This window comes from Typha angustifolia, chromosome 4 (genome assembly GCF_048772165.1).
Source record: "Typha angustifolia cultivar Huaian chromosome 4, ASM4877216v1, whole genome shotgun sequence".
Taxonomy (NCBI): domain Eukaryota; kingdom Viridiplantae; phylum Streptophyta; class Magnoliopsida; order Poales; family Typhaceae; genus Typha; species Typha angustifolia.
The window spans coordinates 10,238,860-10,289,352 of record NC_133242.1 but is presented as its reverse complement, the minus strand read 5'-3'; the positions used below and the strand labels follow the sequence as shown (position 1 = coordinate 10,289,352).

At 38.7% G+C, this 50,493-nt stretch overlaps 4 protein-coding genes across 5 annotated transcripts; 2 read left to right on the top strand and 2 right to left on the bottom strand.

Moving 5' to 3' along the window:
- Positions 1–3,405: 3,405 nt before the first annotated feature.
- LOC140758622 (cysteine-rich receptor-like protein kinase 25) lies at positions 3,406–6,908 on the top strand. 2 transcript variants are annotated; one of them, XM_073094856.1, is made up of 7 exons: positions 3,406–4,388; positions 4,688–4,810; positions 4,918–5,048; positions 5,165–5,375; positions 5,678–5,915; positions 6,079–6,229; positions 6,397–6,908. In XM_073094856.1, the coding sequence occupies exons 1-7, from the start codon at positions 3,467–3,469 to the stop codon at positions 6,703–6,705; spliced, it is 2,085 nt and encodes a 694-aa protein (XP_072950957.1). In that variant the 5' UTR covers positions 3,406–3,466; the 3' UTR covers positions 6,706–6,908. The 2 variants fall into 2 exon arrangements, with proteins under 2 accessions (XP_072950957.1, XP_072950956.1); XM_073094855.1 differs by having other exon boundaries at positions 3,407–4,388; positions 4,688–4,834.
- Positions 6,909–11,983: 5,075 nt separating this feature from the next.
- On the top strand, positions 11,984–15,480 carry LOC140758659 (cysteine-rich receptor-like protein kinase 6). The gene is made up of 6 exons (XM_073094900.1): positions 11,984–12,860; positions 13,205–13,335; positions 13,437–13,647; positions 14,617–14,854; positions 14,999–15,149; positions 15,265–15,480. Exons 1-6 carry the CDS (start codon positions 11,984–11,986, stop codon positions 15,478–15,480), a joined length of 1,824 nt encoding a protein of 607 aa, XP_072951001.1.
- Positions 15,481–22,166: 6,686 nt separating this feature from the next.
- LOC140758863 (cysteine-rich receptor-like protein kinase 6) lies at positions 22,167–25,418 on the bottom strand. The gene is made up of 7 exons (XM_073095235.1): positions 24,483–25,418; positions 24,044–24,166; positions 23,743–23,876; positions 23,397–23,607; positions 23,006–23,243; positions 22,776–22,926; positions 22,167–22,691 (listed from the first exon to the last, which is right to left on the bottom strand). Exons 1-7 carry the CDS (start codon positions 25,330–25,332, stop codon positions 22,362–22,364), a joined length of 2,037 nt encoding a protein of 678 aa, XP_072951336.1. The 5' UTR covers positions 25,333–25,418; the 3' UTR covers positions 22,167–22,361.
- A 9,917-nt stretch (positions 25,419–35,335) lies between these two features.
- On the bottom strand, positions 35,336–46,076 carry LOC140758862 (cysteine-rich receptor-like protein kinase 6). The gene is made up of 7 exons (XM_073095234.1): positions 45,167–46,076; positions 41,671–41,799; positions 36,916–37,049; positions 36,588–36,798; positions 36,197–36,434; positions 35,959–36,109; positions 35,336–35,874 (listed from the first exon to the last, which is right to left on the bottom strand). The coding sequence occupies exons 1-7, from the start codon at positions 46,014–46,016 to the stop codon at positions 35,545–35,547; spliced, it is 2,043 nt and encodes a 680-aa protein (XP_072951335.1). The 5' UTR covers positions 46,017–46,076; the 3' UTR covers positions 35,336–35,544.
- Positions 46,077–50,493: the final 4,417 nt, after the last annotated feature.

Here is a 50,493-nt window from a genome sequence, read left to right as displayed (position 1 = left end):
TACCCATAATAATATAAAAATATATACTGGGCTGTCACTAACCCAAAGACTATAATACTAAGCCACCAAGGTTGAGCCCTGATCTGAGCTCAAGTAACTAAAAATTCACTTGGGTTGGGCTACCGGCCAACCCACAATTATAATAGGATGGTTTGCAACTCGGCCTATAAATAATATGAGTTGGGCAGCAGCCTAACGCACTACCAACTTAGGTTAAGCTGCTCCCAACTTAGCCCATCACATACTGCGTTAGGTTGGTAGCCCAACTTAGCTAACAACTCGAATTAGCCCACAACCCATCCCAAGCAACCTAAGACTGGGCCACAGCCTACTTAGGCAAGGCTTGGCACGACCAACCACCCTGTTCCTCAATGCAGCCTAGTTGAGCATCGCCATCGGCAATTGGGTCGGCATGCTAGCTGATATTATCGGTCAAGTAAGGCACCCACGGTGCCGACTAGTCGGCAGAGAAGCCAATGACCATTTACAACCAGCCAAACCACTTGCCTGCAGGGTAGGGGAGCTACCGGCGGTCCTAATAGCCGACAATCCCAACTAACCCCACCATCACCGAAAGGCAAGCATAAGTTAGCCGAGGAGAATTCCGAGAGAGGATGAGAACCATCCTTGAACCATCCTCTCCAAGACTGAAATGTGCACTGGGATTTTATAGGACTTCAGATAGATCCTATAAATATCTTTTCTGCAATTTAATTCCACACGCAATATAGCTGAATCATTGCTAGTTTACTTTTCAAGTACTTTTCTCTTCAACTTATCCTTTGAAGTACAATCTTATAATTCTTATTTTATGAATCTTCAACTTCCATTTTATAATTTAATTTGCTTTCACTTACTGTTTGGTAGTCTATATCTAATCACATGATTGAACTACTATCTTACTATTCATATTTCATGCATCTTGGAAACTCAACCGCAATGCAACCAGTAGTCTGTTATCTAATTTTTAATTTATTTATCAAAATAAATAATATTCAAACATGAATACTAAAATAGATATATTTTACTGTAGCTTTAAGTAAAATACTTCATATTTCTTAGCCTAGAAAGGTTATTACTTAAAAAATACTTAAATATTAAATATTTATTGAAACGTTTAATAGTTTAGCGTCTTAATTATGGCTATAATAAAATAGACTCAGTTTGGTATTTAGATTTAAGTGATGTCTAGTTTGATAAAATAAATTTTAAAATAAACATAATTTGGTCAAAAACTCCTTAGTAGTCCAAATGTTTGTGTGCGTATGTATCTCTCTCTAGTTCAAGTAAAATTTAATCTTGTATATAAAGCTTGCTTGGTTATTTGAGTTTCTTTCTGGAGAGAGGCACCAACTTGGAAATTGAATGCAGCTGCAATGACATGTGCTGCAGAAATATTCAATTTTTATTTGATCAACTTGTTTGGATACCATGTGCTTGATGGAATTGGGCCCGTTGGCTGTGTAGCCATGCAACTTGGGTAGATATTAAATTGGCTTCATCTGGACACAAAGAAATGAGGGGTGTGGAATTGACGTATGACTCGGCACTTTTTGTTGTCTTAGTCTTTTCTCGGCTAAGTGAGATTAAGTGGATATATAATCATGCATGCATGATCGATGATTAATAATTACTACTAGTTTAACATCTTATTGACCTACTAATTTTGGACTTAGTGATGGAAAAAGAAGCTTTCTTTCTTTCCTTATTTCTTAGGTCTATGGGATAAATATTCTTTAATTGGGTTGGTAGAAGATAAAGCTTTTAATTTTCAATTAAATAATCATCTTGTTGTATTATCTTATCCATATATATATATATATATATATATAAAATTTAAAGGGGCTTATAAATGTAATTTCTTACCATGTGTATAATTCATGTTGTACGCTTAGCAATTTTTTTTTCATGTGTGTAATTTAAGACTAAGTGTGTTAGACAATTGCTGATGGGGCAATAAAATAATTTTTCAATATAAGTGGATGAAAATTTAGAAGAGATTGAAAATTCCTAAGTATAGCAAATTCTTGTTTTATATAAATCATTTAATTTAATTACCAATTTATATATGAACGACAGTTAACTAGAAAGTGGTTTTTATGACACTCCTTGTGTAACCCGTTTAATAAACGGATCGTATTAGATTAACACTTCAACATGACAAGATTAACCCGATTAATAATTTACAACACAAAAATATCATTTTTGTTTCAAAATACAAAATAACAAAATAATTTTAAAAACGAGATTGTCACTGTTTACCACAGTCAAATCTATCACCATCATGGCATATTCACCATTGCACCATCATAGACCTTAGGGCTTTAGAGTTCCAGTTATCTCCCTTGTTTACCACCCAGCACCAACCACCAGCATTGGATCCGGTGCTGAATCCATCACCAGTGCCTCGGTGGTGACTTAGTCGTTGTAAGCGATAGGAGCAAAGCTTTGCCATGAGGCAACATTGGGCAAGATCAAAGAACCAACGACATATGTGCAACAATTGTGGTAGAGGTATACCCTAATGCAGTGCCGTTGGGGTTCTAGATCAGCTCCTTGAGGATGGTGGTGCCCTCAGGGTGGTTTACTAAGACCTCGCAAGTTGTGGCTCTGCCTCATGAGGTCAACCCTCTTCCTAAAATTCTCCAATAGGGGGAGATCAAGAGGACCAGAGGGATCCATGTCTCCAGCTCGAAGAGGGAAGATGGATGGAGTTCGACGAGTTGAGGAGCTCTTGAAACCCTCGGAGTGGGTAGCGATGGTGGCGGCACAAGAGACTAAGGAAGAGAGTGGGAGATTAGACGAGGAGTTGAGGTCGACATAGATTGTTCAAGGCTAGTGTTGTGAGTAATGGCTGCGAGGGAGAGCTGGAGAGGTAGAAGATAAAATTTGAGGTGGGAGGCTAGAAGCAGCCGCGTTTGGATAGACTTAGGTGTGAGTGAGTTAGGGTGTGAATGAGTTAGGCTTAGACTTAGGTTATATATATATATATCTATATATACCGGGTTGGTAGGTTGACGGGTTAATCTAACCCAACCCGTATACTTAAACGAGTCAACACGGATTAAAAGTATAAACTCGAACACAATTTGATTATTAATTAGGTTAGACAGATTGACTAGTTTACGATTTGAACCTGATTAAATTAAAATCAAACCCGAATATAAGTTAAATTTTTGCGACTATACCAGATCATCCGTATGAACTGTGAGAAAGCATGAAATGCAGCGTGAGACTGGTCAACAGTGTGAATATTAGAAAGCAAAAAATTCAGCGTCAGACCGGTCAACACTGTGCATTATGACAAGTGACGAAGAATAATATATTAAATTTATGGGGCTGCTTATAAGCCTTTAAGTCTACATAGATAATATGCAATTTGAAGTGTGTAGGGTTCTTCACCTAAAAAGAGAAAAAAAGTGTGTAGGGATAACGATGATGTTTTTATACTATTTATTTGGGGAATATGAGAAGCCTGAAGACTTCATTTGTCCCAGCACCTCTTATCTCTTCGCATCACATTAACGGGACTGCTGCAAGGAAATTAACAATGGCGTTAACTCTCTTTTCCAATTTGCCGAAGTTGCTCCTCCTATTATTCCTGCTCATCATACTTCATACTCCCAGCACCAAATCACTAGATCCAGACTCTTCAAGGTACCACTATTGTACAAACGACACCGACAGCACCTCCTTCAAGGCCAACCGCGATCTCCTCCTATCCTCCCTCACCTCCGCTGCCTCCGTCTCCGGCTTCTCCAACAACACGAAAGGCCAATCCCCCGACCAAGTTTACGGCGTCGCCCAATGCCGAGGCGACTTGAGCCTGGATGAATGCAGGACGTGCCTCAACACCATCGCAAAAGAGAGCCTTCAAGTATGCTCCAACGGGTCGTACTTGGATATATTTCATGACTACTGCATCCTTCGTTACTCCGACAAGGACTTCTTTGGCCAAGTAGATGCAAGTTATTACCGTTATAGAACTGAATCGAAAGTCAAGCAGCTGCCACAATTCAATGACAACTTAGGCAATTTGATGACCTCTCTTAAGAGCAAGGCTGCTTATGGTGACTCGTCGCGAATGTTTGCAGCCGGAATGGCGAACTATACCAGCTCTGATACCATCTATGGGCTGGTGCAGTGCACGATGGACCTTTCCAACAAAGAATGCGACGAGTGCCTTTCTTCATTAGCCAGTTCAATTCCAGATTGTTGCAACGCCAGTACAGGAGCGAGGGTGTACGGAAGGACTTGTATTATTCGGTATGACTCGTATCTTTTCTACAATAACACCTCAGCCGACGAGTTACCATCGCCTCCACCGGCTGTTCCAGCTCCTGTTTCTCCCCCGTCAGGTGCTACACCATCAAATACGACAGGCGGAGGTAATTTATGTTAGCAAATCCTAAATTACCTCACTTTGTTAAATTAGTTGTTGTTGCAGTCTACCTCGAACTTTGCATTAAATTTTTAGAAAAGAATCTAGAGAAATTTATCAAAACACCCTGTATTAATTTTGCTTTTAGATCTGTCATTCAAACTCTTACCATATATATATATATATATATATGTATGCATATTGAATATGTAACTTTAGGAAGTGATTTCTTTTGGCACTTCATTTTATTGTAGATTAATCTTCTGAAACAGAAACATTAAGTGATATTATTTACTTCTGGTGTAGGAACAAAAGGATCTACAAAAGTAATCGCTATTGTTGTTATATCTGTTGTCGCTGCATCGGCTCTCATCGTTGCTCTGTTGCTAATCTACTTTAGAAGAAGGAAGGCAGTGAGGAGATATACTAGTACGTTTCTGGTAGAATTAGCAGGTCTGACGACAAGCTATTAATTAAGTTCGTCTCCCATGTTAATTTCTTATCAACTGACAAGTTAAGCTTATCCTTCTGAGCAGACGGTGGAGATGAACACGAAATTATGAGTTCAGACTTCCAATTATTTGATTTGGGTACCCTCAAAGGCGCCACGAATAATTTTTCAGATGCAAATAAACTTGGAGAAGGTGGATTCGGACCAGTCTATAAGGTAGATCTCGCTGCAAGAATTTCGTGCTATGCTGGCATCAGGAAACGCCACTAAAGTTGCTTAAATTGCTTGCAAATTAACTTGTATATATGATGATACTCTCTCTTGCAATACAGGGGACTCTGCAAGGTGGGCAGGAAGTAGCTGTGAAGAGGCTTGCATGGACCTCGAGCCAGGGACTAGTAGAGCTAAGGAACGAGGTTGTCCTGCTTGCTAAGCTTCAGCATAGGAACCTCGTCCGGCTTCTTGGTTTCTGCTTACAAGAAAAGGAGAAGCTTCTTGTCTATGAATACCTCCCTCAAAAAAGTCTTGACAAGTTTCTATTTGGTAAACTCTACTTTCCAAATCGTTCTCTTTGTAAATATACCAACATCATTATGGTTTGCATGCGATGGTTTATCTGTATGTTAGTGATGGATAAACTAAAACATCAGAATACGAATTTTTTTTCCCTCATCTTTCTCTCGTCTGGCTAGTCTATCTCCATGACGAGAGGAACATCCTAAAAGAGATTGCATCAGCCTAAATTGGAATCAAGACTGTTGATTGACACAGGCAAATCGATCTTATTGCTAGTTCATCTTTCTTGACCAAAAAGTAAACCAAGTTCTTCTTTATAAATTAAGCAGATTCCGCTAGACGAAGCGAACTAGATTGGGGAACCCGATTCAAGATCATTGAAGGGATCAGTCGAGGCCTTCTTTATCTTCATGAGGATTCACGTCTAAAGATTGTTCATCGTGATCTTAAAGTAAGTAACATATTGTTGGATGGAGATATGAATGCTAAAATTTCAGATTTTGGTCTAGCAAAGCTTGTCAGCGTAGATGAGACGCAAAGGAATACTAGCCGAATTGCTGGAACTTTGTAAGTACAATTATATATATATATCCTAGCAAATCTCCACACACAGATTTACCGTCCTTACACTCACTGTTATGCCCATTGACTGTAAGATGTTACAGTTAGTGAGCGTTCTTTTTTTTAGTCTATAGAGGAGACTAATCTTTTGTCAATCTCTGAAATACAGCGGATATATGGCTCCAGAGTATGCTTTGCATGGGTTCTATTCAACTAAATCAGATGTGTTTAGCTACGGCGTATTAGTTCTAGAGATTCTGACAGGTCGAAAGAACAGCTGTTACGAAGAATCTGGTCAATTGGTAGACCTTCTAAGCTATGTAAGTAATGATTAACTATCCGAGTAAATTATTAATAGGAAGATGATCAAACATACTCCGAAAGCTATGTGCTTTGGCCGCCTTGAATGATGTTCAAGTTCATGGCCTGTGCCAAGCATATATCCACGAATATATTCATCTTACAAGCTTGTTTATTAATTAAATAGGTGTGGCAGCATTGGATTGAAGGGAAGGGACTTGAGGTAATAGACAGATCCATAGTTGCACATTGTCAATCGCAAGTGGCGTTGAGATGCATACATATTGGGCTGCTGTGTGTCCAGGAGGAACCATCAGAGAGACCTAACATGACATCTATCATTCTCATGCTAAGTAGTTCATCTATCACTCTTCAAGCTCCTAAGCCACCTGCTTTCCTTCTTCGAAGTGGCATGACCAGTAAGTCAAATATTCTCGACACGGAGACATCTGTTGATTCGCTCAGAAGTGCGCAATTTAGTGGAGGTGCACGCTAGTATCAAGAGCTACAACTTCAAAGAAATGGTTGTATTATATGTGCTAAGATTAAGATGTTTCCTACGGTCATTAATTGCTTGCCCATGCCATGCCTATTTTTGATTTATATGTTTCTGTGCTTACACATATTTATGTGCATATCCATATGAACTTACATTTGGATATGTTGATTCTTTCTAATAAATGAAAAAAGTTTCTGTCATTCTCCTTTGTATCTTCTACAATTATTGTTTCTGGGGTTTAAAATGCCATTTGATAGATTATAGATTGCTAACCAGAGAATCTCATTAGTTGGGCAATTTGTTAGCTACCTATTTATAAAAGCCTACCTTGGCTTGTAAGAAGAATACAGAATTTTCAGTTTTACTCTCAATCTCTTCTTGATTCAATTTGTTATCAGAGCACTAGTGCTTCTTTTGCATTCTTCTTCTTCTTCCTGCTGATGCAATTCTTCTTCTAGAGTTTCTCTTCAAGCTTTCTTGCTTGATATTTTTTTTTTCAGTCCGTCTTCTCTGCTGCTAATTCTGGAGATTTCTAACTATCATTATTGATGCTCCTTTCTCAATCCAAATCATATGATGCTTTGATGAATAGTTCCACCATTGAAGATGAATTGAATTCTTATTTTCTCCATTGTACTGGTATAGTGCTTGTTTCTCAACCTCTCATAGGCGACAATTACACTTCATGGAGTAGAGCTATGTTGATTGCCTTATCAATTAAAAATCAAGTTAGGATCTGTATTATGGACCAAATTTGAAATGATACGTAAGATGATCCTGAGATTTTGATAAGTAGTAAACCTTAAAGTCTTGGATTTATTGGCTTTGGAATTAGGTCAATCGGAGATCCGGAAAGAAAGTAATGGTTAAAATAGTTGAGCAATATTAGAACGGGCAGAACAGTAAATATCCGACATTGCGGTGGACATCAAAGGGTAGCAGATGACCAAGGGTGGTGGTGGACGGCCTTAAAGTAAGGTGGCTATTGGTGGTTAGGGTTTGGGAGGTCGAAATTTTTCTACGACTATGATCTACTCTTAGAAAGATATAGACGATCTAATGGTTATGATAAAAGATAAAGACAAAAAGAATAATTTGGTTAAGAAATTCTTTATTTCAAGAGATATCGTATTTCATGAAAATATCTTCTCATTTCACGCCATTTCTTCTCATTCCACTACTGTTGATCCATTTTCTGATTTGGTCCTACCAAATTCAATTCCTTCTATCAATTCTATATCTGCTATCCCCACTTATTTACCTCCTGATACTCCAGATTGTCTTGATCCAAATATTTCTGAACTTGCCATTTTTTCTGAGAGTGCAAATTTTCCTACTCCCTTTATACTGCATCACAAAGTTCTTCTATTGAACTACATTCTGAGTTATCCTTAACTTATGGTTCTTCTGAGTTCTTCCTATTCCCAGAAGAACCTTTTGGGTTATTAAACCTTCATCCTACTTAAGAGAATTTCATTGCAATCTCTTAGATAGCACACCTTTAATGACCTCAACTAATCCAATTACTCAGTTCCTATATTATAATTCTTTTATCTCCTAACATAGTTTTTTGCTTTGCAACATCTCATCTAATTTTGAACTACAATTTTATTATCAAGCTGTCAAGTATATATGATCATCTGAGAGCTGCCATGACCAATGAGTTAGATGCCATTGAAATGAACAAGACTTGATTGTCATGCCATTGTCTAAAGACAAATATTCAATTGGATGTAAATGGATATACAAAATTAAGTATAGGTCTGATGGCACTATAGAAAGGTACAAGGCTCGCGTATTAGCAAAAAGTCACACTCAACAAGAAGGTTTCGACTTCATTGAAATATTTTCTCCAGTTGCTAAATTGGTTACTGTTAAACTTCTCCTTGCAATTGCTGGTAAGAATAATTGCTTGTTGTACAAGATGTGAACAATGCCTTCTTAAATGGAGATTTATTTGAAGAAGTGTATATGAATATGCCTTCGAGGTATGGAAGATAGTTTTAAGACAGCTCTACTCTTAAGGGGGAGAAATTGGTATGTCATTTACATAAGTCCATTTATGGACTGAAACAGGCATCTAGACAGTACATTTCAAAAATTTCCACTGCTCTTATTCTCCATGGTTTCCGACAATGTAAATCTAATTATTCGCTCTTTACTAAAGGTAAGTTATTGATGATTCTTTAAAGACTTTTCTTCATATGCGATTCAAACTAAAGCATTAATCAGTTGTGCATCAATCAGTTGATGTCTTCAGCAAAACATTACCTGCTTCTACTTTGTTTTCTCTTTTATCCAAGATAATTATGCTTGATCTTCACTGTCCATCTTGAAGGGGAGTATTAAGATGTAGTTAGTTAGGCTGCTACATCTGTCTTTTCCTCATTCCATGGGCAAACAGTTTGTTAGCTGGCTTTTTACAAGCTAGCCATAGAAAGGCTTTCTCCTAAGGAGAATTTGTATCTTCCATAGAATCACTCAATAGATTCTACCACCATTGTTAAAAAAGCGATATAAAGATTTGAACGTATAAATGACAAAAATTTCAAACTCAATATTGAGTTAGATCAAAGTAATCCTTCTCCAAGTGATGAAAGTTTTTCCTTCCATCAGGCTAGCCTCTTCTCCATCTTTTCAGTAACACTAATCTTGCTTTCTGAGCTTATTGTTATGCAAGAGTAAGCCTAGATATTTCACAGGTAAGCATTCCACTTTTACAAATCATGCATTAACTCTGACAAACTTCTCCTCTCCTCATCAGCATTGCCCAGTTAAACCAACAAGCTCTTATGCATACTAATTTTGATTCGAGATACCCTCCAAACAGTAAAGAAGAAACTTCAAGATTGTTGTAATTTCTTTCTCATCAACTTTGAAAAAAATCAATGTGTCATTTGCATACTGTAATTTAATGACACACCAAGTGATCAGATCAGCACTTAAACCCAATAAGAATAAACCCAAAATGGGCTTCCACGAGGTCACCTGGAGGGCGATTAAGGGTTCCCATCAGTAGCATAGAATAAGAGGATGGTGCTCAAAGGAGGGGGGTTGACTGTGTTGTGATACAGGAGAATTTAGTCAAAAAAGGCAAGTGAGAGTTTCCATTGCCAAATGAAGGTCAAATTAAACGAAAAGGATGGAAGAGAGCATACTAAGGGGAGAGGGAGAGACGGGACTGATATGTTCTGGAGGAGGCAACAACAGTCTTTACGTTGACACAATGCTGATAATATTAATGCGGAGGGTCGACGAGGATGAAGGGTATGTGTAGGTCATGCGAAGTGCGCGTAACCTTCAATTGTTTTTTCTGTCCTCCTTTTGTCTTTTTGCTTACAGGATGTGATATTGTGTTAGGAACCAAATCTGGATTGATTTAGATGTAAGAAAATTATAAAAATTTAGGTGATTGTAACCTCACGATTTAAGGTTTTAATGGCTCTAGCACCTAAATCGGAGTTCTTTGTGAAAAGATATAAATAAAATAGTGGAGGGATGTTGAAATAGGGTAGAATGATAAATATCCGATATTACAGCAGTCATTAGAGGATGGTGAGCAGCCAAGGGTGGTGATGGATGGCTGTATAGTAAGGTAGCTAATGATGAAGAAAGATGGCTAGGGTTTGAAAGATCGGAATGTTTCTAGGGTTATGATTTATTTCTAAAAAGATAAAGGCAATCTAGACTACAAAAGACGAAAATGTTAAGTTCACTAAACTCAGATCATTATCAAAACATATCCACTCCTATTTATAGGAGTAAAATTTATCGGACCACACACGGATTATCCATTTATTTAAAATTCAAAATAAGAAGATATAGCTAACTAACTAACTCCAGTTGATTTAACTCGACTCAATCGACTTGACTAACCTAACCTATATGATTGGATCATAACATATCGATTCAATATGCCCTCCTTAACAACAGAAAAACAATTTGCATTCATGTTTAATATATATTTCAACTTGTTTAATTGATTGATCATGTTGGTATTAGTTAGAATATGACCTGATCAAACTCTTAACTCTAGTCCATCTGTAGTCCAGCAAGATAGCCACCTAATCCAACGGAGGTAAAACATGTGCTTGTGTCAAAGTCTGCAAGCTTTCTCTAAATCTTATTCTTTCTTGAAAACCTCAACGACCATCTAAAATTCTAAATACATTTTACTAAATCAAGTAGGATTATCTTATTTTTTGTGTCGTTATAATCTGTTAACTTCCTATTAACTAAGTGAACTATAATCATCTTAATCTGACCTACTGAAATATGAAACGAATCTAATGGCTTGTGCCATGGCAAACAAGTGTGCCTTACTTCACCATTATACGGTATTGACCTTTTAATTAATAAGTTAATCACGTACGCAGGTATATCAAACAAGGAACCAACTGGTGTGTCAAATATGCCACTAGAAAGGTAGCATACTTAATCTTATAGTTATCACAATACTTTTATCCACATTATCACCAGATGCAATTTAGCTTTATCATTACCTCTAGTTAGTAGTTCACATAGTCTATACAGGCTTTAACTAACGTCTGCTTCTTTCTTTTCCATTTCCAAATTTTAATCAAGACATCATATGAAGTCTACTTGGTCAAAAAATCTCCAGTTTCATGTATAAAATAGTTGCAAAGTTATTAAGGACAAGTATAACAATTTGCAAAATAATGGGTTTTTTGCATGAAAAATTAAAATGCATGGTTTTCGTTTCCTAGGATCACCCATTAATTATTATAATTTAGTTTAGCAGAGGTAACCGAACTAACCATATATTACTGGATACACAGATTCTTAATCTATTATCTATTGATTTCATATATAAGAAAAATGGTTGGATACCTAGCTCTACAATGCAATAGTAGCAAAAAGAGGTACCATGCAACAAAATTGTAGAGAAAAATAAAGGTACTATATAAAAATTTCAGTAGGAGATATGTAATAAAAGTCCATTGTATAATAGTTTCTGAGCTGATGAGCTATAGGTAACTAATACGTGGGATTGTGGCAGGATAGTGACCAAAACATTCTTTAGTACATGAACAGTTAAGCTCACAATATCTTAGATATATAGTTAGACTAATCACAATTCACTTGACACAGTTTATCCTCATGATATACTTCGAAACAAATTCTTCCCCTCAGTAGAAGAGTAAAACTTTCCGTGGATTAATTGCCGTATACCGGCTTCTTCAAATATATATATATAATAGCACGTCTAAAAGAAGATCGAGTGTATCCTCACACCTTCTCTTTCATGGAAACAATGGCGTTCGCCGTCTTTTCCAATTTGCCAAAGAAACTTCTCCTACTATTCCTGTTCATCATACTTTATTCACACACAACCAAATCGCAAACACCAGACGCCCCATACTATACCAACTGCCCAACGGATTCAAACTACACAGCGAACAGCACGTTCAAAGCCAACCTCGACTCACTCTTCGGCTCCCTCTACTCCGCCGCCGCCGCCTCGGTCTCCGGTTTCTCCAATCAAACCGCCGGCCAATCACCTAACCAAGTCTACGGCTCCACCATATGCCGGAGTGACTTGTCCCTCGCCCAGTGCCGGACATGCCTCAGCGTTGTGATGAGAGAGATCGAGGTGGACTGCCCGCGTGGCAAGACCGCCGAGATATGGCGCGACTACTGCTTCCTCCGCTACTCCGACAAGAACTTCTTCGGCTACTCGGATGACTTCTTTTACGTCTTTATCCATAGCAGCTCCAAACCTACGGACCCGCTACTGTTCAATGCCACTTTAGGAAATCTGATCGGCTCTCTTACCACCAAGGCTGCTTATACATCGTCGCTAATGTTTGCGGCCGCATCGATGAATTATACTAGCTTTAGTCCTATCTACGGGATGGTGCAGTGCACGAGGGACCTATCCAAGGACGGCTGCTTCCAGTGCCTTAGCACACACCGGAGCGAGATACCTCAGTGTTGCGGCGGGTACGAGGGAGCTCGGTTGTATGCCAGGCCATGTTTTATTCGCTATGAGGTGTATCCTTTCTATAATATTACGGCAGTCGACGAGCTGTCGTCGCCTCCGCCGCCACCGGCGACTCCACCTCCAGATTCGGCAACTCCGCCGCCACCGCCAGCGAACGATGATAGCAGCCCTCCCCCTGCAGCTGCAAGTAAGCCAAACTAGCATTCCTAACATATGTTGTTAATTTTGACATCGTAAAGGCTGAGAGATATTATTAATTCTGGTGTAGGAACAAAAACGATTGCTATCGTGGTCATATCCGTGGTTGCCGCGCTGGCACTTATCTCCACTATATTATTTATCTACCTTCGGAGAAGGAAAGCAGTCAGGAGCGATACCCCAAGCAATACAGATGGTCGCATGCTTTCAATCTAGAAACAATTGATTCATATATCAATTTCTCTAAAAACTTAAGCTGGCAAACAACAGCAATTATTTTGATATATCTTTTATATTCTGATAGTAACTAAACGAGCTTATCCTCATGAGCAGACGGTGGAGATGAGCAAGGAATTCCCGGTTCAGAATTTCGGTCGTTTAATTTGGGTACACTCAGAGGCGCAACAAATGGCTTCTCGCAGTCGAATAAACTCGGAGAAGGTGGATTTGGACCGGTCTATAAGGTGAATCTCCATCTGAAATGTTCTCTAAATTGCATTGAAACTTGTGTATACAATGATACGTACTATATCTCTTTCCTGCAATTTTGCCTGAATCGACACAGGGGACTCTGCAAGGTGGGCAGGAAATAGCTGTGAAGAGGCTTTCATGGACCTCGAGCCAGGGACTGGTAGAGCTAAGGAACGAGGTCGTCCTGCTTGCTGAGCTTCAGCACAGGAATCTCGTCCGGCTTCTTGGTTTCTGCTTAGAAGAAGAGGAGAAGCTCCTTGTCTATGAGTACCTCCCTCATAGAAGTCTTGATACAATTCTCTTTGGTATGCTCTCTCTTGCAAATGGTTCTCTATCTATAAGCACAACGCCAATGTTATTTATTGATAGTTCGCATGTATTTGTATTTTGTCATGATACTTATCTACCTAAATTAGAAGTTGTTGTGCAAACCACCAAATGGGTGAAGGAAGCGAAAGCAAGACCTTCACCCCCAAATATCTCAAAATGGGAATAGTGAAAGATAACACAATACAAAACTTTAACAAACTCCAAAGAGATGTTAATGGTGATAGAAAAGCCCTAAGCAAGTTCTAATCACGGATTAGCACCCTAATGTAAGCAAACACCAACAAAGACAACAATGGAGACAATAGAGAGAGAGAGACAAGATTTATGTGGTTCGGCGATGTGTCTACGTCCACGGGCGGAGCAATCTTCTTCACTATGCAAATCCCTCACTTACAAAGAGTTTAACAACTCTAATCACTCTCAATACAATGGTGGCTCCACCCTCATTAATGTTCTTCCAACCACTAACCCTAAAAAAAAACCCACTTTAGTATTTATAGTCAGGTTCAGATTTGGGGATTTTCAGAGTCGCGTTTGAACACCCTCGGGGCGCGTTCGAACGCGCCCAATGCTAATACAGCAAAACTCAAGGGGCATTCGAACGCAGGAGGGTGCCGTTCGAACGCCTGCAGAAAGTTTGCTCTCGAGTTAGCTCGCGTTCGAACGCGGCTGGGGCCGTTCGAACGCTTGCATCACAACTGCTCTCTGTCTAGAGCCCGCGTTCGAACGCCCCCAGAGCCCGTTCGAACGCGCGGCACACAAAAGCTGATACATGCTGAATTTTTTGCTGAAATTGAATTTGAGCCAATTTTTAACAGAAGTTAGAACCGATAATAGATTACCTTATTCCCCATATACAGGAGACTTGCGTGGGAGTACAGCTTTTATAACAAGTCCATACCTTCTTGACTGAGAGATAAACAAAGGTATACTTTATGATGCAGATCCCTTTAGTCGAACAGAACTAGATTTGGGAAGGCGATGCAAGATCATTGAAGGGATCGGTCGAGGGCTCCTTTATCTCCATGAAGATTCACGTCTAAAAATTGTGCATCGTGATCTTAAAGCAAGTAACATATTGTTGGATGGAGATATGAATCCTAAAATTTCAGATTTTGGTCTTGCTAGGCTTGTCGATGTAGATGAGACGCAAGGGAACACTAGTCGAATTGCTGGAACTTAGTAAGTAGAAATTTCTCATATTCTCTGACAAATATCCACACTCATATTTATCGTGCTTATGCTCACGATGCCACCACACATTAACTGATCAATGAGTTTTTCTCTATAGAGGAGACTAATGTTTTGTCAATCTCTTACATTCAGTGGATATATGGCACCAGAGTATGCTCTGCATGGGTTCTTTTCAACTAAATCAGATGTGTTTAGTTATGGCGTATTAGTTCTAGAGATTTTGACTGGCAGAAGGAACAACAATTTCGAAGAATCTGGTCAACTAGTAGACCTTCTAAGCTATGTAAGTATCGATTTTCCCAACTAAATTGAGCTGTGGTTTGGCCACAAGAATTCTTCTTTTTATTAAATTAGGAGGATATTACTCTTTTACATGATATTAACTTTTAAACTAATAGGTGTGGCAGCATTGGATTGAAGGGAAGGGACTTGAGGTAATAGACAGATCCGTAGTTGCACATTGTCAATCGCAAGTGGCGTTGAGATGCATACATATTGGGCTGCTGTGTGTCCAGGCGGAACCATTAGAGAGACCTAACATGACATCTATCATTCTCATGCTAAGTAGTTCATCTATCACTCTTCAAGCTCCTAAGCCACCTGCTTTCTGTTAAAAATTGGCTCAAATTCAGTTTTCAGAAAAATTCAGCATGTATCAGCATTTCTGTGCCGCGCGTTCGAACGCGCCCTGAGGGCGTTCGAACGCGAGCTCCAGACAGAGAGCAGTTGTGATGCAGGCGTTCGAACGGCCCCAGCCGCGTTCGAACGCGAGCCAACCCGAGAGTAGACTTTCTGCAGGCGTTCGAACGGCACCCCTCCTGCGTTCGAACGCCCCTTGAGTTTTGCTGTATTAACATTGGGTGCGTTCGAACGCGCCCCGAGGGCGTTCGAACGCGACTCTGAAAATCCCCAAATCTGAACCTGACTATAAATACTAAAGTGGGATTTTAGGGCTTGGTAGTTGGAAGAACATTAATGAGGGTTGAGCCACCATTGTATTGAGAGTGATTAGAGTTGCTAAACTCTTTTGTAAGTGAGGGATTTGCATAGTGAAGAAGATTGCTCCGCCCGTGGACGTAGGCACATCGCCGAACCACGTAAATCTTGTCTCTCTCTCTCTCTATTGTCTCCATTGTTGTCTTTGTTGGTGCTTGCATATATTAGGGTGTTAATCCGTGATTAGAACTTGCTTAGGGCTTTTCTAACACCATTAACATCCTTATTGGAGTATTTTCAAGCTTTGCATTGTGTTCTCTTTCACTATTCCCATTTGAGATATTTGGGGTGAAGGTCTTGCTTCCGCTTCCTTCACCCATTTGGTAGATTTGCACAACAAATTGGTATCAGAGCTATTGGTTTCAAACCTAGGCTATTGAAGTTGGGAATAGTGAGGAGTTGAAGAAATTTTGACAAAATGGGGGAATCATCAAGATCGGGCAAACTTATCTCAAATGCAAAGTTTGAAGTTGAGAAGTTTGATGGCACTAACAATTTTGGAATGTGGCAATGTGAAGTTATGGATGTGTTGTTCCAACAAGAGTTAGACATTACCTTGGAGGAGAAGCCCGAAGACATCTCCGAAAAGGATTGGGAAAAAATGAACCGGCAAGCTTGTAGCTCCATTCGGCTTTGTCTAGCAAAGGATCAAAAGTATTTTGTGATGAGGGAAAATTCGGCGAAGGGCTTGTGGAAGAAACTGGAGGACAAATACATGACCAAGAGCATTGAGAACCGGCTCTATTTGAAGAAGAAGTTTTTCAGATTTCAATACAAGATAGGAACGCCAATGGCGGAGCACTTGAATGGCTTCAACAAGTTGCTTGCTGATTTACAAAACTTGGATGTTGAAATTTCAGATGAGGACAAGGCATTGGTATTGTTGAATTCTTTGCCGGACACCTATGACCACCTCACTACTACCCTACTGTATGGAAAAGACTCAATCCATTATGAAGATGTTGCAAATGCATTAATTAACAATGAGTACCGGAAATTGGACAAGCAAGCTACTCATGAGTCATCTTCAGATGCATTGATGGTGAGGGGTAGATCTGAAAACAGAAAATTTGGGAAGAGAGGCAAATCCTTCTCAAAGTCAAGGGGTGCATCCTCAGATAGAAAGTCAATTGCCAAATACCAATGTTCCTATTGCCGCAATAAAGGGCATTGGAAGAAGGATTGTCCAGTTTTGAAGAACAAGGACAAGAAACCCCAAAAGGCAAATGTGGCACATTTGGATGATGAGGACTCGGAAAGCGCCTTGGTAGGCTCGGCTCTTGCATGTAGCACGGATGAATGGATCTTGGACTCCGGTTGTACATACCATATGTGTCCAAACAGGAGTTGGTTCTCCACTTTTGAGAAGATCTCAGGTGGAGTTGTGTTTATGGGCAATGATAGCCCTTGTAGAGCTGAAGGCATTGGCACTATTCACTTGAAGCTCCACGATGGATCCGTCAAAGAGCTAACAGAAGTTCGGTACATACCGGATTTGAAAAAGAACCTCATCTCTCTTGGGGTCTTGGAATCAAAGGGCTTCACCGTTACTTTGAAGGGTAGAGCATTGAAGGTGACTTTAGGAGCACTAGTGGTGATGAAGGGCGTAAGAAGAAGCAACTTGTACTTCTTACAAGGCTCTACTGATTTGGGAAGAGTAGCGGCCGCCTCAAGTAACACTATTAGTGAGGCTGACTCTTCTAGATTATGGCACATGAGGTTGGGGCACCCAGGACAGAAAGCCTTGCAAAGTCTATCAAGTCGTGGTTTGCTAAAGGGTGTGAAGAGCCTCAAGTTGGAATTTTGCAAACACTGTGTTTTGGGCAAACAAACTAGAGTTAAATTTGCTACTGCAGTACACCGGACCAAGGGGATCTTGGATTACATTCACACAGATGTTTGGGGGCCTACCCGGAAGGCCTCGTTGGGCGGAAAGCACTGGTTTGTCACCTTTGTTGATGACTATTCTAGAAGATCTTGGGTGTACACCATGCACCATAAGAACCAAGTGCTTGAAATTTTTCAGAATTGGAAGAAGATGATAGAGAATCAGACTGGCAAGAAAATCAAGAAGCTCAGATCAGATAACGGTGGAGAGTACACTTCAGATCCGTTCATGAGGTTATGCAAGGAAGAAGGAATTGAAAGGCATTTTACTGTTAGAGAGACACCTCAGCAAAATGGCGTGGTAGAGCGTCTAAACCGGACCTTATTGGAGAAGGTTCGGTGTATGTTGTCCAATGCTGGATTGGGCAAGGAGTTTTGGGCTGAGGCAGTCAACTATGCATGTCATCTCATCAACCGGCTACCTTCATCTGCAAACAATGGAAAGAGCCCATTGGAGGTATGGTCTGGCAAACCCGTTTCAGATTATAATTCCTTACACATTTTTGGTTGTCCTGCATACTATCATGTCAGGGAAAGCAAATTGGATCCTAGAGCCAAGAAGGGCATCTTCTTGGGCTTTAGCACTGGAGTGAAAGGATTTCGGGTTTGGAGGCCAGAATTGAGGAAATTGGTAATCAGCAAGGATATTACATTTGATGAATCATCCATGCTGAAGCAAAGTCAAGCAGGAGATAGCTCAGTTGATGACAGTGCTGAAGATGTTCAACGGCAGGTGGAGTTTGAGGCAGATTCAAGTCCACCACAGGACACATCTTCAGAAGGGGCAAATGAAGAGGAAGACCCAAATTTGCAAGAGGATGACAGTGTGGAGCCAGAAACTGAGGATCAAGACTCTATAGCAGTTAGAAGGCCAAGAAGAGAAATCAGAAAGCCGGCGCGCTATTCTGATATGTTGGCCTATGCTCTTCCGGTAATTGATGAAGACTTTCCCGCTTCCTTCAAAGAAGCTATGAAGAACACCGAAAGAGCAAATTGGAAAGGGGCGATGGATGATGAAATGAAGGCCCTTGAGAAAAATAAAACTTAGGATTTGGTGGAGCTCCCTAAGGGGAAGAAGGCTATTGGGTGCAAGTGGATATATGCCAAGAAGGATGATCCTAAATCAAAAGGCGGAGTTAGATTCAAGGCTAGATTGGTGGCAAAAGGGTATGCTCAAAAGGAGGGGATTGATTATAATGAAGTGTTTTCGCCGGTGGTGAAACACTCCTCTATTCGAATTCTGCTAGCCTTAGTAGCTCAGTTTGATCTTGAGCTAGCCCAGATGGATGTGAAGACCGCTTTCTTGCATGGTGATTTGGAGGAGGACATCTATATGACACAGCCGGAAGGGTTCAAAATCAGTGGAAAAGAAGGCTTGGTTTGCAAATTGAAGAAATCCCTGTATGGCTTGAAGCAGTCTCCCAGGCAGTGGTATAAACGGTTTGATCAGTTTATACGGAGGCACAAGTACAAGCGAAGCCACTATGATCATTGCGTGTACTTTCGGAAGCTTCAAGATGGATCCTTTATCTATTTGCTCTTATATGTTGATGATATGTTGATAGCATCTAAGAGCAAGGTGGAGATTGATAAATTGAAGCTCCAATTGAGTAAGGAGTTTGAAATGAAGGATCTAGGAGAAGCAAGGAAAATACTTGGCATGGAGATTAGGAGAGACAGAAAATTGGGGACAGTATGCTTGACTCAGGAGCAGTATTTGAAGAAGGTATTGCAGCGGTTTGGAGTTGATAGCAACACAAAATCAGTGAGTACACCGTTGGCACCTCATTTTAGGCTCAGTGCAGCTATGTCACCCGATTCAGATGCCGAGAGAGAGTCTATGTCGAAGGTACCATATGCAAGTGCTGTTGGAAGCTTAATGTATGCTATGGTGTGCACTAGGCCAGATATTTCACAAGCTATTAGCATTGTTAGTAGATATATGCATACTCCAAGGAAAGGGCATTGGCAGGCTGTGAAATGGATTCTGAGATATATTCATGGTACAGTGGGTGTTGGACTAAAATTTGTAAAAGAAGATAGACTTGGTCTACTGCTTACTGGATATGTGGATTCGGACTATGCAGGTGATTTGGATAAGCGTAGATCCACTACGGGATATGTTTTCACACTTGCTAGAGGGCCGGTGAGTTGGAGGTCTACCTTACAGTCGACTGTTGCTCTATCTACCACAGAGGCTGAGTATATGGCAGTGACAGAGGCAGTGAAGGAGGCTATTTGGTTGCTTGGTCTGACGGATGACTTGGGTGTATACCAAGAGAAGGTGGAGGTACATTGTGATAGCCAAAGTGCAATTTGTTTGGCCAAGAATCAAGTTCATCACACAAGGACAAAGCATATTGATGTTCGTTTCCATTTTGTGAGAGAAATTTTGGAAGAAAAGGATATTTCACTTTGCAAGATTGGAACTGCTGATAATCCGGCTGATATGTTGACAAAAGTAGTGACCAAAATCAAATTCCAACATTGTTTGGATTTGATTAATGTCACTCACTATTGACCAAGTTTGGTTTTGGCGTCTTAGGACGCAAATTTGCAGGCGGAGCACCTTTTGGATGATTAAGTCATTTTGGAATGGTGGAGAGTGATTTGCTGAAGTTTTGAGTTCTTCGCCAAGGTGGAGAATTGTTAAAAATTGGCTCAAATTCAGTTTTCAGAAAAATTCAGCATATATCAGCATTTCTGTGCCGCGCGTTCGAACGCGCCCTGAGGGCGTTCGAACGCGGGCTCCAGACAGAGAGCAGTTGTGATGCAGGCGTTCGAACGGCCCCAGCCGCGTTCGAACGCGAGCCAACCCGAGAGCAGACTTTCTGCAGGCGTTCGAACGGCACCCCTCCTGCGTTCGAACGCCCCTTGAGTTTTGCTGTATTAACATTGGGTGCGTTCGAACGCGCCCCGAGGGCGTTCGAACGCGACTCTGAAAATCCCCAAATCTGAACCTGACTATAAATACTAAAGTGGGGTTTTAGGGCTTGGTAGTTGGAAGAACATTAATGAGGGTTGAGCTACCATTGTATTGAGAGTGATTAGAGTTACTAAACTCTTTTGTAAGTGAGGGATTTGCATAGTGAAGAAGATTGCTCCGCCCGTGGATGTAGGCACATCGCCGAACCACGTAAATCTTGTCTCTCTCTCTCTCTCTATTGTCTCCATTGTTGTCTTTGTTGGTGCTTGCATATATTAGGGTGTTAATCCGTGATTAGAACTTGCTTAGGGCTTTTCTAACACCATTAACATCCTTATTGGAGTATTTTCAAGCTTTGCATTGTGTTCTCTTTCACTATTCCCATTTGAGATATTTGGGGTGAAGGTCTTGCTTCCGCTTCCTTCACCCATTTGGTAGATTTGCACAACACTTTCCTTCTTCGAAGTGGCATGATCAGCAAGTCAAACATTCTCAGAGACAGAGACGTGTTGATTTGCTCAGAAGTCAGCAATTTATTGGAGGTGCACGCTAGTATGCCAAGAGCTACAACTTTAAAGAAATGGTTGTATTATATGTGCTAAGATTAAGATGTTTCCTACGGTCATTAATTGCTTGCCCATGCCATGCCTATTTTTGATTTATATGTTTCTGTTCTTACATTTGGATATGAACACGATGTGTTGATTCTTTCTAATAAATGAAAAATGTTCTTGTCATTCTCCTTTGTATCTTCTACAATTATCTTTTCCGGGGTTGGAAATGCCATTTGATAGATTATAGATTGCTAACCAGAGAATCTCCTTGCCATGTGTCAATATATATCTTATATCTTGGAGGGGATCTTCTATAACTTTAGCTGAATCAAGTTCATGGCCTGTGAGGCGTGATGTTGATCACTCTCGTCTAGAGTGGTTTGCCATAGAGCTTCTAAGGCCCAACCAGACCGTAGTACCTCTATTGTCCAGTGATAGTATAGCTCGAAAATAGAAATGTCAAAGGGTTTAAAATAGAGATAGAGATATAGAACTGAGGAAAGAGAGAAACCAAAGAAATTGCAGCCGTTCTCATTTTATACAAAAGAGGAGGTTATGCCACCTCTTGCAAAATTGTGGGACGTTATGCTGCTATTGTAGAGGTAGTTGAGATTTTTCATCCCGTTTTATTCTTCAATTTTAAATTTCATAAATCTAAATTTAAATTTAAATTCAACAGATGTACAACTGTGGTTTCAGTTGCTATAAAAATCAAATGCAGGGTTTGACACGGGAGACATCATATGATGACTTCTACGATGACAACCAAACTGAACAATTTGTGAATATAGATGGACCTTATACTGAAGTAGATATAATTATTTGCTTTCCATGAGATTTATATATGGATGGACTTTATTCTGAAGGAGATTTACACATCTTTTTTCTTTTTTTCTTTTCTTTTTTGATAAAGAACTCAGGCAAACTCATCATTTGTTCTATTCATTTGTGAAACAGATAGAAGCAATATGAGACAGGATAGATGTAGATCCTACGTTCCGAAGATCTTACCAATTATAAAAGTATTACATACATAAAGAACAATATTACAGAATTCTATATATCATTTCGGAGGTCTTATTAATCAATTTTCTAAAGGTACTAAACTTGATATTTTCTCATAGCTGCGCACCTATCTAGGATCAAGGTCTGTAATTGACACCTCATTTCGTGACACTACTGTAGACTTCCTCGAACTCTGGTTGCGTCTAACACCATGTGTTTCCGAGACGATGCTGCTCTGTCTGATGCAAAATGCAGGTCTTGAGGGAGCTTTAAGCGACACAGTCTCGCTGCTAAGCATCACGACGACCATCGACATCTTAGGCCTCTCAACTGGGTCTTCCTGAACACATAATAGTCCAATATGGATGCATCTCAGCATCTCACTTCTTGAGTAATAGTTGCCCAAGGATGGATCAATTAGCTCTGTGGTTGTCCCCGCTCTCCAATGCTCCCATGTCTGCATATAGTTTCATTAATTTTGCATATAAGGCTATCATTTGAAACCATTAATATTATGTCCACAAGCTTTTAAAGTACTCACATAGCTCAAGAGATTTTCACCCTGCTCAGAACCAAAGTAACCATTGTTTCTCCTTCCGGTCACAATCTCTAAAACTAAAACACCAAAGCTAAATACATCTGATTTGGTCGAGATATGCCCACACATTGCGTATTCTGGTGCCATATAACCACTGCATTATACATGAACTTGTTATTTAATGTACACTTTATAACCTGTGATCAGAATAAGGATTGAAGGTTGCTACTTACAATGTTCCAACAACACGGTTTGTGATGCCTTGAGTTTGGTCCCCTCCAAAAAGCCTGGCTAGACCAAAATCTGCAATCTTTGGGATCATATCTGCATCTAACAGAACGTTGCTCGCCTTGAGATCGCGATGAATGATTTTTAGCTGTGAATCTTCATGTAGATAAAGTAGGCCTCGAACAACTCCATTGATGATCTCATACCTCTTTCTCCAATCTAATTGGCTTCGTCTCTCATCATCTATGATTCAAATATAACAATTGGCTAAGTTATACATAATTTCTAGCTGAAATGATTTTAAAGGCCTGTTAGATTAATGGTATACTGAATGCATAAATTTCCATTAGGCTAGCTCATGACAGGGTAAATTAAGATGTGGCAGAAAAGTAGTACCAAAAAGAATGGTGTCTAGGCTTCTGTTAGGAACAAATTCATAGACAAGCAACTTCTCTTGCTCCTCTACGCAAACACCTAAAAGCCTAACAAGATTCTTGTGCTGAAGCTTGGCAACCAAAATTAGCTCATTTTTCAGCTCTGCTAATCCTTGCCCTGAATGCCTTGATAGTCTCTTCACTGCTATCTCCCGTCCATCAGGGAGGAATCCCTGAGCAAATTAGAAGGTTAGCAGAAATGACATGTATACATGTGGATAACTAGTCCAAATCAAATAAGAATGGATATTATCTATAATAATCTGCCTTTGAATTACAATTGTTTATTAAATTAGCTATTATGATACCTTATAAACTGCACCAAATCCCCCTTCTCCAAGTTTGTTGAATTCGGCAAAGTTAGCTGTTGCAACTCTCAATGTTGACAGATCAAGAAGCAGTGACTCAACACTTCCGATATCCTCTGTGTTAGATTCATTTACTGAAAAGACAACAGACATCATCTCAATATCCTAAATAATACTGATATTATAGTCACAAGTAAATTTGTTGATGGGCTCTGAATTTATGGTAAAAAAAAACTTAACATGGGAGACCATCTTAATTAATAGCTTGTCGTCAGAGCAGCTAATTCTACCAAAAACGTACTAGTATTTCTCCTCACTGCTTTCCTTCTTCTTAAGTAGATTACTAACAGAGCAACGATGAGAGCCAATGCAGCAACGACAGATATGACAACAATAGCAATTACTTTTGTAGCTCCTCCTGTTCCTACACCAGAAGTAAATAATACCACTTAGTGTTTCTGTTTCAGAGAATTAATCTATAATAAATGAAGTGCCAAAAGATATCACTTCTTGGTCATACATATTCCATGTGCATATATATATATATATATATATATATATATATATATATGTATGTATGGTAGAGTGTGAATAATAGATATAAAAACAAAATTAATACAGGTTGTTTTGATAAATTTCTCTAGAATTCTTTTCTGAAAATTTAATGTAAAGTTCGAGATACACTGCAACAACAACATTGAAGAAAGTGAGGTAATTTAAGATTTGCTAACATAAATTACCTCCGCCTGTCGTGTTTGATGGTGTAGCACCTGACGGGGGAGAAACAGGAGCAACCGGCGGAGGCGATGATAACTCGTTGGCTGCGGTGCTATTATAGAAAAGATACGAGTCATACCGAATAATACAATTCATTGCATACACTCTCGCTCCGATTCTGGCGTTGCAACATGTTGAAATCTGATTGCTGTACACCTTAAGGCACTGGTAGCATTCTTCGTTCGGTAGATCCCTGGTGCACTGCATCAGTCCATAGATCTTATCAGAGTTAGTATAGTTCACCATTCCGGTAGCAAACATTCGCGATGAGTCGCCATAAGCAGCCTTGTTAATAAGAATGTCTATCAAGTTGCCTAACTTCTCATTGAATAGTTGCAGCTGCGTAGCGTTCGATGTGCTTGTCGAATAGTAATAATAAGCACTTGTATCTACTGTGCCAAAGAAGTACTTGACGGAGTAGCGAAGGAAGCAGTAGTCATGCCATATCTCCAAGGACATGCCGCTGGAGCATACTTGAAGGCTCTCTTTTACGATGGTGCTGAGACACGCTCTGCATTCATCCAGGCTCAAGTCGCCTCGGCATTGGGCGACGCCGTAAACTTGGTCGGGGAATTGGCCTTTCGTGTTGTTGGAGAAGCCGGAGATGGAGGCAGCCGAGGAGAGGGAGGATAAGAGGAGATCGCGGTTGTCCTTGAAGGAGGTGCTATTGGTTGTGTAATTTGCATCCTTTCGACAGTTGATGTACCTTCGAGAGTCTGGATCTTGTGATTTGGTTATGGGAGTATCAAGTATGATGAACAGGAATAGTAGGAGGAGTGGCTTCGGCAAATTGGAAAAGACAGTGAATGCCATTGTTTTCTAGCAGCACTCCTGCTTGATGCGAAGAGACGAGAAATGGTTAAGTTGAGGTTGAGAGATCTATACTTCTTTAGAAGCTTTATTATGAGGCATCTCTGTTTAGCACACAGAATTCTGAATCAGCTTGTATGTCAATGCCACAATTTATTCCTAAATAACTTTGACTTTATTGAAAGTCAATGCCTCACTATTATTATTTTGTGCTAAACACCAAATGGGTTGAGGGTTGCCGAAGCAAAACCTTCTACTCTAAATATAACCAATAAATAGTAACGGTAAAACCAATAATTCGGAAAAAAAACTCTAATATGGTGCTAATAGATATGGAATAGCAATAAACAACTTCAAATCACATATTAGACACTATAATGTAAGTAATCTCAAGAATAAAAACAATATAAATAATAAAGAGAGAAAGAGATAAGATTTACATGGTACGACAATGCGACTACATTTACGGGTAGAGCAATTTTCCTTCACTATGCATATCTCTAATTACAAATAGTTTCTCAACTCTAATCTCCCTAAATACCATGGTGGTTAGTTCTCTTGATATTTCTCTTGAACATAAAAGCCATAAAATCCCTACTTTAGTATTTATAGGGTTGACTTAAATTGGGAAAATCCCGTGGGGTGTTCGAACACCCACAAACCTACTTGGAATTCAAATATAGAACGCAGAATGGCGTTTGAACGCCTGTGGGGCCATTCGAACACTGACAAAGTACAAATAGTCTCGGGTTTTTGTGTTCGAATGCCTCTAGGGCCCATTCAAACATATTTGGCGCAGCAAAATGAGACGCTTGATTTGAGCCAAACTTCAACAATTCTCCATCTTAACGAAACCTCAAGACTTTAAGAAATTACTCTCCACCACTGCAAAGTGACTAAAAACTCCCAAAATGCACCGCCTACAAATTTGCATCTTAAAATGCCAAATCCAAAGTTAGTCAAATGTGAATGACAATGATCAAATCCAAATAATGTTGGACCTTTATCTTTGTCATCACTTTCGTCAACATATCTGCAGGAGTATCTGCAGTCCCAATCTTACAACGAGAAATATCTCCTTCTTCTAAGATTTTTCTCACAAAATAAAAACGGACATTAATGTGCTTTGTCCTAGTATGATAAACTTGGTTCTTTGCCAAACAAATTACACTTTGGCTATTACAACATATCTCCACCTACTCTTAAAATATACCTAAATCATTCGTCAAATCGATCAACCAAATAGCCTCCGTTATAGCCTCTGTCACTCTCATATACTCAGCTTCTCTGGTAGATAGAGCAACCGTCGACTGCAAAATAAACATCCAACAGATTAGCCCTCTAGGAAGCGTGAATACATATCATGTAGTAGATCTACACTTGTCCAAATCACCTGCATAGTCCAAATTCACATATCTAGTAAGATGTAAACTAAGTCTATCATCTTTCACAAATTTTAATCCAACTCCCAAAGTACCATAAATATATTTCAAAATCCACTTATCGCCTACCAATGCTCTTTTTCTGGAGCATGCATGTATCTGCTAACAATACGGATGGTGTAACAACCCAATCTAAAAAAAAAAAAAAAATCTTTGCATGGGTGCCTCGTGCCCATGCAATAGGGCAGCGTGGGGGAGGTGCCACGCACCCCCCTCACGTCGTCGCAGCCAACCGACTGTGGCGGGCCCCAGCGTCGCCGCAACCACCGCCAACCCCTCCCACCGCCTCTCTTTCTCCCTCTATATATATATATCTCTCGTCAAGGCCGGCCTATCGCCGCCGCCGCCATCTTTGGAAACTGTCGCCGCCACCTCCACGAGCGCCGGTGAGCTCTTTCTCCTTCTCTCTCTTCTTCTTCTCTCTCTCTCCCTTTTTCTCTCTCTCTCTCTCACTATCTCTCTCTCTTTCTCTTTTCCTTACTTTGGCTCGGGCCCGTCGGAGCTGAGCCGCCGGCGAGAGGCCGGCAGCTGGCTGGCCACCAGCTGCCGGTCCCCCCTCCCCCCCCCGCCGGCCCGGGTCCGCACCTCCCTCCTCTTTCTTCCCTTCTTCTCTTCTCTTCTTCTTCCTTCTTCTTTTCTTCTTCTTCTTCCTCAGCTGCTTCTTCTCTTCTTATTTTTCTGCAACAGTGCTGGGCTCGGTCCAGCACTGTAGTAGGCCAATGCTGGGCCAAGCCCAGCACTGATACTAGTGATCCATTATCCTTTTTTATTTTATTATTTATTTATTTAGGTATTTCTGTTTTAATTAATACAAATAGATTTAGACATTATTTATTTTAATAATAATACATATTCATCATTATGATTATTGTTAATTAAAGTTTATTAATGATTAATTAGGTTATAAACTATTACACATAAATATAGGTAATACTTATATTTATTTATTTATTTACTTATATGCATATTAGATTAATAGATAGATTTGTAAATTATAATTATTAGATTTATATTCTAATATTCTTATGATATACATTTTAAGTAATTCTATTAATTTATTATATATTGTTATTTTTGTAACAAATAAACTACTAGGCTTATGTATTTATTTATTATTTTATAAAGTAATCTTTAATTAATCAAGATATAATTATAGTTAGGATTTCATCTATATTTTTATTTTTATTTTTATCTGTAATTAAAAATCTAGCTAGTAATAAAGATAAGTAGAAATCCTAAAACCTTCTAAATCATCATATATTATATGAACGGATTTTAATCAGATAAACGGCTAACATCATACTACTTAAATAATTTCAGATCCCGAACCCCCCTGTTCAAGACCCCGTGGACTTAGCTATCGAGACTTGATCGTTATCGTAGCAGCATGAACGAGTGGTGATTTGGTATTTGCAGTGGGGTGAGTAGTCTTATCCCCTAGACACATTTCTCAAATTAGATTATATTATATATTATGTACATGCATGTTTTGGCCTCCAGCATGATTATATGACTTTATCCAGAGATGATTACAGTCGAGCATATTTTTATCATGCATAGAATTATGCTGATCTTGAATATGAGTATGATGATGATAAATAGAGATGATTATACTATTATGATTTTGTGTCGGAGTGATTTCTAGTATGAGTGTGCATGTGATAGACTAGCAGGAGTATGCATATGTTAAATACATGGTTGGAGTCTACATTGCATCATTTTTCTCTTGATTCCTATTCCACCTAAATTTCTATTATGCATTGACTCGTTATCGTACTGGATATATGCATGTGATTTAGCATTTAGAAGGAAGACATGAAATGTGATTGATAGGATAGTTGATAGAAAGCGTGAGGATACCCGAGTAGGCGCCAGGGTTAGGGGTGCTTGGAGTGATGATTATGGTCGCTGATATGCGATATCTCGTGGCTCATGTCCGAGGTCAGTTGAGTCTGTGCGGACAGACAATCGGACACATGCCATTCGCCAGGGCATATGTGGCAAGTTATCCTCACGAGGTTTCTATCAACTATGTGGGGTGCCCGGTCTGGATGGATGTTGATACCCTAGCGGGTGGCGGGGTATGATTATATTTGAGATACTCTTGTGGATGGCAGAGTATGCTCTGAGCCTCCAGGCATGATGTTGAGGTCGGGTACCGGGTGTTGACTGTGCACAGTGGTCTAGTATGATGATATTATACTGAGATATCGGTAATGATTGTAATGTTGAGAAATGCATATGATTTTATTATCATTTGGTTACTTGATTATCGAGTGATCAATATGCATCATATATGGTTGCATTTGATATCATAGCATAGTCATGATCGGTATGTATCATGTGTCATATTTGAGAGAGAGAGAGAGTTGTGATGATAGTATAACATGGAGATCTGTTTACTCATTGTCGAGGATTATATACTTTTATCAGTTATGACATATTATCTACTTTTTATTTATATTATTGAAGATACATTCACATATTCATTCATGACATGATGCTCTTTCTGATTTATATTATCCAGTATATGATTTACTCTCTGTTTGACATCACTAATTCGGGGTAAGGTCTATTCACTGAGTCTTTTGCTCATGATTCTCTTTATTTCTTTTCTAACCCCCCCCTCAGATATGTGGTACGTGATAGCGACTTGAGATATCTTGAGAAGATATTTTAGAGCGATGATGAGGTGAGCTATAGATGTGAGACGGTATAGATAATAGTTTATATAGAAATTGAGTTGTACCAGTATTTGATATTTGTACTCTTTTGTATTAGACGATGATTTGTATAACACAGGTCAAATCATAGTACTCTTGTATTAGTTGTTTTAGTTGTATTTTGATGGTTTGTTATGGCCTGTGTAGGTCCTGCCAGATTAGATAGTAGCATAGTATATATTATTGTAGACTTGGATATTCATGTGTTAACAAATTTATTTGGTTGATAATATGATTTATTTGGTTTTGGATTATGTGAGTATGAATATGTTAGCAGGTATTATTTGATGATGTCTTGATTATATGTGCACAGGAGTGTATCTGTGTGTGACGGGCCCCGCCCGACCTATCGCGTGCGCCGCATGTGTCGTGTGGGCGCATGGGCGTGCACATGCCCGTGTCGGGCTGGGGCATTACAGATGGTTTGTGAAATATCTGGCCTCATGCACACCATCACGTACTTTAGGCTTCTAATTGCGCTTACATATGGTACCTTGGACATGAAATTCCTCTTGGCATCTGTACTAGGTGACATAGCTGCACTAAGTCTGAAATGAGGTGCCAATGGTATACTCACTAATTATTTTACTATCAATACCAAACTGTTGTAATACCTTCTTCAAATACTGCTTCTGCGTCAAGCATACTGTCCCCTTTCTTTTGTCTCTTCTGATTTCTATGCCGAATAACTTCTTAGCTTCTCTAAGATCCTTCATTTCAAATTCTTTATGCAATTAGAACTTCAATTTATCATTCTCCACCTTCCTCTTATATGCTATCAATATATCATATACATATAAGAGTAAATAGATAAATGATCAATCTTAAAGCTTTCTAAAATAGACATAGTGATCATACTGCCTTCTTTTGTAATTTTGACTCCGTATAAACTGATCAATACATTTATACCATTGCCATAGAGACTCCTTTAGGCCATATAATGACTTTTCAATTTGCAAACCAAATTCTCTTTCCCATCGACTTTGAATCCTTTTGGCTAGGTCATATAAATGTCCCCAGCCAAATCACCATGCAAGAAGGGGTCTTCTTGTCTGTCTAAATTAGCTCTAGATCAAATTGAGATACCAAAGCTAGTAAAATCCGAATGAAGAAATGTTTCACCACCGGAGAAAATACTTAATTATAATTAATTCCCTCCTTTTGTGCATATCCTTTTGCCACCAATCTAGCTTTGAATCTAACTCCGCCTTTCGATTGAGGATCTTCCTTCTTGACATATATCCATTTGCATTCACTTGTTCTCTTCCCTTTAGGGAGTTCCACCAAATCCCAAGTCTTATTCTTATCAAGAGCTTTCAATTCATCATTCATCGTCACTTTCCAATTTGCCTTTTCGATATTCCTCATGGCCTAGGTAGGTCCCCAAACATCTATATGAATATAATTCAAGACGCCCTTGGTTCGATGCACTCCTATAGCAAACTTGATCCTTGTTTGCTTGCTCAAAACACAGTATTTGTAAAAATCTAATTTGAGACTCTTCACGCCCTTTAGCAATTCTTGTCTTGACAAGCCTTGCAAACTTTTCTCTCCTACATGCCCCAACCTCATATGCCATAATCTAGTAGTGTTATCCGCATCAACCAATTGCTTGAAACCTCAGCTACACTTCCAATATCTGTAGAGCTATGCAAGAAATATAGATTTCTTTTTCTTATACCCTTCATTACAACTAATATGCTCCTAAAGGAATCTTCAATGCTCCATCTCTCAAAGTAATGGTAAAGCCCTTTGATTCCAAAACACCAAGAGAAATGAGGTTCTTCTTCAATTCCGGTATGTACTAAACTTCAATTAGTTCTTTCATAGACCCATTATATAGCTTTAGGCCGATGGTGCCAATGCCTTCAGCTCTACATGGGCTATCATTGCCCATAAATACTACTCCACCTGAAATTTTATCAAAGGTGGAAAACCAATTCCGATTGAGACACATATGGTATGTGTACCCGGAATCTAATATCCACTCATCTGTGTCACAAGCAAGAGTCGAGCCTATTAGGACATTCTTTGAATCCTCATCATTTGAATGTGTCACATTTGTCTTTTGAGGTTTCTTTAATAGGACAATCCTTCTTTAAATGCTCTTTGTTTCGACAATAAGAGTTGATCTTTTGCAGTCATTTTTCTATTTGAAGATGCACCCTTGATTTTGAGAAAAATTTACCTCTCTTCACAAATTTTCTATTTTTCGATCTACCCCTCACCGTCAAAACATTTGATGATGACTCATGAGTAGCTTGCTTATCTAATTTCCAATACCCATTGTTAATAAGTGTATTTGCAACATTATCATAATATATAGAGTCATTTCCATATAGCAAGGTAGTAATGAGCTAGTCATAAATATCCGGCAAACAGTTTAAAAGTACCAATGCTTTATCTTCATTCGAGATCTCCACATCCAAATTTTGCAAATCCGCAAATAGTTTGTTGAAAGAGTTCAAATGCTCAGCCGTAGGTGTTCCAATCTTGTACTGAAACTTGAAAAACTTTTTCAAATAGAGCCAATTTGCCCTTAGTCATAAATTTGCCCTCGAATTTCTTTCCCAAGTTCTTGGCCAAATTTTCATTCATTACAAAGTACTTTTGATTTTTTTGCTAAACAAAGTGAATAGTGCTACATACGTGTTGGTTCATCTACTCCTATTCCTTTTCTGATAATTCTTTGGGCTTTGCCTCCAAGGTGATGTCCAATTTTTGATAGAACAAGATGTCCATCACTTCATATTACCATATTTCAAAGTGGTACCATCAAACTTCTCTACTTTAAATTTTGCATTTGAGATAATTTTTTTTATTTGAATGATTTCCATATTTTGGCAAAATTTTCCAAATCCACACTATTCCCAAAATTAAAAGCTGAGGTTTGAAACCTTGAATCTCTAATACTAATTGTTATGCTAAACACCAAATGGGTGAGGGTAGCAGAAACAAAATCTTCACCTCGAAATGTAACTAATGGAATAGTAATAGCAAAACTAACAACTTGGGAAAAAACTCTAATATGGTGCTAATAGTGATGGAATAGCAATAAACAATTTCTAGTCACGTATTAAACACCCTAATGCAAGTAATCTCAAGAATGAAAGCAATGGTGACAATAGAGAGAGAGAGAGAGACAAAATTTACATGGTTCGGCGATATGCCTATATCCACGAGCTTCTTCCTTCACTTGCAAATCTCTAATTACAAATAGTTTTTCAACTCTAATATCTCTCAATACATAGTGATTAGCTCTCTTAATATATCTTTTAAGCATAAAAGCCCTAAAATCCCTACTTCAGTATTTATAGGGCTGACTTAAAGTTGGGTAAATCCCACGGAGCGTTCGAACGCCCGCAGACTCGTTCAAATGCCCCTGGAGTTTAAATCTAGAACGCAGAATTACGTTCGAACGCTTGTGGAGCTGTTTGAACGCCTACAAAGTGCAAATAGTCTCGAATTTTTGCATTCGAATGCCTCCAAAGTCCATTCAAACGCATCTGGCATAGCAAAATGGAACGCTTGATTTGAGCCAAACTTCAACATATTATGATCGAGATGCTTCAGTTTAGCAGATGCCAACTAATTTAGTTTACAAGTCAATACCAGGAAAGGATTCCTAGAATATTTATAGAAGATAACTCTGCTTATCTAGTAATGTGAATCTACAAAGAATCAAGCTTTAATGCAAGAATTCAGCAACACTTTAAGATAAGCAGCAATACTCTTTTCTTAGGTTGCTCGCGGCCGACCAAAAGTAAAACATATAAACGTGGGTGTAAATTGTAACCATAACAAGCTGTACACTAACAATAATTCAGATGATTCAAACAGGATTAAATCCAAGCACTCTCAATTAAATTAATGAGAGTTCCAGCCAATCACCTTCTTTACTTTTTCCTCGCATCAAAGCTTAACACAGTACACAGAATACTTCAAGCAGTACTACTTGGAACACTGCAACCGTCAACTCTCTTCCTTTACTAACCATATATCAACCCACTAATCTCTATCAAACTTTAATGCACCAATTATTTTATATTTGTTATACTTGTCCTTACCAACGTTGCAACTATTTTATACATGCAACTATCTATACATGCAAATAACCAATTAATTTATTCAAATTGTTATACTTGTCCTTAATGACATTGCAACTATTTTATACATGCAACTGGAGATTTTTTTGACCAAGTATACCTTCATATGATCATAATGACACTTAATATAAGATTATCCTACTTGATTTAGTATAATGGATTTTAGGATTTTAGATGGTCGGTGAGGTTTTTATAATAAGATTAGGGGTGTCAAATTAAGTGAGCAGCTTGGAATCAGCTCAGTTTGACTTAAGTTGAGCTGAACTTAGCTAGAGCTGGTTGCTTAGACTCAATTTAATATAATATTTATTAAAATATATTATATATAAATATATTTATAGTTATTAAAATTTTAGTTTATTGGCTCTCATGATTATCTCTAACTCTAACTCTAATCTTAATCTAATAAAATTCTATCCAACAAATCCAACCTCCTCGATCTACCGTGACAATCAGGTCCTCCGACCTCTTCCTGCAGCCTCCTCCTCCTCCTCCTCCTTCGCCTCCTCGAAGGGCAAGTCACCGTGCTCAGAGAAGATATCATAGTACAATGGTGTTGGTCCCGGACGACTGGCATTGAAATTGATGTTATCTTTTCTTTTTTTCTTTCCACTGATTTCCTTCTAGAATACTTGTAATGTGAAGGCTGTTGTCCCCGCAGCTTCCTCCTCCACCAATCAAGCTAGGGCTCGGCTCAAGCTAAGTCTTGAGCTCGGCTTGAGTTGAACTAAGCCGAGTCTAAATATTAAAATTAAGCTCAAATATAATATTCTTAATTTAAGATTGAAGAGAAAATTTGCAGACTTTGACCCAAGAACACGTTTTTCTTCCATTGGATTAGGTGGCTATCTTGCTGGGTTAAGATGGAATAGAGTTGGATTTTGATGAGGTCAAATTCTAACTACTGCCGACATGATTAATTATTAAACAAGTTGAAAACATGAATGCCAGGATTTTATATAATGGTCACATATAAGGACGTGAAAGGCCTGTCCATTTTTTTTTTTCAATTTACGTGTATACTCTTACTCAAAACATTTGGAGAAAAAATAATCAGTTAATAGACTAACAATGAAGACTCAAAAGCTTGCAGGGGTGAAACTATTTAAAGTTCTTTGAAAGTCTCGCAATATTTAATTTTTTAGATTTAGTGTCTTTAAATATAAATTTATAATCACTATGCAATGTTTGAAATCTTAGAATTTTTGCCAATGTAGAAAATTATACTTTATTTGGCCAGTCTAAAAGGGCTTTTGAATGCTTAAGTAGTCTAAAAGGGCTTTTGAATGCTTAAGTAGAGATAAAAAGAAAGAATTTTGGAGCAAGAGAAAAAGGCTTTTGAGAAAGCACACCTCTCATTCTTTTCTTTTTTTGGTTACATAATTTAATATTTCTTATTTGCATTTGTCTTGAGTAATTAATTACTCACTATTTCTAACATTGTAGTTTTTCGCCAAATTGGTAATTGCTATTAGCTTTGCTAATACTTTGTTAATGTCATCCAATGATATCGTATTTGTTTTTGTTTTAGGTTTGGATTACTTTAGCTTTCCCCCACCCCTTTGGACACAACACTTGGTTTTGCACATTGGTGCATCTAGTAGGACCTTATACTTAAGTGGATATATATATTTGTTTTCCATGAGATTTAATATGGACCTACCTTTTTTCTTAAGTAGATTTACACGTGTTTTTTTTCTTTTTCTTCTGTTCTTTTATGATGAAGAACTCAGGCAAACACATCGTTTGTTCTATTCACTTATGAAACGGATTGAAGCAATATAAGACAGGATAGATGTAGATCCTATGTTCTGTAAGGATCTTATCAGTGATAAAAGTATTACATACACTAAAAGAACAATATTACAGAGTTCTATATATCATTTGAGAGAGATCTTAATAATCAATCTTCTAAAGGTATGATATTTTTTCATGGCTGCACATCTATCTAGGTTCAAGGCCTGTAATGGACACCTCATTTCGTGACACTACTGTAGACTTCCTCAACCTCTGGTTGCGTCTAACACCATGTGTTTCCGAGACGATGCTGCTCTGTCTGATGCAAAATGCAGGTCTTGAGGGAGCTTTAAGCGACACAGTCTCGCTGCTAAGCATCACGACGACCATCGACATCTTAGGCCTCTCAACTGGGTCTTCCTGAACACATAATAGTCCAATATGGATGCATCTCAGCATCTCACTTCTTGAGTAATAGTTGCCCAAGGATGGATCAATTAGCTCTGTGGTTGTCCCCGCTCTCCAATGCTCCCATGTCTGCATATAGTTTCATTAATTTTGCATATAAGGCTATCATTTGAAACCATTAGTATTATGTCCACAAGCTTTTAAAGTACTCACATAGCTCAAGAGGTTTTCACCCTGCTCAGAACCAAAGTAACCATTGTTTCTCCTTCCGGTCACAATCTCTAAAACTAAAACACCAAAGCTAAATACATCTGATTTGGTCGAGATATGCCCACACATTGCGTATTCTGGTGCCATATAACCACTGCATAGGACCTGAACTTGTTATCTAGAGTACACTCTGTAACTACCTGTGATCAGAATAAGGATAATGTTGAAGGTTGCTACTTACAATGTCCCAACAATCCGGTTTGTGATGCCTTGAGTTTGGTCCCCTCCAAAAAGCCTGGCTAGACCAAAATCTGCAATCTTTGGGATCATTTCCACATCTAACAGAACGTTGCTTGCCTTGAGATCACGATGAATGATTTTTAGCTGCGAATCTTCATGTAGATAAAGGAGCCCTCGAGCAACTCCATTGATGATCTTATACCTCTTTCCCCAATCTAATTGGCTTCGTCTCTCATCATCTATGATTCAAATATAACAATTGGCTAAGTTATACATAATTTCTAGCCGAAATGATTTTAAAGGCCTGTTAGATTAATGGTATACTGAATGCATAAATTTCCATTAGGCTAGCTCATGACAGGGTAAATTAAGATGTGGCAGAAAAGTAGTACCAAAAAGAATGGTGTCTAGGCTTCTGTTAGGAACAAATTCATAGACAAGCAACTTCTCTTGCTCCTCTACGCAAACACCTAAAAGCCTTACAAGATTCTTGTGCTGAAGCTTGGCAACCAAAATTAGCTCATTTTTCAGCTCTCCTAGTCCTTGCCCTGAATGCCTTGATAGTCTCTTCACTGCTATCTCCTGTCCATCAGGGAGGAATCCCTAAGCAGAATAGAAGGTTAGCAAAAATGACATGTATACATGTTAATAATAGTCTAAATCAAATAAGAAAATCTGACTTTGAATTACAATTGTATATTAAATTAGATACTATGATACCTTATAAACTGCACCAAATCCCCCCTCTCCAAGTTTGTTGAATTCGGCAAAGTTAGCTGTTGCAACTCTCAATGTTGACAGATCAAGAAGCAGTGACTCAACACTTTCGATATCCTCTGTGTGAGTTTCATCTACTGAAAAAAGAACAGACATCATCTCAATATTCTAAATAATACATACATTACAGTCACGAGCAAATTTGTTGATGGCCTGTGAAGTTATGGTTGAAAAAATACAGAAGTTATTGCTTGCTTTATACTTGTAATCTTCCTCCCAAGGCACAGTCATGAAAATTTGATCCCATAACTTCAATTTCATTACTTGTGGAACCTCTACAATAATTTTTAAGTCGGATAGTGTCTACAGATAAAAGTTCACTATTTCTAGATAACTAAGGATATAAAGAAAATGCAAAAAGATGCAAAGACAAAAATAGATCAGGAGAATATAGGTTCCCTGTTCTCTAGAATCTTGATAGACTCTATTTAATAACATCTCATTTAGAGACAACCTTTTACTTAGCTGATCTTTTTCTTTTTTATATCCCAAATTGCCCTTCCATTTAATATTTCTTAATGGAACAATATGATATTAAATTAATGATGATATGTTGCCTGGCCTCCGGATGTAACTGAGAAAATGTACTTGCTACAAGACACTTCATAAGAAGGTTGAAAATTTGTAATACTCACTTTAGGAGATTGATTTACTGCACGCTATCAATAAAATAAATACAAAAAATAAAATGTGAAAAAATGGAAGACTGAAAGATCTTTATGTAGAAAAACTCAAATCAAATATAAAATCATGGATCCAAACTTGGATCTAAATCAATCAACAAAATCTATAAGACTTACAAAAAATCTACGGATCACGCGTCAATCTCTACGACTCAATCTATAATAATCTTGCTCACTAAATCTCACGATACAACATTTTCCATGATTGATTTTTTATTTTCAGTGACTCTTAAAGTTCATCTTTCCGTCTCAATGACCAATGAGATGTTTTGAAGTAGATGAGTTAAGTTGAGAGCCCATCTTCGTCTAAAACCATAGGTGATCTTCAAAAGTCTCCCTGAGGATAATGATGACTTTTACTAGGGTTGGATTTAATAACCCTTACGTACCTACTCTAGCAAAGGTATAAAAACCTAAATAAAAGTGTCCATGTAATATGCAAAAACATAGGTGGGCATATTTGAACCTAAATCAAGGTTCCTAGTTTTGGCCCTAGCCGATCCCAATCCTAGTCAAAACCAGGCAGGTTTCGACTGGGGTATCAGTCGTTTTGGCCGATTCCAACCGAAACGAATGGGAACGGGTCAGATCCGACCCCGAGGGACATCAATAATTGATGCTCCCCCACCCTCCTACCTCTCTCTCTCTCTCTCTCTCTCTCTCTCTCTCTCTCTCTCTCTCTTTCTATCTTTCTCTCTCTCTTTTCTTTCTTTTTCACCGGCGACTGAGTAGAACTCTGGCGATCTCAATCTCCGGCGACATTCTCCAACGAAGATCCGACAACTTCGACCTTTGTCGACCTCAGATGAATTTCTTTTTTTCAATTTCTAATTCCTCTCTTTTTCATTTTTTTTTCACTACGCACCTGCTGCAGCTGCTGTGGTGAAGTAGCAGCACCAGCAGCAGGGTGCTGCTGTCGCTGCACACTTGTTCCTGTGCACCTACACCAGTAGCGCCTGAGCAGCAGCAGTAGCGACTACTGCTATTGAGGACCTGAGAGGTAGAGAGAGGTGGAAACTGGAAAGAAGTAAAGAAAAAAAAATTAAGAGGGTTTTATTTTTGTAAATTTTAAGTTATATTTTTTAGTTACAGAGTTAAATATCAATGGCTCCAAAATAAATTTCATATGATAGCAGAGTGGAGAGGATGAGGAGGGCAATGAAAGATAGCAAAAATATATAGACAGAGGAGAAAGAGATAAGAAGAAGTATTGGTGGCAACTTTCAGAGATCTAGATTAGTTTTATTTATTTATTTCGCCGTGTCCTATGCCGTGTCCGTGTCCTATATTTTCAAATTTGCTGTGTCGCCGTGTCCATATCGTGTGGTGTCCATGTCCGTGCTTTATTGTCAAGTATCTTCTACACCACATTTTTCTATCATAGATTGTACTTGGTGCTACACTCCTCTATCAATCATGTCTAATATTTCCATTGTTGTTCACGTCATTCATATGCCCAGACGAGATCATCACTCATCGCGTTCTATGTGCGCTCATTGTAGTTGCCACGATCATCATACCACTTGCTACAATAGTCTTCCTCCTCCGCTTGATCCTCACTTTGGCAAAAAGAGATCAAGAAAGGACAGAGATGCCTCCACTGGACCGCTGCCCCAAGTACCGGTCCATCTGATCATTCCTCTGGTTCCACCTTTAGCAGTGCACAACTCCAATAAATTCATCAGCTCATTAACAGAGCCCTCAACTTTACTGGTGCCTCTATTCTTCTGGTATGACTAAATCCTAGACTTTATTCTAGCACTTCACATCATAAGCATTCACTACTTTACTCATACCCTTCTCGCCCTTCCTCATATTCATGTTGCTAATAGAATCCATTATCGTATCTCTTATATTGGTTATATTTCCACCAGTCTCCAATTTCGGCCGATCCCGATTTGGGCCGAAACTAGATCTGATACAAGCGGTTGATACGACCGATACATATTGTTTTTCCGGAAATAAGCTTTAGCCCTTCAGTAGATGTATACTTTATATGTTTTTCACCCGTCTGATATCATGCCTGTCAGCTACAAAATAGATTTTCAAGGTCAAAAATTGACCTAATAGATTTATTGCCAAGTACAAAGCTCGTCTGATTGCTTGAGATTTTACTTAGGAATACAAGATAGACTATGAGACCTTTGCTCCTATTACTCAAATGACTTTTGTCCATACTCTTCTTGCTATTGCTTCTAGCCGCTAGTGGACTCTACATCAGATGAACGTGAAGCATGCTTTTCTTCATGGCCTTCTTGACAAGGAGGTGTACATAGATCCTCCACTTGGTTTCCCCACTTTTTCAAGTCATATTTGTCGCTTGTGATGAGCCATCTATGGGCTCAAGTAGGCCCCTTATGCCTGGTTTGATCAATTTTAAAGTGTTTCCACATATTACGAATTTCAAAAGAATCCTTCTGAGCCATCCATATTTCTAAGGTCTTCTACTTAGGGTTGGATCCTTCTTCTGTATGTCGATATGATTATCACTAGGGATGACTCGGTCAACATTCGCACTCTTCAGCAGCATCTTCAGCACTAGTTTGAGATAAAGGTCATCGATAATTTTCAATACTTTCTAGGTATTAAAATTATTCTATCATCTTATAATCTTTTGTTGTCCCAATAAAAATATATTACATACATTTTCAGTCATGCCACCATCATTGATACTCATCCCGTTGCTACCCCAATTGAGCTTCATGTGAAGCTTTAGCTAGATGATGGTCAACCTCTTCTTGATCCAACTAGATATCGTCAGCTGGTTGTGCCCTCATCTACTCGACCTTTTACCCAGTCAAATATCTTTCATGTAGCTGGTCTTGTCACTCAGTTCATGAGACTCATCGATCTGCTCATTATGCTCTCCTCATGCATATTCTTCGATCTTTGAGGCACTATCACTCGCTCTCTTCATGCCATCTACTTCTTTCTTAGAGTTGCGGGCATATTTTGATGTAGATTATGCTAGTGACAAGTGTAATCGGAAGTTCACTATTGGCTTTTGTATTCTTTTGGGAGACTCCATGAATTTCGCACACTAAGATTTAGAGATACCTATCTAAAATAGACTATGGTGTCCAAATGTTGTTTGAGCGTACCAGTGGCGTTTGAACGTCTCCGAACGCACCTACTCTCAGTCTGCAACATTGTGAAGTTGTTCGAACAAGGCTATTTGAACACCCAATCCAAAGGCTAAGTAATCCTCCAAAAAATCAGCTATAATAAGTAGCAAACCCAATATCCCTCATGAAGTAATTGGATCAAAGTCCAAACCATATCACACATGCTTTCGGCATAACCATCCTTGCTAATAGATATATATACATAGACACTTTCACATACTAAGATTTAGAGATAAACCAAACTCATATCTAAAGTAGAATCATTGAAATAAACCAAATGTCAGTGATGTTTGAATGGTTGGAAGGGCATTCGCACAGACCCAACCTATAACTGTGAAACATGATAAACATTAAATTTATATAGGGGCATTTGAAGTGAACATAATATTGTAATTTTTCTAAAGTAGCATCTGCAACTTGTTTAAACCCTTCAAAATGGGTTCAAATGATCAAACGAATGAATTTCGGTACGAACAGTTAAAAAGGAATTTCCACCATTCGAGCAGGAATGTTGTTACTGCATCGTCGTGGTTATAGGCAGTTCCAATTGTATTAGTTCAAATATCTCCAAAATAATAAAAATAAAGCCTTCCTTATCCCATCAATTGCAAATTTTAAGGACCGAATGCTACAGTTTTAATAGATCCCGACCTCACGAGCATTTTCTGCATAAATACGCACTCCTTCAAGGCTTATACATAAGGATTCCAAATTTCAGCAATTTTTACCTAATCTAGTCAAATCTGTCTGTAACAAGATCTGGACATCAATTGAGCCCAATTAATATCTAACTATACTGGTTAAGTCTAAATAAGAGTTCGTTAATTTTTTTCTTCCCAAACAGATAGTACTTAGTAGTAATAGTTCATGATGCATCATACACAACTTACATGGTAGTGCTAGATTTCTTGATGATCTTCTCTTCTTCCTCCAGAAACAAATGCAAACTAGGAATAATGCAGCCAGTACAGATATTACAATTGCAATAATTCTGCCAGTAGAAATTTTCTTCTTCTTCCCTGCAATTTTAGTTAGTCAATCACAGTTGTTATCCATCTGAATAAAAAAACAAAACAACTTAATAATAAAAGAAACCAGATCCTTTTCCTTTCATTTCTTTGGATAGAAATGCAGTTCTCAAAGAACAACCCATGAAATATAATTCATCTCCTGAGTTTGTATTGGAAAAAAGAAAATGTTCTTAGGAATTATGTCGTGCACATGTGACATGTTTTCAGAGAACAGCATGCCAAGAGAAAATCAATAATCCTACTTTGGATGGTGGGTAGTGTACATATGCATCAATTGACCTTCATATAGAAGTGCTCAGAATGCTTGATGAATAATAATTTTGCAATCATGCTTCAAGTTTAGTATTTATACAATAATATACATACAAGATACATCTGTATGGATATAATATATAGACACATAGACAAGTCAATATATAATTATGCAAGACTACTCATCATTCCTTCCAAACTTTATTATCACAATTAGTAGTAGTAATAGTAGCAGCAGTAATAACTGCAAGTGTAATACTGATAATAACAATAAAACTGATGATTTTTGCTGACAATATCAATAGACAATAGTACTTAATAGTAATAGTTATAACAAGTAAAAAAGCAATAGCAATGACAACAAGTGTAGGAGTTGCATAGGTGGCTGGGTGTCATCATATTAAACAGGGCCTCGTACTTTTCTACTACTCTATCTCTCATGCATTCATCACCTCTTCCGTTGCCAACAAGACCAGGGAAGAAACAGAATCAAATATCAATCTTGACTTCAGATTTCCAAAGTGAAGAGAATACCATGTTCTCTTATAGCATGTCCAAATGCTATTAGATTACATGAAACCATAAAGACAAATACAATTTGGAGGACATAACAGTCACAATCAGGTATATATGGAAGATGCTTTACAACAACCAATTGGATCACATACTTTAGGATTAATGGAGACTTCAGGGTAAAATGACAACAAACATTAATGTTGTAACAATTTTCAAGGATATTTTATGTGGTGTTGACTCTCAAGAAATGCCATTTATGCATGCGATGCTTTGAGAAGGATTATTTCATAGCTAACAGAATAAATAATCCAAACATTAACTAAAAGAGTTTGATACTCTCCTCATTAAAGATCCTGAAATAGTTGAATATTTTAATCAAATATTCTCCATCGTTAACATATTGAGCAACGATGGCCATGCCACAGGCACGGACCATGCCAACCACCAACCGGCACGTGACGTGCCGCGGCACTTGCCGGCCGTGCCGTAAGAGGAGAGAATAAAAAAAGAGATACTTGCCTTCGCCTTCGCTGATCGCCTTCGCCGTTGCAGTCGCCCAAGTGCTTCAGGTGCCCTAGCCCGAGAGGAGAGACCGAGAGAGAGAGAGAGAGAGAGAGAGAAAAGAGAGAGAGAAGTTATTGGTTATAACTTAAGTTGCGGAACCGGAAAGAGAGAGAAATCGAAAGAGAGAGAGAAGTTATCGGTTAAAACTTAAGTTGTGGATCCTAGCTCAGCTTGACTCGAGAGTGTCTTTTTTTCAGGCTCGAGCTCGATTCAAGCTAGGAAAGCCTAGCCCGACTCAACTCGGGCTCAGCTCGATGAGGCTCGATAGCTCGTGGGCTGGTAAAGAAGATGAGTTTGGAGCTTGGAGATGGCTAATGAAAAAAATGAAAGAAATTGGGCTCCGTTTTGATCTTGTTCCACTATTTTAATTATATCTTTTCATCCAAATATCTGATTGATGTGAAACTGGAGCCATTAAAACTCTATCTTGTGATGCTACCATCAACTAAATTTTCATAATTATCTTATATCCCGAAAATCAGTCTAGATCTGGTCCATAACACTCGAGCTCGATTTGAGATAGGAAAGCCTAGCAGACTCCGCTCGTGCTCAGCTCAATGAGGCTCGATAGCTAGAGTGGGCTAGTGAAGAAGATGAGTTTGGAGCTTGGAGATGGCCGATGGAAAAAATGAAAGAAAGTAGAAACCCTTGCTTTGCCTGCTTCCTTCCTTGCTAATTGGAAGCAAGACTCACACATCTGAAACCCACAGCTGCATGGGAATGTTGCAGAGGATGATGATTCCAAAGCAGAAGATGCATATATTATATAAAGATTTTCCTTCTTTTGACTCAAAACATGAATCAACAAGATATGTTGATGTAAGAAGATATTCAGAAGATATGTTGTATTCCTTTTTCAATGAATGCACAACTTTTAGATGATGGTTTGACACAATAAGCTAAGCACTTAGCCCTCTTTTTCCGAGTAGAAGAGATGTTCAATCTCTCCTCTATTCACTTTTTTTTTTCCTTGCTCCTTTTCTCCTCCTATCTTTTTTTCACTCTCAAGAAGCAACGGGTCGTTTTACTCTTTCAAACATAGACTTCTCAACCATTTTTGCTCCAAATGAAACCGATATGGTTTTGTCCACAGTCAAAAAGGAAGAAGAATCGAGAAACCTTCCACGTTCAGTTAAGGAAAGCAAAGCAGATAGAAGACCTTCCAGCGGGAGTTTGGAGCTTGGAGGCCGATGGGAACTTGGAGATGGCTGATCGGAGCTTGGAGATGGTCGATCGATGAGGCCAATGGGAGCTTAGAGCTTTGAGATGGCCGATCGATGAGGCCAATGGGAGCTTAGAGCTTTGAGATGGCAGATGGGAGCTTGGAGATGGTGGATCAGAGCTTGTAGACCAAGACCACCAAATACCGTTTCGGTGGCGATGGTCGACGGGTGAATGTGAAGATGAGTTTCCGTAGTAAGGAGGATTTGGGAAGATGAAGATGGTTTTGACGGTGAAGGGAGAGGGTTTAGGGAGATGAAATGGTTTCGATGGTGGGTTTGGGGAGTTGAAGGTTGGAGATTTCAAGGAGGGATTTTTCTTCTCTAATATAGATCATACCAACCCGTTGGATCTTATTTCTTCTCCCATGTAGATCATACTAAAGAGCTTTTTTAATAGTCGTATAGCCCACTAAATTTAGTCCATGTTCTAATTTATTTATACTTATTATCAAATAGAGTTTAATTGACTGTAGTCATAATAAAGACATTAAATTAATCAGCATTTTATTTCTAAATAAAAAAAGCTAATCAATTCAGTATTTTTATATGGTATATATATATATATATATATATTTTTCTTTAATTTAATTTTTTAGCCGTTCAGGAAGAAAATATTTAATAATAAAAACGCTAAACTTATTATCGTTTCTAAAAAAAATAATCTATTTCGATTAAAAGAAAAAGGGTCAAGTTTTTAGTCAAAAAAATCCAAATTTTAGTCACCATACCTTATCCCACCAAATCAAAACCCTCTTCCTAAATTTACTTTTTTATTTTTTAGTAAATCTGGCTTGACTTACTTGCTGGGGTAGGGCTGCTGTCTTGCTTCGTCGGCGATGGAGCTGCCGTGTTTGGAGAAGTTGTCGATGGTGGAGATGATGACAACTCGTCGACTGCCGTAATATTGTAGAAAGGAGACAAATCATACCGAATGATACAGTTCCTTGCAAACAACCTCGCTTCACCGCTCGCGTTGCAACACTTGGGAATCTCACTGCGGTACTTACTAAGGCACCGGAAGCAATCGTCCTTGGATATGTCCCTCGTGCACTGGACCAGCCCATAGATGTCATCAAAGCTACTATAATTCGTCGATCCGGCTGCAAACATTAGGGGCGATTTATGAGCAGCCTGGTCGACAAGAGTCTCGATCAATTGTCCTAAAGTGTCATCGAACAATTGCGACTCCGTAGCTGAACTGTGAGCAAAGACATAATAGAACTCATCCGAGTAGCCAAAGAAGCTTGTATTGGAGTAGCGGAGGTAGCAATAGTCGCGCGATATCTCCAAATACTTGCTATTCGGGCAAATAACGCCGGTCTCATTGATCGCCGTGCTGAGGCACGTCCGGCACTCCCCGAGAGACAAATCACCACGGCATTGGGCAAGACCGTAGACTTGGTCGGGATTTTTGCCGATTGTGACGCTGGAGAACCCGGACACAGAGGCAGCGGAGTAGAGGGAAGAGAAGAGGAGGTCGAGGTTGGTCTTGAAAGTGCTGTTAGCTGTGTAGTTTTGATCCTTCGGACAGTTGATGGAGAATTGGTAGTCTGGTGTTTGTGACTCGGTTGTGGGACTATGGAGTACGATGACGAACAGGAATAGTAGGTGGAGAGGCTTCCGCAAATTGGGAAAGAGAGGTAACGCCATTGTTTCCTAGCAGCGCTCATGATCGATGCGAGATAAACCTATAGATATGAAGAGGCAATGCTATGCAATGAATGAATGGACGGAATGGACGGGCAAAGTCAAATGAAAACTTTCCAAATTCCAAGTGGTCTGTAGAATAATAAATGTTGAGGTTTGAAGAAGATTATTTTTTTACTTTGAAAAGTAGTCCATAGACAGATAGACTAATTCATTACATATAATTCAGATCACAGTAAAGGTCATCCGGAAGATTGATCCAATTATTACGACACCACCAGTTTAGATAAGTAAACATTGCCAAGTTGTTAGCTGCAAAGTTGTTGTTCTTCAGAATATGTGAGAAACCACGGCACTTGTTTGGGTGGAGTTTGTATAATATTTATAGAAGTTTTTAAAAACAGTTTTGTTGTTGACTTTTTGTAACAATAAAATAAGATTTGTCGTTATTAACAACTTACTATTACAACTAATATTATAGTGCTCTCGCCATGGAGCGATTGAAGGAAGGATCACTATAGTGAATACTGCTAGAAGAGAGTCGTTGACTGACCACCATAGGCGTGTTGACGGGCTTGCTCTCCAATAGTTCTGCAGGAGCCAAGATGTCATGTGCATACTTTGTTCGGCTAAGAAATAAACCTCCAAATGCACTGTGAACTTCTAGGCCAAGGAAATAAGAAAGAGACCCCAATTCTTTCATAGCAAACTCCTTCTGAATCTTGGAGATGATATCGACAAGCATATTATTGTTATTACTTGTAACAACTATTTCATCAACACAAAGAAGAAGATAGATGATATCTGCAGGCTAACAGAGAACAAAGAGTGAGGTGTCAGCACGATTGCACATAAAACCAATTTTTAATAAGAATGAGCTAAACTGATGGAACTAAAACCAATTCTTAATAAGAATGAGCTAAACTGATGGAACTAAAACCAATTTTGTAATAAGAATGAGCTAAACTGATGGAACCAAGCACGAGGAGCTTGTTTTAAGCTATACAGTGTCCTTTTCAATTTGCAAACACAAAAAAATTGGGGATTAGTGAACCAGGAGTTGCTCCATATTAACTTGTTCTCAGAGATTGCCTTGTTCTCAGAGATTGCCATTGAGAAATATATTTTGACGTCAAGTTGAGACAAAGCAAAAGCAACACAAACAATAGTAAACTGAACTGAATGTATTAGTGAAATTTAGGCTAGGTATTTGAGTGTATCCTTTGCCAACAAGGCGTGCTTCAAGATGATTTATTGATCCATCAGGTAAGCACTTAACTCAAAACAACCTATTTCGAACCAACAACATTTTTATTCGGCGGTCGTGGTACCAAAGTCCAAGTGTTGTTCGAAGTCAATGCTCTAATTTCATCGTCCATTGCGGCAAACCAATGTGGGTGTTTAGCTGCCGACTTGAACCCTTTAGGTGCTTTAATTGCCATAGGATAATGAAGAAGAGGCGAATCTAGCACAACGCACATGTATGAATGTTGATTGGGCTTAAAAATGCCCGACTTTCTACAAATTTGCATTGGATGAGTGCTTTGAGTGATGGGTTGTATAGAAATGACACTCGGAGTTACAATTTCTGGGAAATAGGAGTAGATCCTGAGATGGCAATGGAAGAGCTAGGGGCATTTGATACTGAGAAAGTTGGCTCATGAATATTCTACAATTGTAGCTTGTCCTGTAACATGTCGATATAGTAGTTAGTAGCACAACTAACACATGGTTTTGAATTGGACGAAGTTACTGTAAAATCATGGAGCAGATGGATTTTGTGGTGGATTATCGATAACAAATTGCTACAAAGATTTTGAACTTGGCTCAAAACAGCTTGATAATTGGAGAGAAGAGGTGGTCATTGACTTAGGAGGCCCAATAAAAGGAAATTTTGATCCATCAAATTTAGTATGTCTAGTTATATAAACACAATGAGTAATAGGATCAAGGCAATGAAATCCTTTTATGTGATGTGTTATAGCAAAGAAAAATGCATGAAGTGCTACGAGGTGCAAATCATAAGCACGTAAGCGTGAATAAACTAGACAAATAAATGGATGAAAATTTGCATCGTTTGGAGGTTTACCATACTGAATCTCATAAGGAGATATACCATTGAGGATAGGGGTTGGCAACCGATTAATGGTGAAGACAGTTGTACCGAACGCTTTTACCCAAAGCTTAGAGGATACATGAGAGTAAAATAACATAGCAAGCTAGTTTTTCGCTCTAAGTGACCATTTTGAGAAAGGGTATGAGGGGACATGAGATTAGATGATGTATACCGGAAGCTTGCAAGTGAGACTTGAACCGGAGGTTACTAAATTCACCCCACCATCACTTTGGAATATTTTAATTTTTGCATCAAATTGGTTTTCCACAAAAGATTGAAATTGAAGAAATTTTTAAAAAAAGTCCGAGTCCAATTTCAATGGATATAGCCATGTAAAGCAAGAATTATCATTAACAAAAATGACATAGTACCTATAACAAAAATTAGAAGTAATGGAAGATAGACCCCACAAATCACAATGAACCAATCCTAGAAGATGATTGGAATGCTTTTCATTGATGTGGAAAGGAAGTCGATGACTCTTTCCAACTTAACAACTAGAACACATACTAAGATTTGGAAGCAAAGATGTAAGAGATAATTGACCTTTCTTATTCAATAAGAAAATAATGGAGTGTGATACATGACCTAAGCGAGCATGCCATGTATCATAAGAAGCACGCAATAATTTATGGAGGATCGAGAGAAAAGCTTTGTTTCCACGCTCTAGTACATAGAGATAGTTCTCACGTCAAAACTGTTGCCACTACCATTCATGTGTTGTAGTTCTGTGTAATAAAGGAATCATTAGTAAATGTGATAGACAAGGGAAAAATCAGATGTCAATTTACTGATAGATAATAAATGTTTTGTAAGATTAGGCACAACTAAGAGATCTAAAAGTTGAAGCTTGGATTTCAAAGAAATGCTACCAGTATGAGTGATTGGAAGTGATGCTCCATCACCTACAATAACACTGTCCTTACCATTATAAGTGTCAACCTTGTCCAGCTGTTGCACATCTAGAGTCACATGAGCCGAAGCTCCTGTATCGGTGTATCAATCACTATCAAGCTCATCATTGTAAAAGGATTAGAATGAGGGAATTGTGTGTTTCACTAAGATGAATCAAGTACATAAATAGGAGGAGATTACAACAATCTCTCCTATAATTAAGCTTGTCTATCCAACATATTAGGATAGTGTTGCTATATACAAGGAAAGTAAATAACAAACAGATTAACCAAATCAATAATAATAGTAATAAAATCTGATTTTGAAATTTCTTTCCTGATTTTGATATTTCTTTCCAATACTCCCTTCAAGTTGGAACCAAATCTGATTTCAATATTTCTTTCTAACAAACACCCTTCTTAAGTTGGAATCAAATATGTTTTCAATATTTCTTTCTAACACTCCCCCTCAAGTTGGAGAGTGGATATCTTGCACGCCCAACTTGCGTACCATAGGTATAAATATTTCCTTTCCCAAAGGTTTAGTTAACAAATCTGCCAATTGATTTGCTGAGCTAATATGCTTGGTAATTATTGAACCATCTTGAATCTTGTCTCGAATATAGTGACAGTCCATTTCTATGTGCCTTGTGCGTTCATGAAAGACTGGGTTTGCTGCTACATGGAGAGCGGCCTTGTTGTCACAATATAAGGAAGCAGGTCCATGGTGAATAAGGCCTAAGTCTCCTAATAGGCACTAAAGCCATGTTAACTCACAGCAAGCTCCTGTCATTACGCGGTATTCCGCTTCGGCTGAAGATAATGATACAGTTTTCTGCCGTTTTGATTTCCATAAAATTAGTGAGGACCCAAGGAACACATAATACCCTGTAGTGGACCGTCTAGTGAGAGGACAACCTCCCCAATCTGAATTACAGTAGGCCCGCAATTTCAAATCATTTTTTGAAGAAAAGAATAGACCTTGACCTGGGGCACCCTTTAGATATCGAACAACGCGTAAGACTGCCTCCATATGATGTTTTCTAGGTTGATGCATGAATCTACTCAAGACAAGAACAGAATAAGTGATATCAGGTCTTGAAACTGTCAAATATATCAGGCGTCCTACCAATCTTCTATATCTGCCTGGATCTTTAAGCAATTCATCTTTATCTGACAGGAAGTAGAGGGGAGAAGGTTCATGGGTGAACAAATTTCAGATGGTTGTATGTGTGATGGTGGTGGTAGAGTTGCGGTGGAGGGTGGTGAGGTGGGTGGGTTAGGTTCAAATGATGGTAATGTGGTTGAGTTGGGTTCAAAAGAATGGTCATATGGGCTTATGGGACTTGTATCATCTCCCTTTGATGGGCTTATTGTTTGGATCAAAGGAAAGGGTAGAGAATAGGTATTATTTGGAGAATAAGGAAAAATATCTTCTTTAAAATGGACATCTCCACTTGTGAAAATTATT

Bases quoted from the DNA above. Each gene is read 5' to 3' on its own strand.
- LOC140758622 (XM_073094855.1), top strand. From the start codon at position 3,467: ATGAGAAGCCTGAAGACTTCATTTGTCCCAGCACCTCTTATCTCTTCG. The intron at 4,835-4,917 runs GTCTGACGACAA...CCTTCTGAGCAG, and splicing joins GTTTCTGGTAGAATTAGCAG to ACGGTGGAGATGAACACGAA. The intron at 5,376-5,677 runs GTAAACTCTACT...TAAATTAAGCAG, and splicing joins TCTTGACAAGTTTCTATTTG to ATTCCGCTAGACGAAGCGAA.
- LOC140758659 (XM_073094900.1), top strand. From the start codon at position 11,984: ATGGCGTTCGCCGTCTTTTCCAATTTGCCAAAGAAACTTCTCCTACTA. The intron at 13,648-14,616 runs GTATGCTCTCTC...TTTATGATGCAG, and splicing joins TCTTGATACAATTCTCTTTG to ATCCCTTTAGTCGAACAGAA. The intron at 14,855-14,998 runs GTAAGTAGAAAT...TCTTACATTCAG, and splicing joins AGTCGAATTGCTGGAACTTA to TGGATATATGGCACCAGAGT.
- LOC140758863 (XM_073095235.1), bottom strand. From the start codon at position 25,332: ATGGCATTCACTGTCTTTTCCAATTTGCCGAAGCCACTCCTCCTACTA. The intron at 23,608-23,742 runs GTATCATAATAG...TAATTTGCTCAG, and splicing joins GATTTGGTGCAGTTTATAAG to GGATTCCTCCCTGATGGACG. The intron at 22,927-23,005 runs GTAAGTAGCAAC...TGTATAATGCAG, and splicing joins AACCGTGTTGTTGGAACATT to TGGTTATATGGCACCAGAAT.
- LOC140758862 (XM_073095234.1), bottom strand. From the start codon at position 46,016: ATGGCGTTACCTCTCTTTCCCAATTTGCGGAAGCCTCTCCACCTACTA. The intron at 37,050-41,670 runs GTAAGTTGTGTA...TTCTTTTTTCAG, and splicing joins AAGAAATCTAGCACTACCAT to TAGATGAAACTCACACAGAG. The intron at 36,110-36,196 runs GTAAGTAGCAAC...GGTCCTATGCAG, and splicing joins AACCGGATTGTTGGGACATT to TGGTTATATGGCACCAGAAT.